Below are 72089 nucleotides of genomic sequence, written 5' to 3' on the forward strand. Positions count from 1 at the left end.
CTTTAGCTTGAAATACAGAAGAAAAATAGTTTTGTTCGTATCACTTACCTATCAAAGCATGTAACTAAACAAGATTAATACCAACAGAATTAAGGAGAAAACTTCTAGCTACTTGGGCAATGCCATCCAGCACATCAATAATATTATTGCAAGAGCTTCTGATTGATGATGCAAAAGAAGTGAGGAAGCTAAAAATTAAAGCCCAGCTAAAGCAGCTCAGCCTCAAAAAGAACCCAAACCCCATTATGTCATTCTTTGTCATTCTCAGCCTTTGGTGGCATGAATGGCTAATAATCCAATCTACATAGCAAGGACTGAACAATCTTAGTTTTTTCAAACAGTTGAAAGATAACAAACCCCCCAGATATTTTACCCAAGATAGATTGTTGTGCAACTAATTGATAAATCAATGGCTTAGGAATTTTTTTTGATGATGCTGCTCAGGGACAACCTCAATTCAGTGGAGCTGGTGGAATAATTTTCTTTAAGAGGTGCTTATTTTTTCAGTCTAAAGCCGGTCTAGAGAAAGAACTAACCATTAACAAATTTCAGAGTTTAATTAACAAATTTTCAAAGCTCGTGACCTTAAAGTTGACTCTCATTCTTGCTGATGGAAAAATGTGTAAACAACATCCAAATTTATGTGATTCATAAATGGTAATAAACTAGATGAAGAGTGCATGCACTATGGAAAGACAAATGTTAAGATCGATTTTGAGGAAGTCTAGTTCATCACAAAACAATTTTACCATCTTTTTTCAACATGTGTAACAGGAAAAGGATTGAGATGACAGAGGGTCTTTCCAAAACTGTTAAAGATCCATTTTAAGTCGAGTTCATCACAACCAATCTCTTTTCAACATGAGTACAGGGAAAGGATTGAGATGGCAGATGGTTTTTCCATAACTACTTTCTGGTTGATTCCTGGTCGTTGGCACATTATTCAAGAGGAACGTGGTCTCTCAGTTGACTATTTTCATCCTTTTTTTCCTTTAAGTCGTCTGCTCTGCTCTATGTATGAAATGTATTCTTGCAGAAATTTATTCTAACGAAGTTGTGGATCATTAATGCTATTCCATGATAATGTGAGCATCCATGCACTGAGAGTGTAGCGTAATTATGCATGGAGGTTGATTAACCTACAAGAAATAAGAGGTCTAACATGAATGTTACTAAAGTTCAGTTGTGACGGTTGTCTCACCCAAATGTCGAAGAATGGTTATCATCAGACGACCAGAGGTTTGCAAACATGCTTGAACCTGGCTATAAAACAGTGTTTCTTAAAGAAACAAAAAGAGAATTAATACTTACATGTTCCAAGTGATCAGCATTCTAAGTTTATATGTAGGTGTTAAGGATTCCAACTTCGTGTCAAGCAAGAAGTTGAAGGAAATAAATATGTGGTGAGTGCATATAGTATGGAAAGCAAGGAAAAGAAAGGATTTATTACCTAGAATTGCTTGTGTGTTGCAAACCCTACTCAACAAAAATGCTTCAAATGAAGGAAATCAGATTGCTTGTGCAGATAGTTGTGTTGTTTTATGGAGCAGCTGCAAGTATGTGGATGGAATTAACAGGTGTAGATAACAAGGTAACTATGAGCCTTTGGTACCCTCCAAGTATTAATAGGCAATCATGAATGATGCTTGAAGAAGATTGTGCATACATATTATTAAGCTGAGGAGTTATAATTCCATGTCCAATAGTAGTCTAGTCAAGTTTGAAAAATATTAAATGGACATAATTAAAACCAATCAAACATTCACATATTCATATGCACTGAAAGCAATGATCCACACATTTGCCAACTTGTGGATGGCCTTTAGAATCACCAGTAGGTTAAGAATAATTAGTTCACCTCAAATATAATGTACATAATTGGACACATGAATTCAGTTATAACATGATTGGACATCCAAGGTGAATGATATTACAAAACCAAAAAAAAGTACATCCACGAGTACTTTACTGAAAGAACCACGGTATGAGAATCCCAATAAAAATGACAACCATGGTGTATACACATAGTCGAGACCTATATTGATGCTGATCAATGTTTGCCAGTGGAATGAACGATGATCCTGAATCATCTCTGGCACCTACATCTACACTTGAGATTGCTCCAACCATTAGATGAGTAGAGATTTTATGGATCTCCGCAACGTGTTTTATCGAAAAAGAATTAAATCGAGCACTCCAGATTTTTGCCTCTCTGTAGAGGGGCCTCAAATTGTCTGCGCGAACATTGTAGATGCCTTCCATGTGATTACAGATTAATTCTGAGTTTGTCAGCACTGTTATGTTATTCACCCCATTGTGTTTTGCCTCTTTTAAACCTGCAACAAGTGTAATGTAGTATTCTTCGTTATTGGTTGTCTTTCCCTGCACTTCCCATATTCTATAAATCACATGATTTTTTGCCCCATTGTGAAGGACAATTTTTAAAGATGCTGGACCAGGATTGGGGCGGCATGATACTTCAATGCATAGTGTCCACTTTTCCACCATTCCGTGGGCTTAGAAGCACTGCATAGTGACAACAACAAAATAGATTCATGTTAGAATACTTTAACATGACAAAATATCCTGATTGAAATTGATTATTGTTATGCTACCTCAAGTCTGAATGCACATCCTTGAAACATAACAGAAAATACCATATCAGTGATAAGACTTAGAGGATGCACATCCTCAGCATCAGCAAGTGTCAGAGGATGAGTCCTCTACCACAATTTGGCTTGACAGCTCTTCAGGTTAATTTTGTTTGGTTTATCCTTCGGTAGATTAACTAATTTTTGCATGAAATGTGATGCAGTCTAAAGAGTGTTTGTCTCCCTGACTTTGGATGTTAGCCATGGTTTTGGATTCTCCTTAACTCATCAGTTAGCTCTGGTATTCTTCCTGATCCAAGAGATCTGCTGTTGAATAATTTCAGGTAGTATCTGCTCATAGGATTGCACTCATCATGAACAATCCTGATTAAATGTCATTTACTACTGTTTGATTTATCATTTATACTTGAAATTAACATCGACTATCACATGCTGGAACCAACAGCTTCAACCAGGGCAGCCACAACAAGAATTAGGAGTCATGGATTTTCTACTAAGTTTGCTTCAGGAGCAAAGCGAGGTTTCTCTGATGCTCTGGGAGTGAATTTGATGCGTGATTTTGGGTTTGGATTACCAGAGTCGGACTCAAAGTTGTTGAATCAGTTACAGCCAAGGAATTTCATATTTCCTTGGGCTGTTCCGCAGCAGTATGGCCTTGCAAACGCTTGGCTCACTTGGGAGCAGAAAAGCAAGCAGAATTTGCAACACTATTCCAAGGCTTTAGCGCCCAGCGGGATTCCAGATGATAAAACGAACAATCGATTTGGGGAGGGTGCTATATCCACCCAAAATACCCAATCTGTAGTTAAAGCTTCTCAGGAGAGCCAGAGACCGCCGGCGCCTGTTGCTGCCTCTGAAAAGATACAAACCCCAGCTGAGACTGATCGTGCTCCGAACAAAAGTGTAACCCCTTCCAGGTCTGTACAACTTATTGTTTTTATTTTCTTAAATTTTTGGTCTTTAATTTATCTTTCCTTCAATTTCTTTGTGTTTTTTCTTTTGAGATTTTGGGTAGAATGCATTTTTCATGAGTGCGTTTAATTTTTTGGCTGTTACAGAGCACCGCCGGTGGTAGGATGGCCTCCTATCTGGAGCTTCAGAAAGAATTTGGCTGCGCAACCCAAAGTAGCCGCGGCCCCTCTTGTAATCGTCCTCCACCTCCACCTCCAGCAGCAGATCCAGGGGAAAAGAAAATCAACACCATGTTCGTCAAAGTAAATGTGGATGGCGTGCCTATAGGCCGCAAAATTGACTTGAAGGCCTATGACAGTTACGAAAAGCTCACTGCTGCTCTGGATGAAATGTTCCGAGTCGCCATAAATGGTTTGTTTCCTAATCTCTCAATCTTGCACAGAAATTATGATAGAAGTATTCTGAATCTTTCGCTTGAAATAAACATACAAGTTTTCTGAATCTTTCGCTTGAAATAGACATAGAAGTATTCTGAATATTTCGCTAGTTCTATTTGCAGCTCAAACATCGGATGCAAATCCTTTACCTGAAAATAATAATAACCAGGCGAGTCTCTTGTTTTATCATCGTTACAGGCAGATTTCTGAATGGAAAAATGCTTTTATTTTTTTCAGCATGTTTGTGAAGTCTGTGAAGAGATTGCGAGTAATGAAGAGTTCAGATGCTCGTCGTCTAGGTGAGAATTTTTCGTCTAAGCAAACAGGACCCAGTGATCCAACTGCCTAATGCTGCTGGAATCAAGAGGGGAACCCTAGCAAGTTTATCTCACAGTAACCCTAAGAAAGAAGATGAACCCAATGTTCCTTTTCTCTGAGAGAGTTCATGTGCCAGATTTCGCAGCAGACAAATAGCAGACTTGTCAAATGTAGTCAGAGAAATACCTGTGATCGCAGAGCAGTCGTAGAGCACGTAGCAGAGGACATGCGAAGCAGGATGCAGCGATTGTTAGCAACGGATGCGCAGAGCAGGTTGCAGAGCCATCGGCGTTCGAAAATCAATTTTAATGAAATGGGCGCGAGGGAAGAGTTTCATTTGAACATAGATCCCATGCGCTGACGTGGATAGCGGGAACGGAGGGACGGGGCGGGCGGGCCCTCGTTGGTGGGTCCCGGGTATGTCACCGGAAACGCGAGGTCGCCGGCCGGAGTCATGTATGCATCCTATGCCATCCTGCCTGACGTGCTGCCCATACATAGCTGGCAAAGGCATTAATGGCACAATATATGGCTGGTTAGCCCTTGCCATGAGTGGTTACATAGGTAATATTTTATTTTCAAGAGTTGTGTGAGGTTTTCCCGAGGTGTGCATGAGAATGACACTGGGACCCGCACTGATATTTTTTCCCAACACACACATCCAGAAAACAATGACAAGGACTTTGGCTCAAATGCCTTTTCGCATGTTCCGAACATTCAAGGATTTGAATGCACATGGAAAAGCAGTGGTGCGATTTTTTGGATGGTTTCTGCACAATCAAAGCGTTCCAGGGGTTTTCCATGGTGCTGATAGTGGGTTTTTCGGTCAAAATCCGCCAGCGATTTATTGGAACCGCAAGTTTGATAGCTAGTTTCTGCACAATCAAAGCGTCCCAGGGGTTTTCCATGGTGCTGAATCCAAATATGCAGTTAAAAAACCATTTTAACTGCAACAAATCAAGATTTAACCTCAATTTATTGGAATCGCAAGTTTGATAACTAGTTTCTGCACAATCAAAGCGTCCCAGGGGTTTTCCATGGCGCTGAATCCAAATATGCAGTTAAAAAACCATTTTAACTGCAACAAATCGAGATTTAACCTCAATTTCTTCCGCCGGATTCCGTCACCGGAATCTCCAAAAAATCGCATTACAGACAACTCCCATGGAAAAGAATTAGAGTGTGTTTTGTAAAAAGATTACTATAAAATATTATATGTCTTTATATATATAATATTTTATAATGTGTAATTTTTATTTAAAAAAAACTTTTCAATAAAACAATTTTTATAACTCTTTAAAAAAGTGTTTGGTAAGAGGAGTGAGTTTCAAAATTGTTTAATTGTTTGTTTTTTTCCTTTTGTGTTTTTTTTGTTTTTTTTCCACTTAGTTAGTTAGGATGGGAAGGGAGAAAAAACTAAAAAGTAACTTATTGTGGGGTTGAGAGTCTAGTCCTTATCACTCGTATTTTAATCAGAAGATCTCTCTGAAATCTGAATAATATAGTACGGTTTGATTCCGGCTTTGCATAGTTATAGTCATGTTTTCTTCTTTGTGTTTATATTCTTTCATTTAATGTTTTTCTTCTATCAGCGTGAGTGTAATGAAGTTGTTGGCTTCTTTCGATTAGCACATTTATTAATGTTGTTTCCTCAACAAAGAGAACCTACAAAACTTGTTTAAAGAGGCCTTAAAAGGCGGTCCACCATGCTATAAATTCATGCAAATCTTCTTTGTCTTCCATAATTCTTTCTACAGTTATTATGCTCAGATTCTTAATTTCCTTTGTATAAATTTTGTCATCTTTATTTTCTTCAAACCATTCCTTTAGTCTAGCACTCTCCAACTCTTAGAGTTTCTCTGGCCATTCTATTATGGAAGGCTAGAGTTTTAGAACTAATATTTGGAGCTAATTCTTGAAGGTGAGGAGATTCAGAAGTTGGTTGTATATTTTCGCCTGTGATCTTCACTTTGGGTTTTATTTTCTGGGTTTTAAGATGGAAATCCCTACATTCTTTTTCTGATGAAAAAGAAGATAGAAGAACTCATTCAATTGTAGACAAACCATGAAAGGTCATACTTTATATATTTTTTGGGTGCTCCTATTTATGATACTTATCTTTCTGATGAAGGTTTTCACTCCTTAGTAGATTCTCCAGCTTATGACACCTACAAATCCAAGAATATTGGCTTATGGGAAAAAGGTAGGAAAATATCCTCAAACAACCTTTTCGAGAAAAACCCAAAGGTGAAGATTTGAGCAGTGCTTGTGGCTTCCCAGTTCCAGAAGATATATGTCATCAAACTATTCAAGAAAAGGAGGAAGCTGAAATTTATTCAAGAAGATATATGTCAGCAAACTATTCAAGAAAAGGAGGAAGCTGAAATTTTTTCTTAGCAGTTCTATGACCTAGTAGATGATTATATGGAAACCTTCTTTGGTCAACAATGAGCATTTATCATGGGGTATGTATTAAATGTTTTATGTCAAAATGTCATGTGGTACATGGTTATTTTGATTATTGAATCTCAACAATATGGACGCATTAAGTCCAATACCTAAATGTTGGGTTGGTACCACAAGAGAGAAGATTTCACTTGAGCAAATATAATATTGTATGTAAGAAGGACTTGCACATAAATAAGCTCAGTTATTGAGCATTAGTTTTTAATTTTAAGTAGTCTTGTTTTAGCTTGTAGAAGGAAGAATAAAGGTTCCAAAAAATGTAGATTTTTAGAAGGATATAGTTTTCAGAAGTTGTGATCAATTTTAGTTTCTAGTCTAACTCCATGCTTAACCATGGGCCATTGGTCTATAGTTCTCAACATTTTACAAGGAAAACGCTGTTCCCAACTGGAGCCAATATGTTGTAGTATAATATTGCAATGCTAAAAATCAAAGTTCTTAATTTTATTGTAATTATAACAAAGAATTAAATTTCTAGGAAAATGATCTATACTTCATATATTTTAAAAATGAAAGGAAGACATAATACAAAACTCTTCAAAAAATTATAGAACGAATTTACTGAAGAAATGACGAAACTCTTCTAAAACCTGTGAAATTGTAGCTCAATAAAGTTGCTCTCAAAAGCATCTTGTGTAGTGACTCTCGGTTGTTCTCCCTTTTCCCCTTTTCAGCGTGGAAACCACAATGGAACAACTTAACTTCGAGACATTGCAGGTCCTTGTTACACCGCACATTGATTCTTTTAACTACTTTGTAGGAAGGGGTTTAGAGTTAGTTTTTTTGAACTTTAATTTTGTGGAGATTACACGGCCCAGAAGCTCAACAAAACTGAGAATATGGCTAGAGCGACCAACTATATTGCGTCAAGGCAAGGAAATAACATAGAGCATTCACAATAAACATTTGCTTCCATACAAGTGCAGGCAAGTTGGTACTACATATAAAGGTAGATTTTATATGGATATTTGTTTCCAATGGGGCGATAAAATGAATGCCATAGGAGAACAGTATCTTTTGGGGCGCCTTCCGATAATGGTAAAGTCAAATCTTTACCACTTAAATGATGCTAAGCCACACCAATTAGTAGATTTGAAGGAGGAAGCAAGTGAAATGGGTGGGTACTTTATATGTAATGATATGAACAACTTATCTGATTCTTGATCATGCCAAAATGAAATAATCCAATGAGTGTGCAGAGAAGTTAATATCGAAATCGAGGTCCTGGATATACTAATAAAGTTGTAATCACAAGGTGTTTAAGGGAAGATCAAAGTTTTGTGAGAGTTAGACTATACTATATCCAACATGGAAGTGAAAATATTGGATTCACAATAAGAAGATGCTCATATCTCATTCATGTTGACATGTTGGGGGTACTAGATACCTAGGACCTTCATTACTGGCACATGTAGACACTTAGTTAGAGCATGGGACTACATGTAAGATCTTTTTTGCATGATTTACTCCCTGGATTGCTCCTCCTTTCACTCCGCAACTGGCTGGTTCTTTTGCATGATTTACTCCCTGATTTGCTCCTCCTTTCACTCCGCAACTGGCTAGTTCTTCTGCATGATTTACTCCCTGATTTTCTCCTCCTTTCACTCTGCAAATGGCTAGTTCTCTTCAAAACTTGCTGTAGTTGTTGAGTCCTCTCATTGATCGCCACTATGGCACATTACCTTGGGATCTTCACCCAGTAATGCTATATCATGAGCATTGTAACCTATTTTTTGAATCAATCATTCTTTTTTGTTCTTTTGATTCTTTTAATGTTTTTGCTCTACAAAGCTGTGTGTTTAACCTTTACTAGCTAGATTCATCTGTGCAGGTTTTCTAACACATTTACATGGCATACTGATGAAGGATCTGATTGAAACTAGTGATTGTGAAATCTACTTGCAACTAACATGCATTTGCGATGAAAGTTATCAAGGACAAAAACGAATCATGAAGCTTTGGAAACTCTTTTAAACACCAACCCAGTGCCTCTCTATTAGCGAACATGTCGTCTTTTTTACCAAAGCAAGGGAACCAACTGATGAGCAGAATTTTTACCCAATCGAAAAATTAGAATCAGATTTAAACATTGTTGATGAAATATATGTTCATCTGCACAAATCACAAGATGTGATTGTGAATCATAAGAAGCTAGTTCTAGTGATAATGGAAGCAATAGCGATAGGAATCATCTACACGTGATCTGACTTATTTATTATTGTTTTAAAAATGGAGAAAATTGATCATAATGAGACTCTGGACCCCAACATAACTGATAGTTTCATTATCTATGTTAACAGGGCCGCCATGCTCATTAAGGCACACCAAGATCATTGTGTAGTGCCCCTTTATTCATCCATACTTGACATTGTGTGAGTTGACCATTTTATTGTCTGATGGAGGAGATGTCATTGTTAGTGGCATGGAAATGATGGTTGGCTCTACACGTAAGGTGCCAAACTAGGAGAGGAACCAAGAAACCAACCAAGTTATTTACTTGCCATGCTTTTAGTACGAACCAGTCAAGACATTATACTAGTGTGATAGTGTGAGGCTTAATACATTTGAGACATGTTTTAGAAATCCAAATTGTTTAGCTATTAGTGATTCGATGAATATGCTCACATTTATGACATAAAAAATTATTACTGGGGTGCATAAACGAATGAAGATTAACTAGTGGGGACACATATTAGGAAATTGTATCATTTTAGTTAGAATCCTATTGTTTATAAAATATGGCTATGCAAATAGTCAAATAATATTAGTATGGCGTAGGAAGTTAGAATTTATCTTTCTTGCAACTACCTGACAGATTCAGATCAAATAAAAATGGAACTCTAGACCAATTGAATCCCGATAACATACATTTCACATAACTTATACATAGAAGTGGTCCCCTAGGTGGATTTAGCCTAAATTTCCATCAAGGAGGTCAATGGTTAATATCAATCCCCACATCACAACTTTTACTTGCCAGAAACCACTATGAGTGGTTCCCTAGGCAGTATTAGATTTTCAAGATTTATGTGAGGTTTTCATGAGGTGTGCATGAGCATGGCACTGAGATCGGCACCGACATTCCTTCCCCAACACACAGCCACAAAAATTTGACAAGAACTTTGGCTCAAATGCCTTTTCGCATGTTTCAAACATTGAAGGATTTGAATGCATATGTAAAAGGATTATAATGTGTTTTGTAAAACGATTGCTATATCTATATCTATATATATATATATATATATATATATATATATATATATATATATATATATATTGTAATTTTTATTTAAACAAAAACTTTTCAAAATAAACAGTTTTTATAACTGTTTAAAAAAGTGTTTGGTAATTAAGATTAGGAGTCAGTCCCAAAATTGTTGTTTTTTACAGTTAGTTATTTAGGCTGGGAGGGGAGAAAATATTGTAATAAGAAAATCTCTCTAAAATCTGAATAATACATTACAGTTTGATTCCAACTTTGGGTAGTTGTAGTCATGTTTTCCTCTTTGCGTTTACATTCTTTCATTTAATTTTTTTCTTTTATTAGCGTAAGTGTAATGAAGTTGTTGAATTTTTTCATTTAGCAAATTTATTAATGTTGTTTCCACAACAGAGAGAACCTACAAAACTTGTTTAAAGAGGCCTTAAAAGGTGCTCCACCATGCTGTAAATCCATCTCCCAACATTATTTCTACAGTGCTTATGCTCAGATTCTTAATTTCCTGTGTATAAATTTTGTCATCTTTATTTTCTTCAAACCACTCCTTTAGTCCAACACTCTACAACTCTGAGAGTTTCTCTAGCCATTCTTTTATGGAAGGCTAGGGTTTCAGAACTAGAAGTTTTGGTTGCAAGCCCTCACATCTTGTCACTCTAGCTACTGATTTTAAAATTTTCCATCCATCTGAACATCTTTTGGCGTCGTTTTTGGGGAACGAATTAGAAAAAAATTCCCTGGGTTTCACTATTATTTGGATATGATTCTTGAAGGTGACAAGATTTAGTAGTTGGCTGTATATTTTGACCTATGATCTTCACTTTGGTTTTTCTTTTTTGGGTTTTAAGATGGAAATGCCTACATTCCTTTTCTGGTGAAAAAGAAGAACTCATTAGACTGTAAAAAATACCATCAAAGGTCATACTTTATATATTTTTTTGGTGCTCCTATTTATGATACTTATGTTTCTGATGAGGGGTTTCACTCCTCAGTAGATTCTCCAACTTATGATACCTACAATTCAGAAGATGAATATTTTTTTGCAGATCTCCAAGAACATTGGCCTTCTAGAAAAAGGAAAGAAAATAGCCTCTAACAACCTTTTCGAGAAAATCACAACGGTGAAGATTTGAGCAGTGCTTGTGGCTGCCCAGTTCAAGAATATATATGTCATCAAACTATTCAAGAAAATGACATAGCTGGAATTTTTTCTCAGCAGTTCTATGACCTACTAGCTAACTATATCGAAACCTTGTTTGTTCAGTAGTGGGAATTTATTACGGTGTAAGTATTAAATGTTTTATCTCAAAATTTCATGTGGTACATGGTTATTTTAATTTTTGAATTTGAGGAATATGGAGGAATTAAGTCCAGTACCTGAATGTTAGGTTGGTATGAGTGGAAAGCAGATTTCACTTGAGAAAATTCAGTACTTTATGTAAGAAGGAACTGTACATAAATAATATCATTTATTGAGCATCAGTTTTTAGTATTCGTGTTTTATCTTGTAGAAGGAAGAATAAGGGTTCCAAGAAACATAGATTTTTAGAGGGATCTAGTTTTCAAAAGTTGTGAGCTAATGGAGATCTATTTCAGTTTTTAGTTTGACTCCATGCCCAACCACCTCAACCCTAAACCACAGTGATTCCACCTCCATGGTTGGACATCACTAACACTAACTAGATCAATCACTACCCAAGTTGTTTAGGGCTCCAGGAACCAGTAACTCAACCCACAACCTTCTAGGGCTCTAGAGAATTTTCCCAACCCGACTTTAAGAACTAGTAACTCAACCCACAAAGGGCTCCAAAGGATTTGTCCCAACCTAGGCTCTAGGATTAGTAACTAAACCCAAGTTTTTCTGGGGCTTCCAAAACATTTGTTCCAACCCACAACCATAAAAAACATGAGCACCAATAAAAAAAAGAAAAAGAAAAAAGAAGAAGTAAAAAAGGTGGAAAAACCCACAACAACATGGTTAAAACCACTGTCACTCTAGGAAAATCTCCATGACAATGATAACACATATCCAAAAAATCACATTCATATGCCATACATCCATAAATCAACGAGGAAATCACACATGAAACCTGTTACTTGCAAAGCAATCCAACTGTAGTTGTTGATCCACTTGTACCCTTCTTCTTTCCTACCTTCCTTTTACTTCTTTCTCCAAACCCAATGTATGCCAACGTGCTTCAAGAATTCTCCAAGAATACTTAGTGTGAAAAAATACGACAGAATGAGAGAATAAAAGCGAGCTCAACCCCAAAACTGTCAAAAACATCAACTAACAAAAGCTATGAAATTATCCTCATAAGCCTTTTTATCATTGAGGCCTCTATTTTCTTCATTTTCCTTCATTTTTCCTTCACTTTCCCTCTCATTTAAATTTTTGATTCTTCATCTTCTTCTTCTCCTATTTTCCTTTATTTCATATATAAAAATCCAATTAATGCCAATTGCCTTTGTCAATTTCCATTTCCATTAATTAATCACCAACGATACCCATCACTATGATTTTCCCAACATTTATCTTGGAATACATGTCCCATGACCTTGGTCTTCTTTTATTTAAATGGAAAATCAACTAGGGGTTGTTACAACCTAGGTTACTTTGACAGGATAGGGGTTATAAAGTTTCCTCAAAATCCTTTGTTGAGATTGTTGGGCTGCTAATATGTCATTGTTATTATTACTTTTTAACACCTATTTCATCCATTTCTACTCTTATTTATCATGTCATTTATCATGGTTTATCATATAATTCCATCTTATAATGATTTATGCTCTTATGGATAAATATTATTTCCTCTTTTATTTTTAATAAATTGATGATTATGCATGATTTTACCAATGATGGTTTATTAATAAATTGGTTGTAACATCACTCACCATTTTAGCCTCCAAGATATTTTCCAGATGGAAGATTTGATCTCCAGTTCATCATTAAATGTGCCAACTTAGAAATTCGCTGGAATAAGAAGTGATAATTTTGTATTGAATGGTTCGGGCAAATGGAGAAGAATCTGGAAAATCCAAAACATGGGTTTTGTTCAGAACGGACCAAATTAGTTTTGGAATGAGCATTTTTCCCAAATTCGGCCTGTACTAAGAGAAATGGAAGGTTCTCTGAAGATTATTGTCTCAGATTCGTTGTTGTCGCTGTTTTCCAAATTATCTCAGTTACAATACCAAAATCGACCTGTTCCTGTTGAATGCTGATGGGGGAGATATTCCAAATATGATCTTGTTTATCAATTTTTTGTGAGCAATCCAATTTTGTAATGAGAATCATATCGTAATAATCTCCATTGTAATTGCTCTCTACTCTCTTTGTATTTAAATGAAAACAGAGATAAGAGATCGAAATTTTATGGATTCATGATTCATGATGAGATAGAATATCAAAGATTAAGTTATGGATGATTAGATATAGTATAGGATAGGATAGGAGGAAAGGGGGACTATTGCATTACCATTGTAATTCTCAGGTCTTTTGATGTTGTAATGATTTCACAGTTTGATGATTAATAAATAAAAGAGTTGTTGTTCCATTAGTTGATACTGGAGTAAGTTCGGCGGTGCTTCACTGACGGCTAAGGGCCTGGCCCTGGTGGATCCACTTGTTCCTGTACTATTATTTTACAGTTCCAGTCGTGTGATGGTTTGATTTACTTTTCATTTCTTTTGAGTTGCATTGCTTTCTAACTTCATGTTCTTATACATTTTCCTAAAATCGTTTCGTGCATGAAATCACAATTGGATCGCATTGCTATTTTCTTCCACCATAAAAAAGATTGCTATTCATTACAACTTAAATTGTTATGCTGTTCATTTTGGTTATAAAGCTTCGCGTTTCACTTCAGATTCTGCCGTGCATTACAGGTTGTTGCTTATTTAGTATTGCTGCTCATTTCTATTAATTTTTTAGTGTTGTTCATTTCCATTTAGTATTTCTGTTCATTTAGCTTTGCGTTTCATTTCCATTTAGCATTGTTTTTCATCTTCAATAATTTAGTATTACTGTTCCTTTCCATTAATATTTCATTTCTGCTAAAGTTAAGCTTTGTTGTTAAGTTTTTCAATAGACTTAGTCGTTGTTCTTTTCTGCAAGGATTTGATTTCATTTTTTAATTGATATTGCAACAAGTGTGTTTTAGTAATCATTTCCAATTGGATTGCCATTTCCAGTTATTTTCTTTAGTGTGGATTGAAATATCAACATCTGTAAATAACATTGACTATAGCTGTCTAAATTCTCAGATTGTAGATCCTTTTTTATGTTTGATTTCATTTATATCAGTTGACAGAGGAAAGAGTTATCACTACTGCATCCTTGATTGATAAATTGATGTAATTTCCTGAGTGAATGATTTAGTTTCAGAGCATTGAGTTTCTTTTAACTGCAATTTGAGTTCACCAGCTGTATCCATTTATTCTTGTATTTGAGAGCATTGTACTGCAATTTAGAAATATTACTCTTGAGTAAATAGCCGCCTTAGACTGAGTACACTCTTGAAATAGAAAATCTTGCCCGGGTTGACAATTAATGTGAAGATAATTAGGAGTTAAAAAGACACTTTTTATACCTCGACATTTTGGCGCCGCTGCCGAGGAGAGTGTAGCGATTTCTAAGGAGTAGTGTGCATCTGATGAGTGCCTGTTAGGAGAGAATTGGGTATTAAAAACGGAAGGTAAGAACCTACGTATGGAGCATGTAAAAGCCCTACTCCCCTGCCTGCTTTCCAGCAGAATTGTTAGAAAACTTAGGGTAGAAATAAATGTTTGAATTTTTGTGTGAATGACTAAAAAAAATTAGAAATTTTGAAAAACAAATCTCATGATTTCACCTAAGTGGTGATGTAAGCACCACCCATTTCACTAACCAATTGACATGAACATTTGAAGAAGGAGCTTCGAAGAAACACATGAAGAACATCTTCTATTATGGTAAGAAATGGCTCACATTTCAACTTTTGAATTTCCTATCAAAGATCTAGGAGGAGTGACACAAATGCACATAATTCCCCCATCTTCTCTACCAAATTTTCATGTTTTGACAAATGAAGATCAAGATACATTCTTATTTGAGTTCAAAATACTTTGTAGAGGATATGATTATTGTACTAATGTTCAAAGGTTGAAAGCGTTTCCTCTTACTCTAAAAGGAGCAGCGATTCGATGGTTCATGAGCCTAGGTAGGAATTGCATCCAAACATGGGAGGACATGAAGAACATATTCTTGAAGAAGTACCAAGACTATTGCAAAGAAAATGAAGATATTTTCGATATGATACAAGGGGAAGATGAAAGCTTGGGGGACTATGTAGAGCGATTTCAATATAACCTTCAAAAATTGAAGCATAAGTATTTGGAAAAAGAGATCTTAAAAACACTCCTACTCGAAGGAATCAAAGATGAATTTTTAGAACTCTTAAATCTGATAGGAAAAGGTGATGTTTTTTAGTTTTCATATGATGATGTTTGTGAATTGTGCATAAGGTATTCAAGAGGAATCTCCAAGGTTGGTAAGAATTCTGGAGATGTTTGTTCTTTATTTTCCAAATCTGCGACAAGAAAATGAGACATAAGAGCTGAAATCAATGTTTTATTTGAAAATTTTAAAGTTGATTTTATTAGCTCTCTAAATTCAAAATTGGATGTTTTTCAGGTTTAGAAAAATCAAGAAATTGAAGAAGTGTTTTTCCCTCATTACCGAAAGGAGCATCCCATAGATAGTTGTTCTTCCTTATCTAGGATGGAAGTATCATTTCAAAGAGATGAGGAAGCTGCAACAAGGTCAAAATCATGGAAGCATGGCCTACAGGTATGGTTCAAAACACCTCCTCTCCATCTTCTTACTTGCGTAATCCATTATGGAATACTCATGTGTAGGGCAGCCATGTCAATCTAAATATAACCCCCACAAATCTTGTCTACAAGTTTGGCATGGTTCACCTTATGATTGTATGATTACTCTCCCTCATCTTGTAGCACAAACACATTCTCCACATTCTTCACTAGCCCTTCCACAACATCTTTCTTGCATATCAAAATCATCCACTCAACCCAATCATCTACATCATCAAAATGCTTCATTCCGTACACAATTTCCTGCTCAAGTCATTCTACACCCTCACCATAATAAACTAGTACAACATGCTTATAGTGTTGAACTGCAAAATTTACCCACCCTTTCTATCTCACATACGCCATTTGAAAAAACTTACAATGAGATTTAGAATATTTCAAATTCAAAAATTGTAGAAGTTATGGAAGAAAATGAGGTTTCTTCTAGTTTGCTTCAGCAAATCAATTTAAAAGCTCAAGAACTTCATGATATGATGGATACGAGAAATCAACAAAGTAAACAATATATTGAAGATTGGTTTCACTCCATCATTTGTTTGCAACATCACTTCATACTTCAACAATTTTTGACACTATCTTTTCAAGGGAAGTTGGCTTTTCATACCCTAATATTTATTAATATGCAATTTTCAAATTTGGATATGTGCATACTTGAAGCCTTATTTCAAAAATGGCTCCATTGGAAGTACTCTTATATATAATCATATTCATTTTTCAAATCAAAGTAGGTTAGTGTAAGAAAATAAAATAAATAAGGACAATAAAATGCATTTTGTTTTTGATGTAAAAATTGTTGTTTTTGTTGCAACACGCTGTGGAAATCAAAATTGGTGATAAATTTTTTAATTCATTTCTGTATGTAGATGAATTATAATGGAAATAATAGTTCTACAAACACTCATATTCATTCTTATCACCGATTTGGAAAAAATGCTTGAATATCATATTTTTTGGCTTCTGGGCTTGATTAAATTTCTGAAAACACAGTCGGGATAGTCATGATTCGAGGGGCCAAAAGGGAATATTTTTAAAACCTATTTCTATCCTAAGTATCCATTTCTATCTACTTTCCAATCCAATTTGAATCACTCAATTTGGATTTTAAAAGAAAAAGTTAGAACCGAAACATTAACAAGGTGTCTAGTAGGCAGCTTAGGAACAGAATTGGGACAATCAATTTTTGGAGGCCTAAATGACAATATTTATAAAACCTATTTCTATCCTAAGTATCCCTTAATTTGTAATTTACAACCCAATTTGAATCACTCAATTTGGATTTGAAACGAAAAAGTTAGAACCAAAACATTGACAATGTGTCTAGTAGGCAACTCAGGAACAAAGTTGGGACAATCAGTTTTTGGATGTCTAAATGACTATATTTTGAAAACTTGTTTCTATGGTATATTCCCCTATGAATCTATCTTACAAATAAATTTGAATCACTCATTTTTGATATCGTATGAGGAAGTTATGACCAAAATACTGACTATCTATCGCAAATCAGCACTCTTAAAACTCTGTCTTTCCGGCTATTCCTTAGAGTATTTGACCTATCAATTCTTCTTGTCTTAAAAACATGTTTATATTGGAGATAAATAAATGAATTTAATTTCATTTCCAATTTAAATTATTTTAATCCGTCATCAAACGAAAAATATATGCTTAAAATATCCACTGTTGTTCTAAGTGGGATAATCCAAAATGACTCTGTTATGCAAGTCGTTCTAACTAAAATTGACATATCATATCATTAAATTTTAAAAACATATTTCTATTGGAGATATACCTTTGAATTAGCTCTCATCTGGCTTTGGAATCACTCAATTTGGACGAAAAACAAAGAAGTTGTAACTAAAACAGTGCTAGTTAGTATGGTCGACCACTCCTCTCCCACAAGTGACAAATAAATTTTACTTTGTTATTTTCTCCGTGGATTTATTATACAGAGTAACTACTTGTTGTTTTTTTGCATAATTTTTGGATTAGGGGAGCCCGATCACCTCTCTTTCTCCATGATTTAATGTTTTATTGCAGGTAGACACTCATTTTTTTGCAGGTCCTAGGAGAATAAAGAAGGTCAATTTATGGACGAACGATTCTTGAAAGAAATTTTAATGAAACAAGGGAATTTCATCCAATTCATTACCCAACGGATTCATAACAGAATAAATGAAGAATTGATTTCCATTTGAAGATTCATGTCATGTCATAGCTGCCAATACATTTTTCTAAAGAGATCCTTTTTTTCTTTGCCTTAAAAAATAACATCATCGCTGTTGTAACTTAATTTATTTATTTAAATAACGTTTTTAAATAAAATGTTGTTTCTTTTCTAATTTCTTTTATATTTTTGTGTTTCAGGTGTTGCTTCTTTCAAATTGTAGCCCATTCTCAGCATCAATGCAGTGAAAAACTACTTCGTTTTTTTTGCGTGCTTGCATTTTATAATTGTGCATTTTTCCTATTCCTTTCCGAAGGAACACTTTCACATTTTTGTTGTTCCTTTCCTAAGGAACAACATTTCCACATTTTTGCTGTTCCTTTCCCAAAGAATAACATTTCCGCATTTTTGTTATTCCTTTCTGAAGGAACAACATTTCCGCATTTTTGCTGTTCATTTCCAAAGGAACGACACTTTCACATTTTTGCTGTTCTTTTCCGAAGGAACAATACTTTCACATTTATGCTATTCATTTCCAAAAGAACAGTAGTTCCGCATTTTTTTTGTTCCTTTCCGAAGGAACAAAACTTCTGCATTTTTGCTGTTCCTTTCCGAAGGAAGAACCGTTTTGCATTTTTGTTGTTCCTTCGAAAAGAAACAACAATTCCGCATTTTTGTTGTTCCTTTCCGAAGGAACAACACTTCTACATTTCTGTTGTTCCTTTTCGAAGGAACAACAGTTCCACATTTTTACTGTTCCTTTCCGAAGGAACAACACTTTCGCATTTTTGTTTTTCATTTCCGAAGGAAAACACTTCAACATTTTCGCATTTTTGCTGTTTCTTTCAAAGGAACAACATTTTCGCATTTTTGTTGTTCCTTTGAAAGGAACAACACCTTCACGTTTCTGTTGTTCCTTTCAAAGGAACAACATTTTCGCATTTTTGTTAACGAACAACACTTTTTTGGGTGTATTTTTTGTTGTTCCTTTTAAAGAACAACACTTTTTCACATGCATTTTTTCGTTGTTCCTGTTAAGGAACAACATTTTTTTTGAGTATATTTTTTTGCTGTTCCATACAGGGAACAACATTTTTTTTGAGTATATTTTTTTGCTGTTCCATACAGGGAACAACACTTTTTCGTATGTATTTTTTATGTTGGCGTGCATTTCCTTTGCTGTTCCCTACAAGGAACAACACTTTTTAGAGTGTTTTTGCTGTTCCTTCAAGGGAGCAACACTTTGGGAGTATTTTTGAGAACATCTATTCCTTCCTCTTGTGGGATTATTCCTAGTTCATCTCAACCACATTTTATTGATTTCCTTTCATACCATGAAGTACACTACTTTCACGAGGATAAGAATTATGGATTCTATTGAAGCGAGTTAATATCATTCACGTTATGATCTTTAACATGACAACTCCTTGATGATAGATTATTTTCAAAAGAGACACAATTATTTGTATACAACTTTACTACATCATTTTTTGTTGTACATGATACTGACTGATCATCTTAATACCATGCTAGTTCCACCCTTCCCGGTTATAATCTTCTCTGTCTATACTAAATGAGATTATGGGTATATATATATATATATATATATATATATATTTTTTTTTTTTTTTTCTATTGACATGTTCAACTTCTTCCACCATCCCTGCTCTTAAGGAGTACTGAGCCTCCCTCTTTTTATCACAAAAATGTGTAATAACGATAAAATTTTATTCGCAGATGGAGCATAAGGGGTCTCATTACGAGCCAACCTACCATGTTCATAAGGTTGTAACAAAGTAACATTCCCATTAAGGCCACCATACCAGGGTTATGATCTATTGGATAACCAAATTATCCTTGGAACAGGAGGTCTCATCATGAGCTGGCCTGATCACTTTTGCTACATTCCAGTGAATGGAAGTGTGGTTATTTGGTTACCATGCCAGCACACTGATCTCTTTTGTAGAAAAACACTGGAACTCTCCATTTTTAAATTGAGGATCCTGACTCATACGGGTTAAAAAGAAACCATGCCGAGGCTATGGACGCCTGCTGGCAGCAGATGCATTGTTTATGGTATTGAAGTTATATCTTATCGTCAATTATTACTATAATACCCTTTTTTTATTTTTCTTTTTATCGGAGAATTTATTTCCTTAATTTGTTCCCTATTTTGAACATTTACGCATGAGAAATTGTTTTCCGATCAACCGAATCATTTTCAGCTAGAATACTGTCAACAAAGCATCTTTTTGGCATATTGCTATTCTTTTTTTTTCGCATAACTTATCATCAATCCAAAGCATTCTATCTCTTATTCATAACTATCTTTATACACTCTGCTCTCATTATAACCATAACTCTCGCCGTCCTATCATTGATATGTGTACTCTGCTTCATTTACTGTTGTATTGTTCATTCCCCTCCCTTGTCATCAGCATAACACCTTTCATAAGATTTATGGTCATGGAATCCCTTTTCCAATTGGAGGGGGGAATGTATGCATTATGCGATAGTATGCGATATGATTACTGCACTCTGCCATAACTTGTTGATTTGAAAAATATTAGTATTACATGTATACAAAATTTTTTCTGATTGAAAGTTTTGCATGCATTTTATCTGTTGCTATTCAAAACTAACACTGTGGATTCAAGAACATTGTATGAAAAATAGTGATTTGTTTACAGGAAAACAACAAGTGGGGGGGGGGGGACTCTATTTGCAACATGACCACACTATTGCAACTAACAGAAGAGGTTCAAGCAACTCATAAACGCGAACAATTGTTTAAACATGATGTGCTTTCCTGGATTTCACCTTTTGCATCATTTTCAACACCAACTATGCCTACATCAGCGTCAACAAATGCTAGTCCATATATGTCATTCCACAATTTTTTTTTGGAGGTTAAACTTGAGGTAAAATAGCATAATTTTCTTATTTATTACGAATTTGGGAGAATTTCATGAAAATCCATTGAGCATTATTTATCATCATTCATTCCACATATTTACCAATTCCCATTTTTCAGAGACATATCATCTTTCAATTTTGGGGAGTTTTGCTTTTATTCATTTCTTTCTTATGACCATGTCATTAATATTCTTTATCATCCATTAATATTCTTATTCATTCTCAACACCTCCCTTATTCCATGTTGTTTTACACCAAGCATAGAATTCAACAAATGGTAGTGACCACCTCAATTTGTTTTCTAGCATTGCATGAGGGTATGCTAATTCTTCAGTTTGGGAGAGGAATTGCTACGCATGATGAATGTTTTGTACTTTCTTTCATACAATTTCATTTTTTATACAGTGCAGAAATTGATTTCCATATATTTTTAAAACTATGAACTCAATTTTTGTGATTTCTGGAAAACACAGGCGTATCATTAAAATACACAAACCCAGATAATTTCAAGTTAAATTAGTTCATAAATTTCAGAAATCATACACTATCACCTACAACCATTTTATTTATATCTCATGATCCGTGTATTGAAACGATCTGATTTTTGGATCATAGAAGCATTAATATAATAGAAATCTACTTGCAAAATTTCAACAAAATCTGGTTGGTAGTTTTTGAGAAAATAGTTAATGAAGTTTGCTATTACTTATGTCATATTTTGCTGCAACTTCATATACACATAACTTGAACGTCAATGTAAAAATTGTTACGCCCTCATCAAGATTGCTAAAATTGAATATTCATTAATTGAGGAAGAATTCATTTGTTCTATCGATTTTATGAGTTCGGATGAACAATTCTTTATTGCTTGGTTAACACAGAGTCTTTGGGTTGCATGAGAATATGCAATATATTCATTTTTTTGTTGCATGAGGACATGTAATATATTCAGTTTGGGGGTATGTTGGATTGCTAATATGTCATGATTATTATTACTTTTTAACACCTATTTCATCCATTTCTACTCTTTTTTATCATATCATTTATCATGGTTTATCATATAATGATTTGTGCTCTTATAGATAAATATTATTTATTTTCCTTTATTTTTAATAAATTGATGATTATGCATGATTTTACTAATTATGGTTTATTAAAAAATTGGTTGTAACATCACTCACCATTTTAGCCTCCAAGATATTTTCTAGATGGAAGATTTGATCTCTAGCTCATCATTAAATGTGCCAATTCAGAAGTTCGCTGGAATAAGAAGTGACAATTTTGTATTGAACGATTCAGGCAAATGGAGAAGAATCTGAAAAATCCGAAACATGGGTTTTGTTCAGAACGGACCAAATTAATTTTTTGATGAGCAGTTTTCTCAAATTCGGCCCGTACTAAGAGAAATGGAAGGTTCTGTTAAGATGTTTTTCTTAGATTTGCTGTTGTGGTCGTTTTCCAAATTATCTCAGTTGCAATGCCAAAATCGATCTGTTCCTGTTGAATGCTGATGGGGAAATATTCCAAATATGATATTGTTTATCAATTTGTTATGAGAAATCCAATTTTGTAATGAGAATCATATTGTAATCATCTCTGTAATTGCTCTCCGCTCTCTCTGTATTTAAATGAAAATAGAGATCAGATATGGGGATTTTATGGATTCATGATTCATGATGGGATAGATTATGAAAGATTAAGTTAGGGATTATTAGAGATAGGATAGGAGGAAAGGGGGACTGTTGCATTACCATTGTAATTCTCAAGGATTTTGCTTTTGTAATGATTTCACAGTTTGATGATTAATAAATAAAATAGTAGATGTTCCATTATTTGATACTGGAGTAAGTTCGGTGGTGCTTCACTGGCGACTAAGGGCCCGGCCTTGGTGGATCCACTTGCTACCTATACCATTATTTTATAATTCCAGTCGTGTGATGGTTTGATTTAATTTTCATTGCTTTTGAGTTGCATTGCTTTCTAACTTCATGTTCTTGTACATTTTTCTGAAATTGTTTCATGCATGAAATCGCAATTGGATCGCATTGCTATTTTCTTCCACCATAACAAAGATTGCTATTCATTACAACTTAAATTGTTATGCTATTCATTTTGGTATAAAGCTTTGCTGTTCACTTCAGATTCTGCCATGCATTACAGGTTGCTGCTTATTTAGTATTGCTGCTCATTTCTATTAATTTTGTAGTGCTATTCATTTCCATTTAGTATTGCTAGTTATTTAGCTTTGCGGTTCATTTCCATTTAGCGTTGTTGTTCATCTTCAATAATTTAGTATTACTGTTCCTTTCCATTAATATTTAATTTCCGCTAAATTTAAGCTTTGCTGTTCAATTTTTCAACAGAGTTAGTCGCTGTTCTTTTCTGCAAGGATTTGATTTCATATTTTAATTGATATTGCAGCAATTGTGTTTTAGTAAGCATTTCCAATTGAATTACCATTTCCAGTTATTTGCTTTAGTGTGGATTGAAAGATCAACAACTGTAAAGAACATTGACTATAGCTGTCTAAGCTCTCAGATTATGGATCCTCTTTATGTTTGATTTCATTTATATCAGTTGACATAGGAAAGAGTTATCACTACTGCATCCTTGACTAATAAATTGTTGTAATTTCCTAAGTGAATGATTTAGTTTCAGAGCATTGAGTTTCTTTTAACTGCAATTTGAGTTCACCAGTTGCATCTGTTTATTCTTGTATTTGAGAGCATTGTACTGCAATTTAGAAACATTACTCTTGAGTAAATAGCCGCCTGAGGCTGAGTACACTCTTGAAATAGAAAATATTGCCCGGGTTGACAATTAATGTGAAGATAATTAGGAGTTAAAAAGACACCTTTTATCACTCAACAGAGATCACAAGAAGAGTTCCTATGACTTCTGATAGAGAAATGGTAGTCAATCCACCAAGTGTTTAAAATACAATGCTCCAAGCTCCCCATCTCAGTATAGGTAGACATTTACTTCATGATGGGACTACTTCCTTAGGAGGAGGTATTACTTTTGGATCCCCCTTGTAGTGGGATTAGATTGGTTGATTGGTCCAATAAGTGGTGCAAGGTTGATCCATATGATGGTCAGAGAAATAGAATCTTTTCAATCTTGGACATGGCTACATGAGTAGTGGCGGGGATGATCATCCACATTTATGGGACTACAACCCCTCACCACATCAAAAGGGTCATTCATGGTGTGCTAGAGTGGATGCACACTGAGACATTTTTTTATTGGGAGAGGGTGGTACATTAAGGCATAAATACTCAACTGATGTAGGTGATGTAGGGAGGGGGGGATACAAGGATTCCTCTACAGGAGCATATTTTGTGGCTTCCTTTATGAGTGGGATATCCTACGACGATTGGTCATCTGAGTGGATCAGACACCTCTAAGATATCCACAAATCAGGTGGTGGGCACCATTGATGCCTCAAGAAGGTGGTCGCAAGGTGGGATTCTATTGGATGAACAAGGATGAGGGTTTTTTCTTATCCAACCCTCAATTTATCATGGATTTTCCATACATGGGAATAGATTTCAGGGGTAATCCTCACATGGGGTTTCCTCCAGCTGATTCTTGAGGCTCAATAGGTACATGATTACATGATTTTATTTATATTCAATTATGTTTTTATATGTAATTTTTATGATGTATGTTGTACTGGTACCTGATATGTTTCTTGTAGATGTGGGACCTCATGGACGCCCGAAAGGCAGATTGGTTGGATCGAGGGAGTTTGAGTAGAGATAACCTCTAGAGGGGGATTTTTTGGCATAACTACATATACCTCAAGATGGGGTCACAGAAGAACGATCGAAGAAAAGGGTGTTACTAGAGATACGTGTTCCTTGTGAGGGTAGAGACAGGACAAGTCTCAAGAAGGAGATTTGGAGGCTACAGGCCCGCTTGAGGACCACAGAGAAAAGGGATATAGACATGTGAGAGAGCTTTTTGGACCTTCTATTAGGTTTAGTATAGGTTAGCTAGGAAATTCCCTTGGAGGATGTCATCAAGAGGACAATTGCGCAAGACAAAGAGTGGAATATGATCCTTCGACAAGTAGTTGTTGCAACGACTATGACATGGCCCATTTTTTCTCTAGGGTATGGGTAGGTAAGAATTCCTTCAGTAGGTGGTGTAGGGGACTATGGGCCCTGACCTTAGATGTGTATTATTATCCCAAGGGAAGCACCCATTATGAGGATGCTCCCCTCTTTTTTGTAAATGACCTATTTTTTCTAGCGATGGCCAACCAATGTATAGAAACATTACTTTTGATATATATATATATATATATTTGTGGATCTTACCATGTTTTGTGTGATGGGATGCTTTTATTTATGTGATGCTTATTATTGTTGTGATGGATCATTAGTCTCATGCTTTATAGGCATTGATGATGATTTGTATGCAATGCTTTCTAGTCTAGGATTTGATTAGCTATGAGGTCAACAACATCATTTTAATTTCTTAGTATACGAGAATATTTAATATGATGAAAACCACATGCTAACAGTTGTGCATGCACATATTTCTGAAGAAGGCAAGGGTCACGGACTTGGGATTTTTGGTTCAATTGTGAAACGAAAATCTAGGAATCAAGGAATACATGAAAACAATAGATACCTAACTGGGAGGTAGTGGGTGAGGGCATATAATTGAATCATATTATTCTTTATTCTTATTTTTTTACCTAATGTAGACATCTTTATGATAGGGAATAGTCAAACAAGGAGAGTAAATGGCCTAGGTTGCTGCTGCAAGGTTCTGTGACCATTGAGAAGTACTAACAGAAAATCCATGATAGTAAGAGGGTGGATGATCCATAATGAGAAGTTTGGTTCTATGTGTGTCTTGTGGGTTATGTTTTGTACATTCGTGAGACCCACTCAACTATATTTGTAAAAATCCACAAGACCGACCTGAAAAATTGTAAAGGGAGGATTTTAGGCCATAGACAAGTCCAATGGGGACCTACAAAAGTTCAAAAAGATAATTTGACTAAAACCAGATAAAAAAATAGTGAGAAAGGGCCTAAAAAACAACCAATTAGATAAAAAAAGGTAACCAAATGGATTCACCAATTTGTATGGTGTATTTGGTAGCATATGAGTCCCAAATCCACCTCTTTTGTATTTGTTTCTTTGTACAAGAAGGTATACAAAAACTGGATAATGTCAGTGGTTAAACATGGACTAACAAAGAATTGAATTAAGTGAAAATAACGCATAAACAAAACCAAACTAAAGCAAAACTAAACATCTTAAAACAAGTAAGTGAAGCTAAACAAATCAAGAAGGAAATGGGAAAAGAGTCCTCTTTATTGATTGTTGGTAGTGGAATAGTTACAAATGAATTTCAAAGACACTTGAATAAAGTTTCTTGAGAAATGTTCCTCAATAGCTCTCAACAAGGATTTCCCATTCTCAAACCTTTTTGCAAGCTCTTTCCCTCCCAAAGAACCGAAAAAAACTCTCTCAATGGTGGAATCCTCTTAGCACTCGTATGCTTGATTAATTTGTACAATTTTTGGAAGCATAAGAATGCCCAAATTCTTCAAGTTTTTTTGTCTCTCCATGCTCTTGACTTTATAGAACTTTTTACACACTTTCCCTGATTTGGGTCATTAATGAGGTTGTTTGGCTCATAAATGATATTAGAGCTACCATCCTCCTTCAATTAGGGCTTCTTGGTCCCTAAGGTTTTAATGGCCAGCCCTATCATGTCAAGAAATTTAGTGTTCTTGAAGAAAATGTGTCTCCCAAGGAGCTAAATGGGATTTCTATGACCCTCATGGCTATCAAGGAAAAATCTGCAAGGGTGCAACAAAATGTCATTGGAGCACCCATGAGGGTTTATATTTTAAACCAATTTTAAGAAATTTTGTTAAGTTTTTCCTTTCATAATATTTTGAGCTCAAAATATGTCCTTTGTACATGATTCATATTGACAATGAGTGCCTTTTTCTATATACAAATGAGTGTATCAAATTTCCATAATAACGAGGAGTTATTTCAAACTCATACGAAAAATATAAAGGTGTGTATGGTGTAACACAATTTTTGTTGTAACAATAATTTTTTTGGGTGAAAGAACTAAGGGGGAGGAAATTTTCTGAACAGAAAGGGGAGGGAAGAAATGAAAGTGTACCGTCACAAATCTAAGCATGGAGACCATCTGCAATAGAAAGAATAAAGTGGGTTGGAAACAATATACCCTTGACATATATGACATCATCATTCACATGAACACAAGTATCCGTGTTGGACGCCATGGTTGTGCGCAAGGGTTTCGATATTTTTAGTTAATTTATCAAAAGATATGCATGATATTGATGTGCATTATTATGAAATTAACAAGGAAGCCACCACTGAATATATTTCATCTCACCTCATGCTTGCTCTACGATCATCTATACACACTAGGCATCAAACTTACTAGGGAGTCCCAGTGGCAAAGATTCCATAAAATGTTCATAAATCTTTGTTGGGTAGATTTGGGGATTTCAGCGAGGGTTTTTAGTCAGAGAATTTGCGTTAATGGAAGATAAGGTTAGTGGACAGGTTCTGAGTTCAACAGCGTAGGTAGCACTTTAGTTCAACTATGCCCTTTCGTCCAAGTAAAGGCACAGTATTGAAGGCTTGGCCACTGGGCATTCAGTGTCCTCTACGTGGGGGGCCTACATTTGGAAGACACAGGACACTTCATTAGATGGTGTTTGGCAATCCTACCTCCAGTTGCGACCTCATTCAGACTGTCAATATTACATGGGTACCTAGCATTATACTTCACATAGCGTTTATCAGGTGTGGTTCACATTCTCTACAAATTTATCACTCTACCTTCCATTTTGTATCTATCTAAATAGCTCATCTTTCACTGCTTTCCATATAATGCTAAAATATATACTCCCCTTCCTCGACTCCCCACTCTCGGAAATTTCTCACATATTCATTCTCACTTGTATCACTGTTTACATACTTTTCTGTATCATCAAACTACATTTTTTGCGCCCCCCCCCTCCCTCGCTAAGCACACGCTCATTTGGAGTGAACTCTCAAATTTGTGTTGCTCCAGATCCTTTAATTTTGATTTAGAATGTATCAATACGACCAACTATAACACCCTTTTTCACCACTGGATAAACTCTTTCATAATCTCTCGGCCATGCCACTCTGTGGGTTTCAAAATATGTGAATGCTGGTGCACTTGCCCCGGATGTTGTTGTTGTTGTTGCTGCGATGACATCAACTTAACCCAATCATACTAACTCAACACACTTCACCTCCAGGCTGTATTCTATAAAATCTGCCATTATTCCTGCAACCATCCTCAGCATCCCCTCATCAGAATACTTTCTGGCATTCCTACTCCTCCCGGATTCTGACAAGATTCAAAAGTCCCTACCCAGTTCCTGTCACTCCGTATTGACACGTATTGGATCCCTCTAAAAATATTTGTCTGTCAGAAGTGATCTTAATCTTCACAGACCTCGGATCTCCCCTTCTGACTTATTCTATTTCTTTATTCATATGCTCTATTCCCCATAATCCTTCCTAATATAGACTTCTTATATGACGACGACCATTTAAGGATTATTCTCATTCCCACCTTTTCTGAGGCATTGGGATGTGCATATTCTGTCAGGGGGAATTCCTAGACATTCCTTGTATAGAATCGATCCCCTATCATCTACCACCTGACACCTAGCATAACTGTGTCTGCTCTCTCAAGGTTGTATTCATCTATTCTATGACCCCCATCATTTATGGATCTAACCGACTTTGACAACTCTATTCATGACGATCTCATCCACGCAACGTTGGTGGCTGAATGAACATATGGTAAGTCCTCTTCTCTTGCCACATTGGTGGATGACTGGGCATATGAAGGGCCCTTTCCTCATGCCACCTTGGCAGATGATAGGACGATTGGTGGGACCACAAACCTCGCCACGGAGTCACGCACTCTCCCTACATCTGCTCTGCCACATGGCCTACATGTGCCTACTCTGCCATATGCTCTTCCACACTTGGGAAATAAACGACATCCTCGCCACCCTGCCCATGCTATAAAAATAACAGAACCGGCTCCTAATCTGGCTTTCGGATTTGAAGAACTCTCTGATAGAATCACCAGCCTGCAAAATCGTGCATTGGTAGGGAAATGGCATTTTTCTGAGATGGATGATTCGGCCATGAGAGTTTGGCTGCATTCAAAATGGCATGTTCTTCTGGATTACATGCCTACGGTGGTCAGACTGCTAAATGGCTGGTATAGCTTTCACTTCTTATGCCAAGAAGACCTGGAGAAGATTCGGTCCATTCCTTGGGTAAAAGGTCACAGTTTCCTTGCATTGTACTCCTGGTACATCGGGTTTAACCCTTTAAGAGAAATACCACAGAATAATCTAATCTGGGTTAAATTACCAGGGCTCCCTATAGAATTCTGGTCACCGAAGACTCTACAAGACATCGGGGACGCCATTGGTAAATTTGTGTATGTGGATCCTCACTGTCTGGGGGCTCCCGACAAGAGAGTTGCTTGGATCCTCATTGAAAAAAATTACAGGGGTGGATTTCTAGACCATATCTCTATATGCTGGAATGATTCTATGCTTACTCAACGTCTAGACTATTGGGGTGTACCCTTCCGTTGCCTGAACTGTCACCAGACTAGTCACCTGCTGGCACATTGCCCCCGTCGATGGTGCGCCTGCCCCACAAATGAAAATTGGCTGCAAAAAAGCAACTAGAAGAGGAATATTTTTTGGTGTTCTGGTAGGTCGTCACATGGTGGCTCAGAGACTCCCTCTCATGGGAAAAGTCCTCCACATCATTCAGGTACTCCGACTCACTCCCCACTTGGAACCTCCACTCATCATTCTATGAAAAATCAGATTAAATCTCCACATATTCTCATATCATCCTCCCCTCCATCGGATGACTTGGACCCACACACTGCCACCTCCCCTATTGAACAGTCTATCCCCTATCTCGATTTTCCATCCCCGCCACCAAATGCTCCACCTCAGCCTACCATAAATGACCCCCTATCAGCTACACATATTTGCTATGTCCGGGCTATATCCCCACCTCATACTGCCCCCACAAACCTGACCTCTTATAAGCCTAATCTATCCTCCCCTACCACCCCAATTACATCACCCACAAATTCGGTGGATAACGACTTAGAATTCCTGCTGCAGAAAAAATCCCTGGACCTTTGGTCCCTTACAATTCACAAACCTCTGAATCCTACATCACCACATATCAGCCCAACATCTGCCGAAAACATTATAGTCCAGAAAAAAAAGCCTCGGGACAGCCGACACTTCCATGGCCATCTCCGTAATCCTCATGTCCCCTGCCAATCGGATGCACCCTCCCTCATCGACATCCCCATTGCTGAATCTTCTTCTCGGGCCCTTGGAGCACGACAGCCTACCAAATGGCCCAAATGACTTTTATTCTTTCCTTGAATATGTAGGGGCTTGGGGCGGCCCCCAAATTTCTGGCCCTGAAGGAATTATTCTCTATATACCGCCCATTCATTATTCTTCTACAAGAAACAATGCACCCTGCTCTCCACTCGATTGGATACTTTCGTCGAATGCTTCTGACTTGGCACATGGCTGCCATAGATGCATCTGGACTCTCTGGGGGACAGATTGCCATCTGGGACCCTAACCATGTCTGGCTACAGGCATTCACATGTTTTGCTGGCATTTTTCTTGCTGGAAACATTCGCAGCTTTTTGGGACATATCCATATCCTCAATATCTATGCTCCTTTTCGAGATAGAGAACATTTCTGGCTTCGGTTGGTGGAATCGGATCTCCTGAATCTGCCATCTCTCATTCTGGCTGGGGACTTAAACTGCACTATTGGGGATCATGAATACTGGGGCCACAAATGCCATGGAGATCCCATGGCAGACTCTCTAAAATCCATCATCATGGATCACAATCTGGTTGATATCAGCCCATCGAACATTGCCCCCACATGGGATAATGGCAGATCGGGGAACTCATACATTGAAAAAATATTGGACAGGTTTCTCATACATGATATGCTTATTGAAAGACTCGGATTGGTTTCATCCGAAATAATCAGCAGCTATATTTCAGACCATCACCCTATCATTCTCCATTGGCGACAACAAGACTTCAGGAGCGGACTTCCCTTCAAATTCAACAGAATCTGGTTAGAAGATCCTTCCTATGCTGACCTGGTCAAAAGTACTTGGCTCTCTGTGGCAAACAACTCCACATCTCATATGGGGTTGTTCTTGGACAAACTTAAAGCTCTTCGACTTGCTACCAAAAAATGGGAAAGGGAAAAAAAATTCAGCTCAGAAAAGAACTTAGTGATATTGAATGGGAGCTGGACTCTATAAGCCCTTCTCTGTCTGCTCATATACTCCAACCGGACACCAGATCCAGAATACAGATCCTTGAAAAAAGAAGATCACAAATCCTGCTTATTAAGGAGATGACATGGAAGCTGAAAAGCCGTGTCACATGGCTGAAGGAGGGGGACCGAAACACAATTTTTTTCATAGATTTGCAAATTGTCGTCGTCAAAAAAACTCCATATGGGAGATTTTTGACTCGAATGATGCTAAATATCAAACGCAAGATGAGATAAGCCAGGCTGCTCTGTCATTCTTCAAATCGGCCTTCGCCCAGATTCCATCGGGAGGCCCAGAAGATTTATTATGGGGGGTATCGTGCTATCCAATGATGTTCGGCGAAGAAGCTAATAGAGAACTCTATAAACTGGTTACTTCCAAAGAAATTCATGGGGTCATTCTATCTTTCCAGGGTGACAAAAGTCTGGGACCTGATGGTTGGACTGTGGAAATATTTTCTCATTTCTATGATCTATTTAAGTCTGACCTGGTAAACCTTGTTGAAGAATCTCAAAATCTGGGTACTATCCACCCTCATCTAAACTCCATGTATATCGCCCTCATTCCTAAAAAGAAAACCCCGCACACCTTCTCTGATTTTCGGCCCATATCGCTCTGCAATCTAGTCTACAAAATCATATCCAAATCCATTGCTAATCGACTAAAGCCCATCCTGTCGAAATTTATCTCTCCACAACAATATGGCTTTCTCAAACATAGGCAAATACATGATGTTGTTGCTACAACACAGGAATGCTTACATTCCATCCAGTCGAAACACCTTGATGTAGCTATTATGAAAGTTGATCTAAAAAAATCTTTTGACTATCTGGACTGGGGGTACCTGAGATTGGTTCTCCACAAGATCGACATACAATCACCTGCCATAAACTGGATCATGGCTTGTGTCACTACTGTCTAGTTCGTAGTCATTATCAATGGATACCCGACTTCTTTTTTCAGAGCTGGTAGGGGCCTTCGGCAAGGTTGTTCTTTATCGCCCCTTTTATTCATTCTAGCACTGGATGGGCTAAGTCTACACATATCCGATGTTGTGGCCACGGGCCTCTTCTCTCCTCTGAAGATTGGCAGAAACATCCAGATATCTCACAGTTTTTTTGTGGATGATGTGCTCATCATGGGGCTTCTTAACAGGTTTGCTTGGCTGCATTTATTTCAAATTTTTTATAGATTTGGAAATGCTTCGGGACTCAAAATGAATCAAAACAAATCGGTTATAATGTATGCATTGGAAATTTCTGAGACCATCGCATATATTGCTAACTTATTTGGTATTTCTTCTGATTGCTTTTCCTCTAGTCTTAAATATCTTGGTTTTCATTTAAAACCTTGTAAGTACAGAATTATGGACTGGCAATGGCTAGTCGACAGATACTTCCTGAAAATTTCTGGATGGGAAAACAAGTGCCTTTCTATGGGAGGATGCTTTACACTGGTCCAAGCTGTGATAACACAACTCAGCGTATATTGGGCGCATTTGTTCCAACTTCCTGCTGCCATCATTAAGAAATTAGACGGAATCACAGCAAATTTTATTTGGTCCGGCATGAAGCAAAGGAAGAAGTATCATTTATCAAAGTTGCACCACATTACTCTACCAAAGAAAATGGATGGATGGGGCATCCTCGATCTCCGGCGTTTTGGGCAAGCTCTCCTTCTAAAATCCATATGGCGTGGGATTTTTGGGAACAATATCTGGAGCCATGTCATAAAAAAAATACCTGAAGAATATGGACTTTAAATTCTGGTTGCATAATGGCCATATCGGCAAAGCTGTTGGCTCTGCTATTTGGCGCAGCTTCACAAAGATTGAAAATACTTTTATTAATATGCTGGCTTGGAAACTTGGCACTGGGCATCATATTATTATTGGCTGTGACCACATTCGGGGACTATTGGACATCGATCCCCTCCCAGATCACATCATCGAAAATCTCCATCGAAATGGAACCTTCTTCTGGCACCAAATTATTTCCGCCTAGGAAAATGACTGCCCAATTTGGAAAAATGCAGCTGATTTAAATCTTTCGGGCTCTGATGCGGATGATTGGAAGCACATCTGCATACAAATGAGACTGGCGGGTCTCTACAGAGAAGCGGCATGTGACTCGATTACCTGGAATGGTAAATTGTCAGAAAATAATATTGTGGTTGTTGATGCATACTACCAACTTTGCTATCTACAAACAAACCACCCGGGGGACGGATGGTTCACTAAATTTTGGAGCCCACACCTTCCCATAAAAAACTCAATCTTTCTATGGCTTGTTTGGAAGAATAAGAACTTGACCTGGGAAAACCTTCAAAAGAGGAACTGGTCTAGCCCAGGTTACTGTGTACTATGTGGAAATGTTGCTGAAGACAATACTCATCTCTTTAGAACATGCACAGAGGTCTCCATCCTATGGAAACACTTGGAACACAAAATTGGCCACCTAGGGCCAAACATTTGTGATATAGAGCTTTGGTTGACATGGTGGAGCAACCAAATTGGCCCTCGAAGACTCATCCCTGCTATTTTCATTTGGGAAATATGGAAATGGCGGAACAACATTATCTTCAACAGTCACAGGGAACTGGGGTCAGATGTGCTAACGAAAATACTACAAAAGTCAAAATTTGTATTACAAATCGCCCAAAACAAAAACCCACTCGCCCATTGGGAATTCTGGAGATTGTATATCCGGCCGGCTACTTCGATGGGGCTTCACAGGACCACAAATGTGGATGTGGATTCATCATCTATATACATCCTGAGTTATCATACCATGTACACTGGGGAGCCGGCTTTGGAACCAACACAAAGGCAGAAGTGATGGCACTGTGGGGACTTCTATGGTTCACTAAATTTCTGGACATACAAAACATCCATGTTTTGGGTGACTCCAAGACTGTTATTGATTATGTTGGAGCATATGCTAATATCCATAAATCCTCTCTTCAAGGTTGGCTAAATCAGATCAAGAAAATTTGGAGTTCCCTCAATCAACCCTCCATACAACACATAAGCAGGAACCTAAATTCTGAGGCAGACAGATTATCAAAACTTGGATTGAGTGCGGAGCTTGATGGATTTCATGTGATCATTAAAATGCAGGAAATCTGGCATGAAGTTGGGGTATTTCCAATTCCTGGATAATACACTTGGGTTGATTCCATGCTGAATTTCAAATTTTCCTCTTTTTTGAAGCTATGAAGATGAAACAGGTCTCTTTTTCAAATTGTATCTTTTTGGATATTTTTGTGGGAACACCTGAACAACTCAGTATTTTTGTATGGTGATAGAAAGCTCTCTATGCAGCCTCTGTATCTGAAGATATGTAATGAAACTACTCCCATGAATGAATATATAACTGCTTTTTTCATCTGAAAAAAAAGAAATAACAAAGGGGGAGAATGTCAATAGTAGTAACTATATGACCGTGGCCAAAATCATGAAGAATTACCACCACTTCAACTCATTGAAATACAAATGAAAACCATGAAATCAGGAAGAGCTACCTCCAAGCATCTTGTTGAAATTCAAAGCAACACACTGCCATAAAATTTATTTCAGATTTTTCCTTTTTCCCAATTAAGATAGGAAGGGTTTTCGACAAAGGGGAATTCTATTTTTTTATATACAACCAATTGAATGAAAATTTTGTATAAATATTGATGAATGGTATAGACAGAAGAAAACACAAAAATAGAGTAGTAACAATATGTTTTTTAGTTTTAGTTGTTCATTGCTGCAACTCAGTTGTAGTTGTCAATTGTTGTAACTTTGTTCATTGTTTTTTGCTACATCTCCATTGAGTGTAGTTGTTCGTTGTTGAAACTCCTCAATTATAGTTTCTAAAACTCCTTTTACGTCGCTACAACTTCTTTCTTATGTTTGTTGCAACTCTGTTGTACCTATAAATTTGTTCAGTTTTACTTTCACTACAACTCTGTTGTAGCTTGTTGTTGGTAACAAAGTATTGTATTTTTTTACAGGTTTAATTCAGTTGATTAAATATTATGTTTTATATGCTACAATTGTTGTGCTACTATGTGGTTCTTGCCTGTATGCTCAAAAAATTCTTGTGATTTGGCATTTGTAACTGCATATTCCGTTGTGCCTTCTCTCTTTCAAATTGCATTTAAATTTAATTTATATAATTTTTAAAATAATGATTTTATAGGTGGGTAATATTTTCACATTTTAACTATACGAACAATTTTATTTAGCTTTATTTAATAATAGATGATTTATATTCAGTTGTGCCCTCTCTTTTTCAATTTGCATTTAAATTTAAATTATATAATTTTTTAAAATAAAGAATTTATAAGTAGGTAATATTTTCGCATTTTACTTATATGAACAATGTTATTTAATTTTATTTAATAATAGATAACTTATATAGGATTTGAGCCTGTTTATATGGCATCGAATACTTTTCCATATCTCCTTGGATGACTGTAGGGCCCTTATCATAATACTAATAAAATGTTACACCCCACTCATATGGCTATATCATTGTAGCGTAAAAAGCATCATGTAATTTGAATTTTGTCTGATCATATTAAATGTAAATATACAACTTAAAAAATATAAACATTATTTCAAAATTTGATGTATAATTTAGATTTGGTTGAAATGATTCATAAATTGTATCTCGTTTATTGGGTGTTGAATCTTAGTACATATTTCTATAGCGGAAAATGTGTTGACTTGATCTATATTATGAACTCATGCTATGGCGGGGGTGGATGCCATCAACAATACTTCTTCTATTACCCTATACAATTTGAAGGAGAGACACATAAAGTTGGGATGAAAAAACCAAAAATCATACATATAATATCCATATACCTCTTTAATAAACATATATTAATGATGTATCCTATATATATTTACCATGTGTGGATGAGAAATTAATTATTCATTGGAGTAGATATCATTAAAAAATACTAAGTTATTTATGTTTTTAATCTAGAATCGACCATTATATAGTTTGTCATATATTTTACAACCTACTGGGTGAAAATTTTGGAATTGGTTTGCAAGGTGCAATTTGGAAATATAGGTTCCAAAAGCTTCCAAAGATATTTTGAAGCATCAAACAACACTTTTTGGGGCACAAAATATGTGACTATATCTTTTAGCTCCTTGATCTTATTCTACACATCAACATCTCTCTAGTTGTGTGAAAATCACGCTTAGCTAGAGCTCATTGGAACTTATGCCATCTATAAGATGATATGCCTTGATGATTGCCATGGTACTTAATGGATGTCACATCATATCCCACTACTTATACATGTAACAATGTAAACTTTGAAACGGGAACTATAAACTCAAAATGGGAACTCTGGCGAAAAAAACCCCAAAAACACATGAAAGACAGTGCTAAAAACGAAAAGTGTGTATACTGGAACGATGGTTTTTTTTTTAGGGTCAATTTTGAAATTTTAAAAATGGCAGTGAAAACGAATTTTTTGTGCAAAAATTGTGCAAAAAACACCCTGAAAATGAAAAGTGTTGATACTGGAATGATGACTTTTTTTAGGGTCAATTTTCAACATTTTTAAAAATGCGAGTAAAACCGAATTTTTATGTGCAAAAATTGTGCAAAAAACACCCTAAAAACGAAAAGTGTTGATGCTGGATTAACACTTTTTTTTTTTTTTTTTTTGCTAGGGTAAATTTTTAACATTTTGAAATAATGGTGTAAAAGATTTTATCATGACTCCTAAAAACATTAAAATTTCAAAAGAATAATGAAAACATAAAATTAAAAATAAAAACAAAAATAAAACAATGAAAAAAATACAAAAAACAAGTTTAAAAAAATTGCAAAACGTAAATAAAAATATATATTAAAAAAAAATCAAATATATAAAAAAACCAAAAAAAGCAAACATAAAAAAAAATTAACAAAAAAAAAATCAATCATAAAAATGTTAAAAATAAAGTAAATTAACCTATAAAAAATAAGGATTAAAAAAACTAAAAAAAAATTAAAAAATATAAAAAATTAAATAATAAGAAAAACATATTTTCAAAAAAAACTATTTTTTTTAAGTAAAAGAATATGTTGTTTTTTTAAAATTTTAAATGGAAATTTAAAATTCAAAATGCTTTTTTAAATAAAAAACATGTTTTTTTTTTAATATTTGAAAATACACATTTTTTTTAGATTTTAAATGCTTTTTGTTTTTGTTTGTTTTTAATATAATTTGAATTGTTTTCATTTTTTAGGTTTTTAAAAATGTTTTTTATTGTTTTTAATATAATTTGAATTGTTTTCATTTTTTAGGTTTTTTAAAATGTTTTTTATCTTTATTTTAACAGTTCTTTATTTTTTATTTTTAAATCTAATTTGTTTTTAATTTTTTTTCCAAATTTTTTATGGTTTACGATTTATTTATTTATTTTCACATTTTTTATGGTTTTTTTGGTCATATATATATATATATATATATATATATATATATATATATATATCTATATCTATATCTATATCTATATCTATATATGTAAAAAAAAAAATTGACATAAAAAATTTAAAGTGTAAAAAAATTGTAACATTTAAAAAAAATCCATACTTAATACATTAAAAAATTAAAAGTGTCAAAAATCGTTAAATTTAGAAAATAATTATTTACATTTCATACATTAGAAAATTTAAAGTCAAAAAATAAGTCTTTTAAAAAAAGGGCATGATGGAGAATCACCACTTTTTAAAATCAGCATGCAAATCACTAACATTCTAAAACGTAATGTACATAAAAAAATTTAAAGTGCCAAAAGATATGCTCTAAAAAAATATGTGTGTTCTGCATCGCCCCTTTTCAAAATTGGGTCACTTTTTTGCTATCCCTACGAAACGGGCACCAACATTAGTTCCTGTTTAAAAGTTTACCTTGTATGTGTGGATAGTAGTGAGCCTTGGGATTACACCAAGAGTGTTACAACTCCCAGGGGCTCCTCAACTTAAATTATCAACCCAGGGTTTGTACATACTTAGAGGTGACAGTGCTATATGCACAGTAGGTTAGGTTCTACTCATGCCACCCTTAGCCATGACATCAAATCAAGGTGTAGAAAGACCATTCCTCAAACTTAACTATATTGAATGCTTGTTGATGAAAGCAGAATCGAAACCTGATTCTTAACTATGAAAATGAAAATGCCATTTGTTGAACTTGTAGATGCTATTTAGCATTACATGAAAGTGAAAGTGGTGATCTACCTACAGAAGTAAATAAACTCTATTTTGCATAATTATTCAAATCAGTAACATATTTTCATGTATCATTGATCTACTTCACATTTTCTTGAAAATCAGAAATCTAACTTGTATCATGCATGTGAATGAAAAACACTAATTCTACTCTGTTTTGCAGTGAGGAAAAGAGGTTGTTGGATTGGTGTAGGAGCTTCTCTTGATCATCAAATCCCAAGTTGGGGTTATTATTTATCTTAACTGAGTTAAGGCTGAATTGGGGAGAGAAACATGTGGAGGAAAATGGTGCTACAAGCCTATTATAGTTGCTACTACAGGAGGTCTTGTATTGCTACAGAAGGACCTGTATTGCTACAGGAGGGGTTCCAAGAGCCTTTTTAGGGTGGAGATGGTGTCTTGAGGGCATGAAGAGGTGGATGAAGGTAGGAGTGAGTGAAATAAGGTTGGGGAAGCCTCCTCTCAGGGACCATAACCTCTCAAAGGTTTGTCTTGCACGAAGATGAATGCCCATTGTGTCTTTAATTGTCTAAACAGAGTGACTATGGAAACAAAGTTTTGGGAGAAAAATTGAATGGTGGAAGGAGAAGATGGAGAAATCCAAGTGGAGATGAAAGAGGTATCCTCCCTTATAGATCAAGAAAACCCTGCAGCTAGCCACATGCATGCATCCATTGATCATTAACACAATGATATAAACTATATGATGGAAAAGATGATTTGAATTTGAATAACATCTATTCTATGCCACAACACTATTCTGATCACTGGAATAACTCCTAAGTTGTAGAAAGTAAATATTAAGAAGGACAACTAACATCTATTTATCTCAATGAAATCACAAACAAAATGTTTTTAGACTGAGATTGTAAATCCTTCCAACCATTTTCCCACAAAAGAGGTGATAGGGAAGCTTGCAATCACATTTTTTTATAGCTTAACATATATTGCAATAAAAGAAAGACATGAAATTATTTAAACTAATAACAAGAAATATATATAGAAGATGGACCAAATCCTCTGGGTTGGAACCAAACCCAAGGGTTTCAACCCTCTAAAACTAACTCAGATGTAATCTAATAAGAAACTTCTCATTATCAGAAAATAGTAGTCTCATATATCACGTGAAAGTTAACAATGACAATGCCAAGCCCTTGGCTCAATAACTACTCCTAGCTAAATCAAAACTTTGAATCCTAATGAGCCTTGAAAATAGGAGTGATTCCTTCCTTGATCTTGAAAACTATGGATCTTTTCCTCCTTGGTATTCTCATGAACTTGGATTTACTCGACTGTCAATGAATTCAAGCTTGTGAGTTAGGATTTGGTGATCTCAAGCCGAGTTAGAGAGTTAAGGAGGCGGAAAAGCCTCCTTATATTCCCTCTTGGTTGTCTTCATCAAGCCCCTGCATAGTAAATTCCTAAAAAATGCTTCTTTTTTCTTGCAACTTAATCACATTAGGCCATATACTTTAACAAACACCTTCACTCTTCTTACTAATCATATTATAACAAAAAATGTGAATTAATGTGAGAAAATTATAGTTTTAAGGCTAGAGGATAACATAATGAACTTCAGGATATACCTATCGATGCGACTCATCAGATAGAACATATAGACTATGTTCAATACTTATCCACTGCGAAGAGAGGGAATTCCATTAACATAGCATTTTATTTGTTCCATGGTTGAATAGAGCATATGATATTATGATTTGAAGGCATAAACCATGAAATTTTTTATCTCGTAGAGTTAATTGCAACACAAAAATTATTAATAAAAAGAAAATATGCAATGTCACACACATGCATATTAAAATAGATATTGTACCCTCGACACCCTTACTAGAAAAACAAGAAATACTTTTCAGTACATTACTTTTACAATGTCATAATATAGTATATATATCCTATTGCATCTATAAACTTACAATTCATTTACATTGGATTAGAGTACAAAATTATTTCTTTAACTAGAATTACAAATCCATGGGAAAAATGATTATGCTCCACAAAACCGCTAAAAAGAATTTGATGGGACAAAAACCACTAAAGAAGAAAACAAAATATATCCCACTCTTTTATGTGGGTACTACATCTAAACCCCCATTTACAGGGGCTCTCACCACCTTGTGACCCCCAAATGTTCCCAGAACACACAAATCATGCGAGGATAGTCATGCAAAGAATATAACATGTACTCATCATTCTTCCACTTATTTTTTTCATTGGATACAGGGGGTCACAGGAGTACATGATCAACAATCTAGGGTAGCAATACCAATTTTTTCTCCACACCAAGAGAAATTCTTATTTCTCATAGTTTAATAAATGTATCTACAACATTCTTCAAAATATCCAGTAACACTTTCTTATCTTGAATCACATCTCACACAAAGTGATACTAGACATAAATATGCTTTCTCTTAGAATGATAAAATTGGTTCTTAACCATGTTTATTGCATTATGATTGTCACATTATATCCTTACAATTTGTTATACCAACCAATATTTGAACAAAATCTCTTTAACCATACTACTTCCTTTCTTGCATGAGTGGATTCAATATATTTATCTCCTGTCGTTGAGAATACCAATAAACATTATATCTTACTCATATAATTGATTATTCCTTTAAATAGGTTCAACACATACCCACTTGTAGATATTTTATAATCTAGATCTGTATCCTAGTCTGCATCAACAAACCCAAGTATGTTTAACACTCTACCCAAACTTAGTCTTCCTTGGTAACATAATCCATAACTAGTACTGGCATGCAAATATCTTGAAACCCTCTTTACTAACATCCACCTTGGATTTTGCATAAACCTACTCAATAATCCCTTTGCATCTAGAATGTCTAGTCTATTATAAACCATTATATACATTAAATTGTGAATTGCACTTACATATACAACAAAAGACATGTCATTTTTCTCTTACCCTATCTTGGGACATTTATTTGTAGATAAATTTAAGCCTAAAAGAATATGGACCTTTACTAGTTTACATTCCTTCATATTAAACCTCTGCAATATTGTATTGACATACAAATGATTTAACCAAAGTTTCTTATTTTCTCTATCTCTTTTAATCTCCATGCAAAAGATGAAATCTGTGGCGTTAATATCATTCATGTAAAATGTAGAGGAGCTTTATGTTTTCACAGCTTGGATGATTTCCTTATCATCCACATACATTACCAAATAAATAATACAATCATGAGTTAAGTTAAAATACACATAGCGATAGGATTTTCTTCTTATCAAGCTATGTCATAAAATATAAGTATAAAAAAAATGATACAACATCATTATTGATTTATTTAACCTATGAAATAACATTTTTAGACTACAAAATAGCTCTTTCTTTCAATTCACTATAAATCCTTCTAGTTTTTCATGTATATTTCTTCTTATATCTCTCCATGAAGGAAGGTTTCTTCATGTCCATCTATTCTACTTCAAAACTGAAAGAGTAGAAACAAATAAAATAAGTCTAATAGAATTTAACTTGGATATAGTAGACAAAATCTCATGAAAGGTAACTCCCTATACATGGGAATAACCTTTTTCTACTAATTGAGCTTTGTATTTCTTCACTTTAACTTCTACATTCAACTTCATTTTAAACACCAATTTATTGCCTATTGGCTTTCTACGAACCAATAATTCCACTTCGGTTAGAGAAAATTTCAGCCTAAAAGTGCCCATGAAATTTTCATATACATGATATGTAAACCAGTGAAAATCCTTTAAATTTAAAAAGAGGTACATGTAAGTATTTTGGAGGGAAAATAAGAAAACTAATTTTTAAAATTGTAATCTTGGCTTATCTCCTCATAGCTTTACTCAAATTTCAAGTGTAGAAATTTTTTGGATGCATAATTTAATTCCACATCCAACGAGTACCCATTATGCATACTTTTGAGAAGACCAACATTGATAAAATTGAAGATACATTAAATAAGAGTGTTTAACAAACTTCTTTATTTTATATTCAATTTTTATCACTGTGGGTCTTCTCATAAGTATTCATAATGGGTACTCATTGGATGTGGAATTTAATTCCACATCCAACGAGTATCTACACCTGAAATTTGAGTAAACCTATAAGGAAATAGCTAAAATTCATAACCCTTATTTTATTAGTTTAACTATTATTTTATTATTTTTCCCGAGGAGACCACTTTTAGGTTGAAATTTCCTCTAATGATCCCAAGACTCATTCTTGTAAGGCTTCCATTTTTTCAACCATGGCCTTTTTTAGAATTTTCCATCCTCTAATTCCACTCCACCCCTAACTTTTCTAGGATCATCGATAGTTATAAAGTAAAGAAAAATTTCAATGAAAAATTGATGGAGTATACCTTTCTAGTTTCCTTCTTACCCAAATTGTTATCTCCTCAATACCAAAGCATGTCATTCTTCCTCTTCTTATTCCTATTCTTTGTAGAATCTAATTCATCATCCTTCAATTCAAAATTTATCTTCTCTAGTTTTTTCTCCTTTGGTTTCACTTCTTGTCTAATGACATCTCCGATTCCTCTAAATTCCATTTCTTGAGTACACACAACCTTCTTAGTTTTTGGGTTCCAAATATTTTAACCTTTTAGACCATTTTTATATCTGCTAAAGATATACTTTCTGTATTGAAGCTTCTGTGATCCATAATGAATTAAACAAAGTCTTTCCGTAGAAATCACATGAGAAATTCTTTTTTGGCCGATGTGTTTTGAACCAACAAGTGTGGTTCATCCTCAGGACCAGATGAAGAGGCAGACCAAGGAAAAGGCTTAAATAGAGAGAAATGTAGAGAGGGTTACCAAAAGACTTTGTTTAAAAGATATATTTTTTATATTTATTATGTAACTTACTTCTACCATCCTTTCAAATGTATTCATAAGAATCACAAACAAATGTCGTGATATTTTTAGGAGAGGGTTACTTATTAGTTCACACCTCATATGGATTCTTTTCATCCAACACTAATAAGGGTGATTCATGTAACATGCAATATCTATTTCCTCTATCTAGATTTCCAATCCTAATTCGACACCATTGAGCATGCTCCTTACTTTTTCCATCAACCTCATACTCATCCTTTCTACAACTGCATTTTGTTGAGGTGTGTATGGAGTAGTATTTTACCTTGAAATAATGTACTTCTTATGCAATTCTTTGAATTCATTCCTCCAAAATTCTCCACCATTATCTATCCTTTGGAACTTAATTTTCTTCTCTTTCTAGTTTTTCTCAAGAGCCTTAAACTCATTGAATTTTTCAAAGACTTCATAGCTCTTCCTAAGGAAATCATTAATATATTCCTCAAGAAGTAATTTAAATGAGATATAGTGCATATATTTACCGAGTGATGGAACCAATATAGGTCCAAACACCAATAGTAGCACCATATGAGAATCTTAACCAACACTTATAATATATGAAATGCTTAAGATAATAAAAATCCATAGAGAAATTATATATACCTTTTACAATACATTTGCCATGTAGTACTCAAATGCCTTTCTCTCAGATATGTCCCAATCTTTGACTCGAGGGTACAATCCTCTCTCAAGAGATGATGGGGATTTTTTCTCCATTAGCTCCACTATCAAGAATAATGGATTTGTTTCACTTGTCACTAATAGTGGTTCCCAACAACCTATATAGAGCTCTAATCCAAAATACTCTTAAAAATACAATTTCTCCCCATCCTAAAAATTTCCTTTTCAAACATTTCTTCTACACTTACATCACTCATCTTGCTTACAAAAGACACAATTCTACCCAATTCTAGGATTTGTGGAACACGAGGGACTATTTTAATCCTTTCATAAATGAGCTTCAACTTGATTTTACATTTTCATATGTTTCTAGCTGTCAATTTATCTCCTAGGAAAACATAAATTTTGTTGTACCTTTCATATTAGAAAAATAGCTTACTAAGAGGAGCAATATAAAAATATGCACCCGATTCAACCAACCTTGCCTCATTATCTACATGCGTTCTTGAACAGACAAAGTACACATCCCCTCCATATGAGGAGGTTTTTAATTCTATAGAAGGAGCCTCCTCATATTTCTTCCCATTCTTAGCAATTTTGGACTTATAGTCTTGTAAAGCCCCTTTTTCCACATCTCCAATATACCTTTACATATTTTCTTGGATATCTCAATCTTCCTCTATATTTGAATCTCCCACTTGAGGACATATTTTTATTTCTGTTTTAAGAGTGTCCTCTTATAGACAAGACATATTTGTTCTAAATTTTCATGTTTTTTTTTTTCATTTCATCTCCTCTAATATCAAGGATGAGACTATTTCATCAAAACATAAAGTAGGTGCATTAGTACCAATGGAAAAAATCAGACTATCCCACAAGTCTAGTAAAGAACACAACAATTTGATACACTTATCTTGATCTGAAATCTTAATATCAACAAATAATAGTTCACTTACCATAGTATTGAAGGCATTCAGATGCTTTATCACTAAGTCTTCATCCTTGTTCCCCAAGTTGTATAACTTCTTTTGTAGGAACAATTTTTTCACCGAGGACTTAGACTGATACAAATCCCCTAACTTATTCCATCATTCATTGTATCTTCTCTTGAAACACTCACTGATACTAAATTTGGAATACACAATTAATAGTGATATTTTGCTTCTAATCCAAGTTATCCAACACTTTGTCAACATCCCTATTAGTGTTGTACCCAGATCCATAGTGATGCATTGATCCTTTCCCACCAGCAAGTATTTCATTTTTATCTTTCACTCCTCAAAACTATGCCTATTGAATTTCTCTATGGTTATATTTGAATTACTCACCATTTCTTTGCACCATAATAGTTGACACCATACATATCCCACTGTAACAATGTTTTCCATAGGCATAAGCCAAACCCCTTATCCCCCATGATATCCACTTGAAATCAAGCTAATATGATACAAAACTTTGGTTCTAACCCTTTTTAGTTAATTGTTTCAAATATAATCTTAATGAGAAAAAAGAAGATGTAATGGCACAAAAACAAATTAACATAAATATTTTACCCTAAGAAACTAAACCCGGGAAACCATAAAGTATTTTTGGTATAATCTTCTTTATATTGTTATAATACAATATGTATATATCACAAAAACCATAAGATACCAAGCCATTAAACTTGGAGTAGAATATGATTGTAGTTTCTTAACTATAATTATAGAACTAGGGGTTGAACCACTATGTTCCATAAAACTACTATAAAAAAAACACATATTCCAAAAACTACCAAAAATGGATGTAAAAAAATCTTGATTTTTGGTAGCTTGGGAGGGTCGAGGGTTTGGAGGTTGGAGCGCAACAAAAACCCTGGGCATGAAGCCCAAGCCTGTGGGATTTGCACCCAAGTTGGTGGGTGTGAATCCATGATGTGTTTTGGACATGTGATGATTTGAGGTAATCGAGGATCCCAAGGGTATCTGGGAGCAGTGAAAATCACTCAAATTGGAGGTCTAGAACTTGAGATTTTTTTTTGTTTAGTGAAGATGTGGGTTAATGTGGAACCAAATGGAGGTCACCTTGACATTTTTGGAGTGTCACAGGTTATGTCTTAACACCACATGATATTGTATATATAGGAGTGACATTGGAGTCATTCCTTCACATCCAAGAAGCATCACATCAAGGATCATCTTTGAAATTCAACGCAAATCTAATGTAGTCAAGATGAAGGAGGATATTGACAGGGGTTTTGGGTCTATTGTTTATAATGCTGGTCCAAATTGATGAAGGAAGGTTGGCCGCTAGAATTGAGGGTCATTCTAGGAGGGTTGAAGCATGCGTTAAGGGTATTTCTCCTTAGAAATGAAGTTGTTGTCCTAAAGGAAGCTACAGGTAGGATCATGCCCTAGATTAGGGTTTGTCTGCCATCAAAGGGTGTCTATAGAAACACATTAGCATGAAATTTGGAGAAGCAAGAAAGGGAAAATCTTAAGCAAGGAGGAGGGAAGGTTTTGGAGGTGAAGGAAGGTTGTTTGGGTGCACATTTAAGGGTTGATATGTCTTTGAAATAAGGCCGCATATATCTGAAGTATTGTAGAGGTTGTGTCTCCTTTAGGAGAAGGCTGAGTAGCCTAGGAAGTGTCCTCATAGCAAGCCGCAATAGTAGAAGGATAAGCACAAATATTTCAGAGGAAAAGAGCAGGTTGGTTGGAGTATGTGCAACAAAGAATTGTAGTTGTTGTATGTCCTAACCAAGTGTGTCAGTACTTAGTTAATGTGCTTATATGCTAAGGACGAGGAGAGAAGAAACAAGATATGTTGTCTCTCCTTGTTTATGTCTTTGCAGGTGGATGGAAGTCCTATATTTGGAGAGTTGAAGGATATCTAGAGGAGAAGATCATCATCAACATTGTACAATGTCAAGAGGAGAAACAAAATGTTGCAGGGAAGTTTGGCCATCCTCTTGAGTTGATGATTGCAGGTAGATGGGTTTCCTGGAAGAGGGTTGTTGGTTAAGTTTGTTGGTATCCAAGAGGAAGGGGTTCCTATATGATTGTATGCCCTAACTAGGAGCAGATGCTACAATAAGTATTGGTCACTCATGGACTGGTTGAGGGTAGCATGAGAGTGGAAAAAGTATGAACATGGATTGGGAATTTATGGTCTACTAAAGGACAACGTGATAGCCCCCAAGTTGGATCCTGGTGTGCAACATCTTCATGGGCTTAGGTGGTTTCTAGAGTGGTAGTTTTTGGAGCTCAAGGGTTTTATCAACCACGAGCAGTTTGAGTGGCCCTAGAATTGTGTGTGGAGAAGGACTTCTACAACAGATGAAGGGATGTCCTCCCACCCTATGTTCATTGTGGGAGATAAACATCTTACAATGATAGGTGGAAACCCTTTCAGCTCTATGTTGGTCTTCATTGGAGCAGTGCAGGAAGACCATAGTGGCCCGATGTCCTTGATTATATGAGGAGTAGTAGTGGGCAGTTGATATTTCTTCACAAGTGGATCTGTGAACAAATTGACAGGAGTCTCGATGTGTTGTGCCCTTGATGGACTAAGGCACAACTAGAGAGAAGATTGACAACTGAGGTTCAGTGGCCAAATAGACTTAGAACATTGATAGAGGTAGGAGATATAGATTGGGTGCTGAAGGACTGTGTAGGTACAAGGTATGACCAAGAGGAGCTGAGAGAGACGACTACATCAGCCATATCATCAGAGTATCTTGTTGAGGGAAGATTGGTTGTGGATGGATTGAAACCAAGCTCCAATTTGATTTCTTGTAGTAGTGGATGTATGAGGTCGATCATCCTTGGTACAGGAGCCCTAGACTATTGTATTATATGTTGATTAATATAAAAAAGTTGGGTTAGAGATTTTAAAAGGTTGTCCATATTTTTTCGCACTAGTAGATTTATTGTTGTTTATATTCCGTTGTGCAAAGTAGTATCATTGTGATTCTTGGTTTGGTAGCATCAAAGATTTAAGATTTTATCCCAGACACCAAGATCATGGAAAAACAACAAAAAGCACATGAAAAATGCATTGCCCTTAATCGCTCACACAAGGAGGACTCTCACCCCTTTATGGCCCTGTTACTGCACCTGAAATATATGAAACACGCATGAGGATAATCATGCAAATAATATAACACATAAACAACAAATAGAGGAATAAGAAAATTATGTTGTGGTTACTTAGATCAAAATTTCAAAGTCAACTCCATAGTGAGTGCACCTTTCTCTATATTTTCAATTTTTATAGTTGATTAAAAGAGAGTGAAGCATAGGCCTCACCTTCTACATGAGTTTTCTTTCATTTTGGGTTTCTCGAGATAAATCGTTGTTTTCATGTGTATGGATGGTGTGTTAATTTTCTTGCTCTTTTATTTTTATATTTTAGTTATTTTCATAAAATTTAAGCACTAAGCTAATAAAAATAACCTAGGATATAAGGAAATAAAATTTCACATTAAAATATTTTAGCATAATACAAGATTTGTTGTGATGAAATATTCCACTAGAATATCCATGTCAATTTATAGATTATTGTAATAAATATAAAATAGGATTACCTAATGAATTTATTCTACATTTATTAAATACCATCATCTAGGGACTAATAATGAAGTACATTATTTACCAAACAACACAAATCATCCTTTATAGGAATGAGTAGTGGTTTTGACCTCTTCTAACCTAAAGTAGTTGAGATAATTTGTAATGAAGTGTAATGCTCGCATTTTGTGTTGGAGAATGAAACTAGTGCCAGTCTTAGTAATTGTACTTGAGTCATTATGTAATGTATTTATCAAAAGAAAGAAAAAGGAAAATTTATTATAAAGATAAATTGACTTATTAAAGCATGGGTTTCATGCTTGGGTCAATAGTCAATAGGTCAAGTTTCCATTGTAGGATTCTAGGATTATGTCTTGAGTCAATGTCATCATTATACTAGACCCTTCTTGGGCTACTTAAAGCAAGAAAGATTTATTATTTTCTCGTCATGTAAACCCCTCCATCAAGTCAGTCTCAAGAAACCTCTAGTACGAAGAAAAAGGAATCCAAATAAAGTAATAGGAAGCCTATGTTTGTCTCACGTGTAAGAGAATTAAAGTATATCTCATAGCACGAAGAAAAAGGAAGCCAAATAAAGTAATAGGAAGCCTATGTTTGTCTCACGTGTAAGAGAATTAAAGTATTGTAGGACCAAAGTGAACTACATGACCAAATGCTTATTAAATTTATAGGATCAAAGTTCTTTATGATTGCAGGAGCCCAAGGTTCAAGATAACAGAAAGGGCCAAATATCTTGAAGAGCTATCTGATGTTTAGTTATGAAGAAATGGGCCAATAGATGGTTTATCTCTTAAAAGGTCTGACTTGATGGATGGAGATGTTCTTGGTCTAGGTAAAAAGGGACTTGGTCATCTCAACTTGATTTGAATATACTAATGGAATATTTTGACTGGGTTTTCCCCTTCATAATGGTTTTTACATGGCTGATTGCCTACATCTAGTCTCCCTTTTTGTGATTTTGTGATCTTCATTTTCTTTTGGCATTTGTATTGATGGTGGAAAGAACACTAATATAATGAAGTAGAACTAAAAACACAGCACAACAACTTTTCAAGTTAAGAGAAATAATTTAAGGAACCTTAATATAATTGTTTTCATAGATCTCTCAACATGGTATCAGAGTTAAGGTTAGGAGCATGATGGAAGCTTGAAGATCACTATTGTATTAAGAAAGAGCTAGAAATTATTCGCAATTAGTCCAAAATTCGATCTATCTAGAAGAAGTGCCAAACTTTTGGGCATGAATATAAGTATATACCTCTGCAATGAGGGCCGAAAATCTATGCCAATGAAATGAAGAAGTTAAGGAAAAGAATTAGCATCTTCTTCATGAATTTCAGAGGATATAACTCTTGAAAAGAAGAGTGAATATCCATACATAAATTTTGGGTCTAAAATCGTCTCAATATAGGTTCTATGCATAACATTTTATGAGGTTGACCGAGTTATAATTCAGAAAAACGTTTTTTTAACCTATAAAGGAAAGGATCAAGACCAAACTTCCTGAAGGAGTTGTAGGTCTATTACAAAGCCACAATCACCTAAAATTAGGGGAACCAATAAATCCTAATTAAATGGTTCTGCATAGACATATTAATATTCGACAAGGTCTGAAGCAACTATAAAAAGGATCAAGTGTGCATCTTTTGAAGCAGTGTTAAAAGATTTAAAGGATCCAACCCTCTTATCAAAGTCAGTGAAGGATTCGAGGACTTATTTTAATCAGAAATTGAGAAGGAACCATAAAAATTTATATTCAATACATAACTTATCATTGAAGGAAGAAAAATATTAGCATCTTATTCCCAAGGAAGGAAGAAGTCTACAACAATGAATAACTCATTTATCTTGTACCAACTTATCGAAGAAGCTTTGAGGATCTTATTAAAAGTCAGGTAAATATTGTTTCTTATTTCTCAATCTGGAACATGTCTTTAGTTTGCAAGAAGAAAAAATAATTTAATGGAAGAAAAAGGTATGTAATTCTTGAGGTATGTATATTTTGGTTCATTTGTTAAAAGGTTAATGTATTAGGGTTTATTTGTTTGTATGATCCCAGGATTTGCAATATTATGTATTAGGAATGTGAATAGTACATATGAAAACCTCATTCACTTGTTATCCCTTAAAAACCCTATCTCATAGTGTCTAAGCTTTATAAGTAGTTCAAGTTATATGTCAATTCATGGCAAGAATGAAATGGAGTAATGTCTAGGTTTTCTACTTATCAATTCTAGGAACATAGATCATAGTATTGTACATGCATACTTCTTATGGTATTTGTCAAGAAACTTATTGCATGTACATAAAGAAATGCTGAAGAAAACTCTCCTCGTAAAATATAAGTATTCAATTTTTATTTCTTTAGCTTTAGTATTATTGTCCTTCTATTCTTCCCTTTGAAGGAAAACTTGCACAGAGTAACGATTGGATTCAGTTGGAGTATCCAAAATAATATTTATAAGAAGTTTCAGAGGGATTCCTTGAGCATATAACCCTAAAAGGTTTGTAATATAATATCTAGGTATGTATAAAGTTTTGCATCAAAAGGGAATTATCATTCTTGATTTCAAATTTTATTTGTATTACTAACTATCTCATGTCTATTTTTTTGAATCATAAGGATTTTTGTTTGGGTATTTAGATTGAATCTACCCTTATCTCTTTATCTCTTCTTGTTTTCTCATTTTGGTGAAACCATAACCATTAGGGTTCACTGTAAAACCCTAGAATTTCAATGCTTAGGGTATGCTAATGATCAAACCCTAGTCTTCTTAAGATTTTTTGACAAAGTTTATATCTCATAGTGAAATCCTACTCTTTATGCTTACGATTTTCATAATGTTATGGTAAAACCCTAGCCCTTTTAGGGTTTGATGAATTAGGGTTTAGGGTTTATGAACAAAAACTTGTAATAGTTTAATTAAGGTCATAGGAATGAATCCTTAGGTGTCTATGCTACTGTATAATTTCCTAGCCTAATAAAATTTTTGTATGTCTAATTTTGGAATTTGATCTACAGGTTTACAACAAAATCCCGGTAGAGATTGATATTCTAGGGCATGATAATGAAACCATAGAAGTATAATGTTTTCTCTATGATTATAATGATAAATTTGTTATTGATATGATTTAGTTTTGATGATTAAATCTAGGGTTTGTGATGCAACCCTAGTAAATGTTGTTGCAACAATCCTAATGGATGTAACTCTTAGTTGATTATAAAAAATTACTAGTTTCAGGTCGTGAATGTCTAAAATATGATTTATTATTCTCATATTATAATGACATGCTATCCCTATATTGATAAAGTTGACTTCATGATATTGTACATATATATTTCTATTTGGTTGTAATTGTTATTGAAAGTTTACAGGTACACAGTTTTCAAGATGATGAAAATTATTACCTCATATTTGATGATAATTGATGATGATGTTGAGCATTATGGAAAGAGGGAGATGTGAAACCTTAATGAAATTAAAATTCGATAGATGAAATTTTTTCCATGTGAAGGAATGATGAAGTTTTGGAATGTCTAAATTCTATGATGAATTGTTAATACAAAAAGGAAGAGATTGTGTGTCTGGAAGAATAAGAGAGTTGATGGAATTGTCCCCTAATTACTTGGATAGAGGAAAGTGTATATCTCACTAGTTGATAGGGAGCTTGAAGAAAAGTGAATGACTTGATGGGAAGGCCATGAGGATATTTGAAATCATAGAATAGTTGAAACAATGTTTATGGTTATTTGTGATTAATATAGTTGTGAACAAGACTTGGATATTTTTGGAAGAAGTGTTGAGGCTAAGTTTGGCGCTGATGGAGAAGTTGAAGAAGTAAAGCTTTCGCCTAGATGTGTCTGATATGATGATGATCTAAGAAACATCAATATATTTGGTAGACCATGAAGGTTTTAGCTAATCACACACACACACACACATATTGAAAATTTATTACTAATTGGGTCGTGATTGTGCATGATCTCTCCATAAAAAAGGTTGAATATTTTTGGAAGCATGCCTGGAATGGTGGATATATATAATTTATTTTATAGGGAGAGATGAAGCTTATTGGTGTGGCAAGATGCTTGAGAGGACATCTAGCAAGCTTGTGATGATGTCTAGATCCTGAAGTGGGGATGGTGGCATTGGTATTAGAGCTTTGACCTTGGATACGCAGTTAAATCCCTAGGTTGGTGTTAGAGTTGAAGCCTGATGGTACCTAGAGTGGTTTAAGCTTGGAACACACCTTAGTCCTACCCGATTAGATACCTTGGTCAAGTATCTAATCATTAGCAGTGTGTGTGCTATGACACTTCATAGAGCATATCATTTTGAAATACTCCATTTAATTAAGTATATATGGAATTATGAATACCTGCATAGTTAAGATGGAGTGTTGAAGAATGTAACTAGTGTCGGTATTCATAAATATGCTTGAGTCATTATGTAATGTATATTTAAAAAGAAAGAAAAAGGAAAATTTATTGTAAGAAGAATTTTACTTATTAAAGCATGGGCTTCATGCTTGGGTCAATGGTCAATAGGTCAAGCCTGCATTGTACGCTTCTAGGATTATGTGTAGATTCAATGTCATTATTATTCTAGACCCTTGTTTGGATACTTAAAGTCACGAAAGAATTATTTTTTTCTGGTCATGTAAAACCCTCCATCAAGTCGCCCTCAAGTAGTCTATAGTACATTAAATCGACCTCAAAAAACACCTAGTACATCAAGTCACACAAATATATGAAGCTACAAACAACTAGAAATATAATGTGTTACTTGACTCATTTGAGAAATTAAGAGATAACCTGTATTTGAAACTAAAATGAAGTGTGAATCTAAAAAAAAGAATTCTTTCTCATAGCACGAAGAAAGAGGAAGTTGAATAATGTAGGAGGAAGCCTATGTTTGACTCACATGTAAAAGAATTAAAGCAATACAGGACCTAATTGAATTACATGACCAAAATATTATCAAAATTGTAGGACCAAAGTTCTTTATGATTTGAGGAGCCGAAGGTACAAGAGGACAGAAAGGGCCATGTATCTTAAAGAGCTATCTAATGTTGAATTATGAAGAAATGGACTGATAGATGATTTATCTCTTAAAAGGAATGACATGATGGATGGAGGGTTTTATTGGTCTAGGTAAAACTCGTCTTGGTCATATCAACTTGATTTGAATATACTAACGAAAGAGTTTGACTGGGTTTTCCTGAGTGCCTACACCTTCTGTCCCTTTTTGTGAGTAATGATATTAATTTTTTTTGGCATTTATCTTGATGATGTAAATAACACTAATATAATGAGGAAGAACTACAAATACATCAAAAGAACTTGTCAAGTTAAGAGAAATCATTTAAAGAACCCTAATCTAAGTGCTACCCTAGATTTCTCAACATTTTGAACCCCTAATTAAATTGTAATTAAATACATTTAACGTTGTTCTTATTTTGATATGGAAAAATTATAATAATTCTCCACTAATCTTTATATATTATAACATTATGTATATTTTCTTTCTAGTTAATAGATAAAAACTAATTGAATGACTAAGAATGAGTTCTTGTACAGTCCATGATACCACAAGTATGGAAAATAAGGGGACCTAGATGGGAATCAATATTCCACAAGATCCCAAGTGATCTTGGCTAAAAATATTGTGATTGAAAGTTATTTTTGAAAATGAATGTTGTAGTGATTTCTTCTCAAAGGTGTACGAAAATAACCCACTTAAGATTGTGGATGACAAACAATCTCAACAATATAAAGGGATGCTAAAAATTGTAGATCTATAGCAACTAATAGAAACAAAACCTATCAAAATTCTGATTTATTCCACAATCATAGTTAAACAACAAAAAGAAATAGTAATAAATCCAATCATTTAATGGAAAATAGATATACAAAGAATCATTTTTATTATAACACCTGTGAAGGGAGAAAATAAATATTACCAGTTCACCTCTATGGGATGGGTTCTTGGCTATCCTCAAACGTCTTCAGCTTGTGTAGAGTCTCTCTGATCTATAATGTGTAAACCTATCAAAAATATGTTGTGCAACAATGAAAATAATCAGAGTTACAACAGTAAGTGAAACAATGAAAATAATCAAAAGTGAATAATGAAGGGAAAACCCTTCTATTTATAACCAAATATTGAGTTATCCTCGAATAATGAGCAATAATAAAATATTATTAACTCCATTCTTGGAATAACCACTTGGAATATTTTATTATATTTGGTTAGGAGGGAAAAAGTATTTAAACATTTATTTAGAAATAATAAATAAAGAAATGATTTATTTATCATCTCAAGAATTAGTTAAGGAATAATAAACAAATAAGGATCTATTTAATGATTCATAAGGGATTTAGTCAAATTTGACAAAGAATAATAATTAATTAGTGATTAATTAATTATTCTTAGAGAAAAATAAGATAATTAATGATTTATCTGTTTATTTTTAATGATTGGGTCAAATATGACAAGGAATAATAATTGAATAATAGTTTAATTAATTATTCCTAGAAGAAAATGAAATAAATAGTGATTTATTTAATTATTCTTCATGGGTTTAACTATAAATTACTTAACAAATGTGGTTTATTAAATAATTTCTCACAATGGAAGAAATTTTACTATGGTAAAATTGGCTTTACATGGTGTACTTCGATCCATCTAGTAAATTAGGCTAGATGATGAATTTTTTGGTGATAACAATTAACATATATTTTAATTTGCATATCCCAAGCTAATCATTGAATATGTGTATGAAGGTTGGTGAGAAGGTCACTTTCCTTAGTTATGAGAGAATGCAGAATGTAACATATATATGGGTGATGCCATTAACTACTTGGGGTAAGGTAGTTGGGAGAATCATTTCCTCAACTTATGAGATTATGTTTAAAGTACAATTAGTGTGGGAAAACATGAGAAAGGCAATGTTGCATGGGGTAAAAATAGTGAGGAAATCGTAGTTGATAGGAAAGAAGAGAAGATTGCATGGGGTCAAATAAAAAATAATCCATAGCCTCTATGGGAATTTGGCCTAGGGAGAAAACCATTTTTTACCCATGGGCATTTAGGAAACCAATAAATTTTGTTAGAGAATTGAGACTATTACTATGACCTTTATCAATGTGTATTGAGAAGAATAAAAAGGATGGGATTATGAATGTACTATTTGGTAAAGAGGAGAGCTCAATCTTGTGATATTTGGAGCTAGTAGAGGGAAATATGAGGGTCATAGGCATTCTTGTGAATCTTGTAGGGAGATTTAGAAAGATCTGTCCGAGATCTGTGAGAAAACCCCAACACAAACCTGCGGTAGAAGTTGGCAAGACCTAGAAAGCTGTGGAGCTCTGTTAGAGTGGTTGGAGAGGGCCAATCCCGAATGACTTGGATCTTGGCTGGATCGACATGCACCCCTGTTCATCAATGATGTATCCCAGATATTGAACCTGGGTCATGCCAAAAGTGCATTTCTCCAAATTGGCACATAGCTTGTGTTGCCGCAGTGTTTGGAGAACCTGTCGGATGTGGTGGAGGTGCTCTTCCCAACTCTGGTTGAAGATCAGAATGTCATCCAAGTATACTACTACAAAGGAGTTGGTGAATGGCCGCAAGATGTCATCCATTAGCCTGATAAAGGTTGCAGGAGCATTCGTCAATCAGAAAGGCATGACCAACCATTCGAAGAGGCCCTCCTTGGATTTGAAGGCAGTCTTCCACACATCGGAGGGTTCGATTGGTACCTGGTGATATCCTGACTTCAGGTCGATCTTGCTGAAATATTTCGCCCCCTTTAGTTGGTCTAGGAGGTCATCAATTCGCGGGATTGGGTACCTATTGCGGACAGTGATCTTGTTCAGCGCCCGATAGTTAATACAGAGTCTCCACGTCCCATCCTTCTTCTGTACCAACACGATCGGGCTCCCCAGGGCGATGAACTCGGACAGATGTGACCTTTCTGTAGGAGCTCCTGAATCTGCCTCTTGATTTCATCGTTCTCCAGAACAGAGCGCCGATAAATTGGTCCATTGGGTAGCAGCGCACCTGGGGTCAGATCGATGGAGTGCTTGACTTGACAGTGCAGAGGAACCCCTGCCGGGGAGGTGAAGATGTCCTCGTACTCCTCCACAATCTTGTCCATCTGTAGTTGTCGTGCAGAGGGGCCCCGTTTGGAGGCCGCGGCCACTGTCTTCGTCTTTCCTTGAGGGCGTATCATCAGGAAATCAAATTTCTTGGTTTTGGAAATGATCTTACTGCATTGTTTTGCAGTAATCAAAGAGAGGGCGGCAGGTGGTGCTACCTCTGGTATCCTGAACAACTTATTTCCCAATGTAATAATAACAACACGGGGCCTTGATTCATACACAGCATGTCGCTTCCACAAGTATGGTTGTCCTAGTAATACATCACAAACTTCAAGGGGAGCAATGTCACACAATACCTCATCCGTGAAGGGCTTGATGTTGTATGGAAGGCGACACTGCTGGCTCACGCGAAGATCTCGTCCTTGGTGAAGCCACCCAATGGTGTATGGTTGTGGATGTGCTGTGGTCGGTAAGCCCAACCGCTTCACGACCTCTGCTGAAATGAGGTTCTTTTGACTCCCGCTATCAACAATGAACTGTATCGAGGAGCCCTTTACCCACATCTGGGAGTGGAAGAGACGCTCCTCCTCCTCTAGATCTTCGGGTTCATTTTTCTGGACCTTTGCGGTAGCAACAATGGCGCTGGAGTCCGCATCAATGATCTGCTTCCCTTTTTCATACCCCTTATCGGGTTCTGACTCAGAGTTGGAACATGCATTTGATTCTGAAACCTTTAGCTCAGCCACCAGTGACTGCTTGGCCCGACACTCACTTGTGTTGTGAGTGGAGCTCTTATGGAACTCGCACCATTTTCGAGTGTCCTTTCTCGGCTTCGCGGCGCTGTTCTTTGCTTGCAGATTCGGCTGGTTGTCTTGGGCTGACCCGCCTTGGCTTTGTCCTTTGTTCTGTGGTTTAGGGACACCTTTCCCCTGCTTTGGATTCGCAGATCCAAAGTCTCGCTTCTTTTGTTTAAACTTCTGCTCGACCTTGACGGCATATCGGTATGCTGCGCCGAGCGAGGGGATGTTTAGGAATTGTATTTCTTCCTGTATGTACTTGTGTAGGCAGCCACGGTATTTGAGTATCAAATGTTGCTCCGAATCCTTGATACCCAACTTTGTGCGAAGGGTATGGAAAATATTGGTGAACTCCGGCACGTCTTGGTCCCTTCCCTGCCGCAGTGTGGTCCACTTTATGTATTCATCCTCATAGCTCCCGACAGGGTAATACTGCTCCTTGATGGCATCCCGGAACGAATCCCAGGTGGGTGCGGCTGAAAATAGTGAGCCAGTACTTTCATCCTTCTGCTCGCAGTAGGTTTCCCACCAGTCCTTGACGTGGGGGGCTGCTTTGAGGAGAGCAAAAACAATCTTTTCCCGACTCGAAAATTCATGAACAGAAAAATAACCCTCTAGCAGATTTAACCATTTATCTACGGCATCTGCGTCTATCTGACCCTTGAATATGGGGATTTCAAAATTTACTTGTACCTTAAAGGGTGTGGCATTTCCAGAGTAGCTGCTGGAAGCCGATGCGTTGCTTCTGGGTAGCCGCTGAAGGATCTGGGCAAAGTTGTCCATCATCGCGTTCCGTTGTCGCTCGAGGGCTTCTTCGAGCAAGATTTTGATGGGATCTCCTACCCCCTCATCTTTCTTCTCGTCCGCCATGGGAGGCCGTCGGGATTTGTGAGGCTGGTCTTGCAAAGGTTCAACCAGTTCAAGCCCTAACTCCTTATATCCCGACCTTCTTGGGGACATGCAAAGAAAAACAAAGAAAAAGCAGACCACTCTGATACCACTGATCCGGATTTAAACAGGAACGCAACAAATTACAGAGATAACCATATACACAAAGATGCAGCGGAAATAATACTTCATTTCATTAATGGAAAATACTGAAATATGCTTACAACCAGAAATGGAAATAAACTAGCTAGGGCGATGGTAGCTTATCTCTGAGAAGAGATGTGATGGCTACATGCCTCTGAACTATGTTACAATGAGGCTCGAAGCCCTATTTATTGTTGAGAATCAATGGAAAACTCTTAACATTCCAAAACCTAACCCTAGGAGATGAAACACCAAACTGTGGGCCCCGTTTGGGGGTAAGTTGGTACATCAACTTCCCGGGGTCGTAACTTTGGCATATGATCTCCGTTTGACGCGTACAATAGCTCATTAGAAAGATCTATCCGAGCACTATCATTGTTGGAACGGGCAACATCAGTCCATTCCATGGACCCATGTTGCCCCTGGATTCCCAAAAAAAACGTCGTTTAGGGCCTCAAAACGGCTCCGGAAGTTCAGGACCCGAAAAACTGCTAAAAATAGTAAGTTGTGCTACAATTAAGGAAACTGAAAATGCTGAGAAAGACAATGGTGGGGGTCCAGGTGGACTTGGCAGGTGGCCACCAATATCCACTTGGATCAACTATCTAACCCTAATCTGGTAGCAAAAAATTAGTTTGCAACGCTTCAACATACTATTACAGACCTTAAAGAGAAATTTTGGCTTGGTTTTCTTGTAACTTTGAGATTTTTTGAGGTAATCTATTGCTATACTATGTTCCCAACAACTACCATAGCAATCATGAGACCTATAACTTAACACCAAAATCTTTCTCTTAGCATCATAACCTATTTTTCCTCTATTCATTTCCCTCTATAACACTTTTTTGAGCCTATTTGTAGTGAAATAGTGCCCTATTACATCGTAGTGTAATGCTAACTCTCAAATTCAACCCTCAAATTTGATGTTCAAGCTATTTTTCTTATCATTATAGCACATCACTAACCTTGTTCCAAGTGTTAGAAATCCTCTTTAAGCCTCAATTTAGAGTCATAATTAATTGTTACAAGTCTCTCTCTCTCTCTCTCAATATGGCCTCTATGATGTTTCTATTATATAACATATGGGTTTATTAGAAGCATATTGAAAGATAGAGAAAGGTAAATGGAATGATTGATTCAAAAACTATCTTATCCCAATTTAGTAAACCTCAGATTTTGTTTCCTTAGTTAACTAAGGTTTTTCTAACTATAACATATAGGGGTTTACATAAAAATAATTTCTAGTGATTTCATATCAATTCTTTGAATACATTTTTATATGTTATCTACTTTCCAAAGTTGGTAAATGAATCGACATTTGAATTCCTAGAAAACCTATTTCTTTTTTTATCAATTGTAAAAGGAAACTTCTACAATGGAGAATACACAAACACCCTAGTCAATATGGTGAACTTGTTTTAATTATAATGAACAAAAGTACTTACAATGCATATCTATCATTATTTATTTTCTCCTCACCACTAAATCCCAGTGCATGTACATAGGAACAACCATCTAGGAATCAAATTTCTAGGTTCTTTTCATTAAAATTTGTATAGTAAATTTTGTAATGGGTGTTTCATTATTTTACAAAATAAACACGTGTGTTTCCAAGAGGAAAACATGATAAAATTTAGTGGGTGAGTTTTCAAAAAAAGTGGAACCTAAAAACTGAAGTAATCAAGAGTTCTAGGATATACATGGTTAGAGGCATATCAACTATTTTAGAGAGATGATCTACCCATAGATGAACCAAACTGAAAGATATACAGGGAATATATAAAATATAAATAAAAGGATGCATGTTTAGGCAAGGTGAACCCCTACATGGTTTTTTATAGACAACTTTAAGCAAGCTCGAAATACCAAGAAATATCATTTCAAGAAATAAGAAGTATGGAATTGGAGGATTTGTTAGATGTGAAAGAGTCATCCTTTAACGTATTCATTGATAAGATAAGTAAGGATAATTTGAAGCAATATCTTATGGACCTCACTAATCAATAAAAATTACTAAATCAATTCCAAGTAATTTTAAAGAGGAATGCCCTAGTCATATCTTAGGTTTTTATCAAAATACCATGTCCTAAAAAAGAGCCTAATATGAAGTAGAGTCATGATGATTATGCCACACTCTAGAGTCTAGGTGATGTCTATTTTTATAATTAAGGAACTAAAAATTAAGGACCCAATCAGATTGGGACAAATGTTTGGCTAATTTATGAAAGTTTTAAATATCTAATTTATGACACTTTTAAATATTTCCCATTACTATATTTTTAATTTATGAGAAGATAATTTTTTTTAACAAAACATTTATAAGAATATCAATAGTCACAATGGGAAGTTACTAACTTGACCGATAAATATTGTAAAACTCTAGAAAGTGGGTTTCCCAATCTTTGAATTTTGGTTCCCATTTTCTAATTTTGTTGTAGTTGCAATTTTCTATTTTGTTGATATACCTATAGACTAGGGCTAGGAGGATTGTACTTCTAGATTCACTTATTTTAATATGAAGCAGCCTTGAAACATCATTGTTGGATTTATGTTTTTTCATTCATCTTGTTGTTGTTTTTTACTATTCTTAAAAAAATCATGTGTGTGTAATTTGTGGAATGTATATTGTTAGATTATGGATATTATGTGAATTTTGTTATTTATCTCACATGCCCATTATTTATCTTCTATTAATTTCACTTTTGAAACCTTATTACATCAACATTCTAACTATTATGAAGTTGTTCTAGTAAGGTAGACACTTTTTGTTCTCCTAGACTTTAGCTAATTATCTCCTTGACTGTGAAGATGTGCCTTTACAAACTCGTCACTTCCTATTTCTCTTCTATCTTCCATTTCTAGCTAGCGTACTCTTTTTCATTTGCTTTCATTAAATATTTTTAGCTTATTATGTGCATTCCCTTCCTATGGAGATTATCCACATCTCACAAAATTATTGAAAACAAAGAATGGTTATTAGGCTAGAAGCTAGATAGGTCTCTTATCCTAAATATTTAGAGGTATAATTCAAGCCTCTTACCAAATAGAACCCCTTGACTATTTGTGGGTCATTTATTCCTATCAATATTAAATTTGGTGCTAGAAGGATGACCTTAAATTGCATGTCTAGTAAGCTCTCGTGATCATATCATTCAAGGATTCCCATTGAATAAGATCCAAACCCAAAATAAACATAGCCCTTTATGTTATATATACAATCCTAATAAAGGCATGATTTATGAAGACTCTTACTATAGGTTTTAACCTTGTACATAAACTACCCACAAACAAATTCTTAAAATAAAAAAATATACAATGGCGAAAACATAAAATATATATAGATATTTTCTCTTGGAACCCAAATTGAGAAAACCAGATTGATTTTTCATTATATTCCTTTTAATGTTACATTACATTATATACATTCCAAAGTATTCATAAACCCCAATCCGTTAACCCTAGATAAGAACATACCTGTAATCTCCTTGACTGTATAATCCGAATAGAAAATGGCATCAACCCATGGTATTCATCCACCAATGGAATTTACCCATGGTATTGGAAGTGACATCCACCCATGGTATTCATTCACCCATGGTATTGTGACATCCACCTATGGTATTCATTCACTCATGGAATTGCCCTGTGGTATCGTGACATCCACCCATGGTATTTATTCACCCATGGAATTGACTTGTGGTATTGTCACTAAAAAAGACTATAAGTAACAAGTCACATTTTGTAAAAGGATAGTTTGTCTGCCATAATGTAGCCTTTATAGTTATTATCTATTTTGATAAAAAATTTTCATTGTGGTTTTATTTACTATTTGTTCTATCATTTTCTTTTTAGCATGACAATTCTTCAGATCTTGGGGGGAGGCCCCCAAGGTCTGAATAATTGAAATTCTAGAAAGAAAAATGACAGAACACACAGTAAATAAAACCACACAGAAACTTTTTATTAAAACTGAAAATAACTATGAAGGCTACATTGTGGCAGACAAACTGTCGTTTTACAAAATGTGACTTGTTACTTATAGTCTTTTTCAGTTACAATACCATGGGTCAATTCCATGGGTGGATGTCACAATACCACGGGTCGATTCCATGGGTGAATGAATACCATGGGTGGATGTTACAATACCATGGGAAAATACAATGGGTAAATTCCATGGGTGGATGAATACCATGGATTGATGCCATTTTCTATTCGGATCACCGTATCTACAAAATACCATGGGAAAAAACCATCATGCCCAAAACCATGTGCAAAAAACCATGGGTAGGTTTTCCCACCGTATTTGGGTCTGTTCCCATCCTTAGGGCCACAAAAAAAAAATCCTAGGCCACTACCCCAAACATCGTAAACCCCTCGGCATAGGGGCCTAGACCCCATGTGAACGCCCCATTGTACCCTACGCAACGTAACATCACATTCAGCTAGTCCTAGAAAGAATATAACACATACCCAAAATTCTCCCACTTAATGTTTTCTTTCCACACAAGGGGGTGCAAGAGTGCCTAGTCATTAGTATAGGGATAAAACACCCATTATTTCTATACATCAATAAAACTTATCAGTGATCACAAATCTTTTCAATGCATCTGCAACATTATCGAAATTGTCCACCTTTACCAACAACACCTTTTTTTCTTCAAATATATCCCTCACCAAGTGACACTAAACATGAATGTGCTTTGTCTTTGAATGATAAGTAGGGTTCTTTTCGAAGAAAATTATACTTTGGTTGTCTTAATCTATCCCATATATCTCGATGTACTAACACCAAATTTGAACACAATCTTTGCAACCAAACTATTTCCTTGCTTGCATGTGTGACTTCCATGTATTTAGCCTTTGTGGTTGAATGTTCCACCACATAGTGTATCATTCTAATCCAACTAATTTCTCCTCCAAATAGGTTAAACACATACCAAGCTATAGATCTTCTTCAATTGATATCTCTAGCCTAGTTTGCATAAAAAAATCCATGTATGTCCAAAAGTCTATCCAATACTGGTCTTCCTTAGAAGCACAAACCATAATGACTAGTGCTAGTCAAACACCTCAAAACCTGCTTCACTATTGTTCAATACTCCTTCCATGGTTTTGACATAAACCTTCTCAATACTCCTATTACATTTGCAATGTTTGGTCTAGTAAAGACAATTTCATACATTAGGCTACCAACGAAACACACATATGGAACATAGGACATGTCATATTCTTTCACTTGTGTCATGGGACATTGTTCATCAAATAACTTTACACCTACATGAATAGGAACCTTTAGTGGTTTACTATCCTTCTTTTAAACCTCTATGATATTGTCTCATCATAATTCCTGTAGTTTAACCATAGCTTCCTTGATGGCCTGGCTGCAGGTGTAATAGAAAATTGGTCAAATCCGGAAACAATTTTTGCAAGTTTAGGTGGAAGTTCTTCTTGGATTTCCTTTGGAGTATCAGTCATCTACCTCCAAACTTGGCTATTCTGCTAAATTAGCAGAACTGCTTAATTTTAGCCACAATGATAAGTGCTTTACAAGTCCTCTAAGCATCACATATCACAAATCACATTTCCATAAGGCCAAGGTTCATTTACTCATGAAATATTGCGATGCGAAACAAATCGGTGATCATCGCACATCGCAAGTTGCATTTTCTTAAGGCCAAGGTACATTCACTCATGAAATATTTCGATGCGAAACTAATCACGATCCTCCACTGTTTCATCAAGGTACGCTTGATCCAACGTTCAATAGCGATATCGCAGGGTATCTTGCGCGATGTTTGCCCACCCTTACCGAGCCGATAAGGAACATAAGTCCTTGATCTATAAAAGTTCGGGTTTGGTTTTGGAATTATTGCCTGACCACTTTATGACCCAATATCCATTAGATAACAGAGGCCATCAAATCTTATGGCTTGCAGGTCTTCAACTAGCACACGGGTTAAAAAAAGGCCTACCCTTGCAATTGACTGTGACGTAAGACATTGAATATGAGATAGACAACTAGGAGTGAGTGCAGGGCTTCAACGACGATAAAGAAATTCGTATACTTCTACCCTCACAGTCATTGATCACCCATATCGTATACACTGCGAAAGAGAAATTAAACGTGATCACACCAAATCATACAAAACTCTAGATTTTCAGGCCAAATTCGAATTTCAATAACACAGAGAGATACTTCGGAGGGATGCAACACCTCAGGGATTGACCAATTATACATAAAAATACACAGAGATATAATTTCTACAACTTAATCTTACTATGGCCAAAACAAGCCAAATCAGTCAAAATCCCCTTATAATCATTCAGAACTTAGATAAATACCATTCATTCTAACAATCTGATCCTTAATCATTGGATCGAATCTGCCTAATCTTAAACAATATCTAATCTGGTTGATATCTCCTACAAAATCTCAACTGAATCTAAACTGCATGAATTAATGACAAAATCACTCAATCCCTAAATCCTAACTCAAATCCTATCTAGAAATCTTGTAAATTGAAAGATAAAGGATCCCACTCCTTTGCTTTTTATTTTTTTTTTGTATTTTTCGAATAAATTCAAAGCCTTTTGCCTTCAACCCTCATGCTCCTGCATCAGACTCCTGAGGACAAAATTTTTCATGGGCTCCTGTCCTTGAGCTCTTCTACAAAACTGCCCAACTTTTGTAGCATGGAATCTGTCATCCAAGTAGCTTCAGCAATTGGTTGATCCTTCCATTTGACAAAATACTGAAAATACTCATGTCTTCTTGTCTTCTTCAACAGTTTCTTGTCCAAAATACTCTCTGGCTTCAATTCCTTTGCTATAGGTAACTGTTTTACCCAATCAAACTCTTGTTCTTCTTGATCCTCTGTCGTGTCACCTACATTTTCACTTTCGTAATTATACAAATCAGCAACATTGAAAATTGGAGATATTCCGATATCAGGGGGTAATTCAATTTCATATGCATTTGCAGAAAATTTCCTCAAGACTCTATATGGTCCAATTTTATTAAAATTTAGCTTATTATACTCCCTTTCTGGAAATATTTCCTTCCTCAAGTGTGCTAAGACCAAATCTCCAACCTCAAATTAACTTCTCTTTTCTTCAAATCTGCTCTGCTCTTGTATTTTATGTTTTTATCATGTAGTTGTTGTTTTACCTGTTCATGTATTTCTTGAACTTCTGTAGCAAAATATTCTCCTTTATCACTTCTCCTTTTAGCTTTTCCCAAGTCTCTCAATCCAGACATTCCTCTTGGGTGCATTCCATGGATTATATGGAATGGAATTTTCCCTGTACTCCTATTAGGAGAATCATTATATGCATATTCTGCCTGTGCCAGTACTTGATCCCACTATTTTTGATGTTCACCTACAAGACTTCTCAAAAGATTACCTAAGCTTCTATTTACAACTTCAGTCTGTCCATCAGTCTGAGGATGATAAGAAGAACTGAAACTCAGTTTAGTTCCAAGCTTCTTCCACAATGTCCTCCAGAAATGTCCAACAAATCTGGTGTCTCTGTCTAAAACAATGCTCTTAGGTATCCCATGTAATCTTACAATCTCCTTAAAAATAGATTAGCAATGTGATTAACATCACTGGTTTTATAACATGGAATAAAATGTGCCATTTTTGAAAATCTGTCAACTACTACATAAATTGAATCATTTCCTCTTTGAGTTTTTGGTAAACCCAAAACAAAGTCCATACTTACCATATCCCAAGGCCTATCTGGAATAGGTAATGGAACATACAAACCTGTGTTTTGACTCCTTCCCTTTGCATACTGACAGACTTTACAATTTCTCACATACTTTTCCACTTCAGACCTCATTTTTGGCCAAAAATAAAACCTGTTCAACTGTTCATAAGTCTTGTTTGCACCAAAATTCCCTCCAAGTCCTCCACTATGTTTCTCCTTGATCAAATTCTCCCTCATAGAACCACTTCGTATGCATAGTTGATTTCTTTTAAACAACAGTCCCTCTTGCAGGAAATAATCCAGCCACTTGCTTCTGTCAAACAAAACAAGATTTCTACAAGCTTCAAATGCCTCTTTAAAATCTATATCTTTTTCGTATATTTCTTTAAGAAAATCAAAACCCAACACTTGAATTTGACTTTCTTTAACAAAAATTCTTTTTCTACTTAAGGTATCTACTACTTTGTTTGATTGACCAGTTATATGTTTTAATACAAAACTAAAACTTTGCAGGTATTCTACCCATTTTGCATGATTTTGGTTAAGCTTTGGCTGTTTCATAATGTACTGTAATGCAGGGTTATCTGAATACAATATGAACTCCTTGGACATCAAGTAATGTCTCCACTTCTTCAAAGACTACACCACTGCATAAAACTCCTTGTCATAAGAAGAATATTTCTTCTTTGTCTCATTCAACTTTTCACTAAAATAAGTTACAGGCTTGTCCTCCGGACTCAAAACAACTCCAATGGCTTCTCCACTGGCATCACACTTCACTTGAAAAGGTTGACTAAAATCAAGCAAAATCAAAATAGGCTTCTCAGTAATCTTTCTCTTCAACAATTGGAAGTTTTTTTCTACTTCAGCAGTCCATTTAAATGGTTCTCTTTCCTGCTTTATTGTGTCAATAATTGAAGCAATAATCTTATGAAAATTCCTTATGAATTTCCTGTAAAAACTAGCAAGACCGTGAAAATTTCTTACCTCAAAGACATTTTTTGGTGAAGGCCACTCCATGATAGCCTTGATCTTCTCTGGATCCATCTTTAACCCCTCAACAGAAACAACAAAGCCTAAATACACCAACTCCTGCTTCATTAATGAACATTTCTTTAAATTTAACAATAATGTTTCTTGTTATAGTCTTTGTAAGACATAATTCAGATGTCTCATATGTTCCTCCTTAGATCTACTGTAAACTAATATATCGTCTAGATATACTATTACAAATTTACCAATAAATTCCTTCAGAACTTCATTCATAAGTCTCATAAATGTACTAGGAGCATTGGATAACTCAAAAGGCATTACCATCCATTCATACAATCCTTCATTGGTCTTAAAAGTAGTTTTCCATTCATCTCCCTCTCTAATTCTGATTTGATGATAACCACTTTTTAGGTATAACTTTGTAAAATATCTAGCTCCGCTCAAAAAATCCATCAAATCTTCAATTCTAGGTAAAGGAAATCTGTACCTGATTGTTATCTTATTGATTTCTCTCGAATTAGTGCACATTCTCCAGCCTCCATCTTTCTTTGGGCTCAACACTGTTGGCACTACACAAGGACTCAAACTCTCTCTAACCAGTCCATTGTCTAACAGTTCTTGAACCTATTTCCTGATCTCTTCATACTTTGTGGGAGTCATCCTACAAGTTGATTTATTAGGTAGATTTTCTCTTGGAATCAAATCTATGTGATGACTGATTTTTCTAATGGGTGGTAACTCATTAGGCAAATCATCTACAATGATATCACAATAGCTTTCCAGCATCTCTTGAATTTCAATCGGTAAATAAGAAACTTTTGTGGAAGTAATTATTACCTTAGGTTTGCAAACCAATGAAAAACTTACCTCATATTCTTCCATTTGCTGCAAGTACTCCTTTCCACTTAGCAAAAAGGTCTTTGGATTAGGTTTCTTTGATGTATCCTCTTCTTCTATTTGCAGTAATGTATGATTGACACCATCTTTTCTGAATTTGTATGTGTTCTTCTTTCCATCATGCATAGTTCCTTTGTCATACTGCCAAGGTCTACCCAAAAATATATGACACACATCCATAGGCATCACATCACACAAAATTTTGTCTCTGTATTTCCCCAACCGCAACTCCACTTCACATTGCTCATTCACTACCAACTGATATCCCTTTTGAAGCCATGACACCTTGTAAGGTGTTGGATGTTTCTTTGTTTTCAATTTCAGCTTCTCCACCACTTCCATAGAGACCAAATTATCTATACTACCACTGTCTATTATCATTTGACAACACTTCCCTTGAACCTTACACACAGTCCTGAACAAGGTTTTCTTTTGTGCTGGTTCAACAATTTCCTTAGCTGGTTTTAACAAAATTTTGTTGACTACCAAAGGTTCTCCTTTCGCTGGTACATTCTCTTCGTCTATTACCTTTGTTGCTTCCTCTTCAGTTTTTGCAACAATTGCATTCCTCTGATTCATTGCTATATTTTCTAGGCACTCATCAGCTCTGTGTCCCGGCTTGTTACATCTATAACATCTAACTTCTCTTCCTCTGCCTCTGCCTCCTCTTCCTCTGGAAAAACTCCCTCTGCCACTTGCATCAGCTCCTGTGGGTGCATGCTGACTTGAGCTACTGCTAGCTCCATCTTTAGGTGCTGTAGATCTTCCTCTACTGCCTTGACTTCCCCTTCCTTGGAAGGTACCTCTATTTCTGGCAGACTGCTTCATCATGAGTTTTTCTTTAGCCTTCAGTACCATCTGATAAGCCTCTTCTACTGTTTTAGGAGATAATACACTTATCTCATCTTGAATGTCCATTCTAAGACCATTCGCATATCTCGCAACCTTCTCATCTGTATCTTGGATTTATCCTACTCTTATGCTCACTTTGTAGAATTCCTCTGTGTATTCCTTTATTGTCATAGACCTCTATATAAGATTATGCATCTATCTAAATAATGTTTGCTAATAATCACTTGGTAAAAACTTTCTTTTTATTTTTTCCACCATCCTATTCCAATTCTTAATTGGTTGTTTGCCAAGTCTCCTTATTTCTGCCTACACTCCATGCCACCAAAGTGCTACATGTCCTTTCAATTTTGTGACAACAAACTTCACCTCCTTTCCTTCATCTATTTCTTCATAATCAAATAATTTCTCCATGTCATTTATCCAGTCTATCAATTCCTCAGGGCTTAAGCTTCCTGTGTAGATTGAGACATCAAGTCTAGGCTTGGATGTGGATCTCAATACTGACTTGAAGAATCTCATTTTAGGAGTTACATTTGCATGTTATTCTTCTGCAGCTTCAGCTTTAGGTTCACTGACATCCCCAGCATTTGCATCTCTTCCCATTTCCACTGCTTCCAATCTGGCTTGTGTCGGTTGCATAGCTTCCAACACTTCAGCATTTACAACTAGTCGTCCTCTTCTTCAACCACCACCTCTTCCTCCAACTCTGAAAGCCATGTTGGATTTAATTTTCTAATCCTTGAGATCCTGTTCAGTGTCAGTAAGCTACTCTGATTACCAAAAATGATGGCTTGGGTGTAGGTGCAATGGACAATCTTTCAAATCCAGAAACAATTTTTGCAAGTTCAAGCGGAATTTCTTCTTGGATTTCCTTTGGAGTAGTCATCTACCTCCAAACTTCGCTATTCTGCTAAATTAACCTAACTACTTAATTTTATCCGCAATGATAAGTGATTTAAAAGTCCTCTAAGCATCACATATTGCAAATCACATTTCCATAAGGCCAAGGTTCATTTACTCATGAAATATTGCAATGTGAAACAAATCAGCGATCATCGCACATCGCAAGTCACATTTTCCTAAGGCCAAGGTACATTCAATCATCAAATCTTGCGATGCAAAACTAATCATGATCCGATCAAGGCACACTTGATCCAACAGTCAGTAGTGTTATCGCAGGGGATCTTGTGCGACATTTACCCGCCTTTACAGAGCCGATTAGGAATATAAGTCCTCGATCTATAAAAGTTCGGGTCCGGTTTTGGAATTAACGCTTGATCACTTTATGACTCGATATCCATTAGATAACAGAGGCCATCAAATCCTACAGCTTGCAGGTCTTCAACTAGCACGTGGGTTAAAAACAGGCCTAACCCCCGTAGTTGACTGTGACGTAAGACGTTGAATATGAGATTGAAGGCTAGGAGTCACTGTGGGGCTTAAACCACGATCAAGAAATTCATATACTTCTACCCTCGAAGTCGCTGACCACTTAGATCTTATACACAATGAAAGAGAAATTAAACACGATCACATGAGATCATATAGAACTCTAATTTTTCAGGCCAAACTGGAATTTCAATAACACACAGAGATACTTCGGAGGGATGCAACACCTCCGGGATTGACCAATTATACACAAAAATACACAGAGATATAATTTCTGCAACTTAATCTTACTATGGCCAAAACAAGCCAAATTAGTCAAAATCCCCTTATAATCATTCAAAACCTACATAAATACCATTCATTCTAACAATCAAGTCCTTAATCACTGGATCGAATTTGCTTAATCTTAAACAATATCTAATCTGGTTGATATTATCCTCGAGAATCTCAACTGAATCTAAACTGCATGAATTAATTACGAAATCACTCAATCCCTAAATCCTAGCTTAAATCCTATCTAGAAAGCTTGTAAATTGACTGCTAAAGGATCCCACTCCCTTTCTTGTAAACTTTTTTTTTTTTTTTTTTATATTTTTGGAATAAATTCAAAGCCTTTTTCCTTCAAGTCTCATGATCCTGCATAATTCCTCTTTTCCCAATCTCAATTAATTTCCGTGCCCAAAATATAGTTTTCAACACAAGGATCCTTCATGTAAAATTTAGAGGACAATTGGATCTTCAAATCCTGGATAATTTCTTTGTCATTTCCAATCAACAACATATCATCCACATGCAAGACTAAATAAATAACATGGTTACCAATTAATTTAAAATGCACACAGTGGTCCACTTTTCTCCTTGTGAAGCCAAGTCCTCTTATACATGTATCAAATTTTGACACCACATCCTTGGTGACTTCTTTAACCCATACATATAATTTTTTAACATGCATGCCAGTTCTTTCTTACCCTCGACTGCAAATCCTTTTGGTTGTTTCATGTAGATCTCTTCTTCCATATCCCCTTGAAGAAATGTTGTCTTCACATTCATCTGTTCTACCTCAAAATCAAAAGCAACAATAATACATAAAAGTAATCTAATAGAAGCTAACTTTGCAACTAGAGAAAAAATATCACCAAAATCAATTCCTAGCACTTGGGAATAACCCTTTTCTACCAACCCAGCTTTGTATTTCTCCACCTTGTCTTCTGCATTCATATTCTTCTTAAATACTCATTTGTTTCCAATGAGTTTCCTTCCAACTGACAACTCCACCATATCCTAAAGCTTATTTTTTTCTAGGTCTTCGATTTATTCAACCATGGGATTTTCCCAAAGTTTGAAATCCTTTGAATCCACTACCTCCCTGATAGTTATGGGATAATCATCTGTAATAGATAAATACATATTTGAATAGAAATAATATAAACTATACCTCTATGGATTCTTTCTCTCTCGAACTGATTTCCTCCAAACTGGAGTCTACGACTCTTCTGATTTTGATTCTTGTTCTGTTGTACAGTTTGATTCTTCCTCTTTGGTTCAAACTCTATCTTATCTGGTTCATTTTCCTTTGGTGGGAATTCATGTTTAATAACATATTTCACCTCTCTAAACACCACATCTCCACTATATACCCTTCATTGTCTTTGGGT

General features: G+C 35.5%; 1 long non-coding RNA gene and 1 pseudogene across 1 annotated transcript; one reads left to right on the forward strand and one right to left on the reverse strand.

The window, feature by feature from the left end:
- Positions 1–1839: 1839 nt before the first annotated feature.
- LOC149235486 (uncharacterized) lies at positions 1840–4822 on the reverse strand. The gene is made up of 2 exons (XR_016268293.1): positions 4466–4822; positions 1840–2526 (listed from the first exon to the last, which is right to left on the reverse strand). It is a non-coding gene; the product is annotated as an uncharacterized LOC149235486 (long non-coding RNA).
- On the forward strand, positions 2665–4424 carry LOC149235487 (auxin-responsive protein IAA31-like; annotated as a pseudogene).
- Positions 4823–72089: the final 67267 nt, after the last annotated feature.

This window comes from Pinus tabuliformis, chromosome 8 (genome assembly GCF_031772625.1).
Source record: "Pinus tabuliformis cultivar Carrire ecotype Pingquan chromosome 8, CPIR1, whole genome shotgun sequence".
Taxonomy (NCBI): domain Eukaryota; kingdom Viridiplantae; phylum Streptophyta; class Pinopsida; order Pinales; family Pinaceae; genus Pinus; species Pinus tabuliformis.